The sequence below is a fragment of the Rattus norvegicus genome, chromosome 1 (assembly GCF_021556685.1).
Source record: "Rattus norvegicus strain SHRSP/BbbUtx chromosome 1, alternate assembly SHRSP_T2T, whole genome shotgun sequence".
In the NCBI taxonomy this organism is placed as follows: Eukaryota; Metazoa; Chordata; class Mammalia; order Rodentia; family Muridae; genus Rattus; species Rattus norvegicus.
In genome coordinates, this window is record NC_141534.1 from 219559118 (window position 1) to 219620065 (window position 60948).

General features: G+C 49.8%; 2 protein-coding genes and 1 long non-coding RNA gene across 4 annotated transcripts in view; 2 read left to right on the top strand and 1 right to left on the bottom strand.

Annotated features, from left to right (window-relative positions):
- Nucleotides 1–13568, top strand: part of Fads3 (fatty acid desaturase 3) — a 16939-nt gene extending 3371 nt beyond the window's left edge. The window contains exons 2-12 of one of the 2 annotated variants that reach the window (XR_015678087.1): nucleotides 7198–7308; nucleotides 7824–8021; nucleotides 9324–9425; nucleotides 9532–9654; nucleotides 9852–9971; nucleotides 10421–10497; nucleotides 10906–11003; nucleotides 11415–11511; nucleotides 11656–11735; nucleotides 11854–11979; nucleotides 13207–13568. Coding sequence is in view for 1 of the 2 variants with exons in the window: in NM_173137.1 (NP_775160.1) it covers nucleotides 7198–7308; nucleotides 7824–8021; nucleotides 9324–9425; nucleotides 9532–9654; nucleotides 9911–9971; nucleotides 10421–10497; nucleotides 10906–11003; nucleotides 11415–11511; nucleotides 11656–11735; nucleotides 11854–11979; nucleotides 13207–13258 (1125 nt within the window). In the remaining variant the exon portion in view is untranslated. The remainder of the gene's footprint in view (nucleotides 1–7197; nucleotides 7309–7823; nucleotides 8022–9323; nucleotides 9426–9531; nucleotides 9655–9851; nucleotides 9972–10420; nucleotides 10498–10905; nucleotides 11004–11414; nucleotides 11512–11655; nucleotides 11736–11853; nucleotides 11980–13206) is intronic. The other variant, NM_173137.1, reaches the window with a different exon arrangement.
- Nucleotides 13569–19505: 5937 nt separating this feature from the next.
- Nucleotides 19506–57866, bottom strand: Fads2 (fatty acid desaturase 2). The gene is made up of 12 exons (NM_031344.2): nucleotides 57494–57866; nucleotides 47633–47743; nucleotides 44467–44664; nucleotides 44261–44362; nucleotides 37987–38112; nucleotides 26048–26108; nucleotides 25725–25801; nucleotides 21791–21888; nucleotides 21521–21617; nucleotides 20920–20999; nucleotides 20033–20158; nucleotides 19506–19673 (listed from the first exon to the last, which is right to left on the bottom strand). Exons 1-12 carry the CDS (start codon nucleotides 57698–57700, stop codon nucleotides 19622–19624), a joined length of 1335 nt encoding a protein of 444 aa, NP_112634.1. The 5' UTR covers nucleotides 57701–57866; the 3' UTR covers nucleotides 19506–19621.
- LOC134483970 (uncharacterized) lies at nucleotides 53025–59449 on the top strand. Its single transcript, XR_015652930.1, has 4 exons — nucleotides 53025–53206; nucleotides 54522–54656; nucleotides 54737–54968; nucleotides 55932–59449. It is a non-coding gene; the product is annotated as an uncharacterized LOC134483970 (long non-coding RNA).
- Nucleotides 59450–60948: the final 1499 nt, after the last annotated feature.

Below are 60948 nucleotides of genomic sequence, written 5' to 3' on the forward strand. Positions count from 1 at the left end.
GGTTGAGAGTTCATGCTGTTCTCTTATAGAGGACCCAAGTTCCATTTCCAGCACCCACACTGGGTGGGTCACAACCCCTTGTAATCAAGCTTCAGGAGAGCCAACATCTCTGACCTCTGTGTGCACTGTCATTCATGTATACACATTCCCCCCCAATACACACACACACACACACACACACACACACACACACACACTAAGATCACCTTTTGGAAGAGCAAAGGCTTTAAGGGACGGTGAGCATCTTTGGCGAGAGAGTTCAGACCAAGTAACAGAGTAACTCAGCTCCAGTTACATGTGGATGTGGCCAGTGGTCAGGGATATGTGAATACTAGTAGGGACACTAGTAGGGGACATTAGAATTGGCTCTGTAAGCTGAGGATATGGCTAAGTAGTAGACTGCTGGCTGAGCATGCTCAAGGCCCCAGCAGTCAAAGTTTTAAAAAAGGAGTAAAACAACCCATTGAGTCCAGCCTTACGGGGCAGCACTTGGGAGGTGGAAGCAGGATCGTGAGGGTTTGCACATCATCTTCAGTTACACATTGATTTGGAACCATCCTGGACTATGTGAGATCCTGTATCAAAACCAAAGGATGCTCAGGTTACCTCCGTATTCCCTTTAGAGAAGGAGCTGACTTGTCCTTACACCGTGACTCTCCTTCCCCCTCAGTGTGACAGCAATAAGAGCTCTTTCATTTTGGATTCACTGGGGGAATGGTGATGGGCACCCTGGGTGACTGGTTACCATGACTAATGAAGCCCTATTCTCAGCTAGGGTGGTTATGGAGAAATTTCCCAGCAGTCTATGGTGCCTGTTAGGCTGGAGCACTGTCAGTCCTAAAAGAACCCAAACCCCAGCAGATTTGAGCTACCTGGCATCCACCTTCAGTGGCCCCTTGGGAATGACTTGAGCTAGAAGTAGGGGTGGCCAGCACCACCATCGGAGGCTGTGTCATAGTAAATTCAGCCAACAGTTTTTGATTAGGCTTTGCTCTGAGAATGTTAGATATACTAATTTACTTGATTCTTCTAACAACCTTGTGAGATTGGGTCCTTTCTGCTGTGTAGATAAAGAGTTTGGGAGCAGAAGATAGGCAATGTCATGGCACCGTAAAACAAGGCCTTCATCCCTGGGCTTGAGAGGGAGGGTCTGTGTCTGGATGGGAGCTGAGAGGGATGAGGATTATGGACTAGAATGCTCTGAGGCTTGGGAGACAGGGTGGCCTCAACCACCCAGCACCACTGCCCACACCCTGTGCCTACCAACCACACTGGCTGCTTTGAAAGTCCTACTTCAGCGAGTAGTCATTTTCTGCAGCCTGAGTGGGCATTTGTTTTGTTTTGTTTTGAGACAGAATCTCATTACGCATCTCTGGCTGTCCTAGAACTCAGTATATACACCATGCTGGTCTCAAACTCAGAGTTCCATTGCCATCTCCCTCCCGAGTATTGAGAGTACAGGTGCGAGCCACCATACCTGACTCCGTCTCGCTGTTTTACAGGTGTCCTCTGCGGGCCGAAGTGCCCGTTCTCTCCCTGTGAGTGGGAGTCAGGACTGTGACTGGCAGGAATGTAGAGTGCAGAGGTGGGAATGAGAGTGACCTCAGGGTATCAGCCTCCCCTCTCCTTTCCTTAGAGGGAAGTCTACTGGCTGCCTTTGGGTTTCTGATAAAAGAGCCAGGCTCCAGTGGTAAAGCCAGAGTTCAGCGAGAGGGGGAGGACTGTGTGCCGAAGGCCGGGTCATTTTCAGGTCTTTGCTGAGGCAGCAACATCTCGGAGGCCACAGGTTCTGGCTGACAGATCAAACATATTCCCACCATTCACCAGGACACCAGGGACGTCGAGGGGTCTGGGACAGTTTCTCTTAGGTTGGGTTTTACTGCACAAACTAAAGCCATGGGTCCTGGTTACAGAGCTGTGTCCCTGCTTCCTTGTCCTTGCCTCAGTTTTTCCATCTGTAATGAGGGTCACAGATAATGTTTCCTCACTGGGCCTCTCGAAGGCAGTGCTGGGGAGAGGGTGGCAATTGAGTGCAGGGCCTTGGTTCTTCCTGTCTCTCCTCTATCTGGACAGCAACCGAGGCAGAGATAACCTAGAGGTATCCTTGGAGACCCTATTCCCACCCTAGTATAAATGGGCAGCAAGTGTAGGCCTAGATTACCAGAGCTCCAACACCCCTCCGTGCTCACCCACCTTCCTGGCTGATCTGGAATATTCTCTACTCTTTGGCCAGAAACCAGGACTTCCTTCCTCTCCCTCGTGCCTGGGGTAAAAGGAGGTTGACTCCCCCACCCTCCATCCTTCCTGTCTCTTAGCCTGAGACTCAGCTGGGTCTTGACTAAACACATCACAGTTTCACTTCTCTACTCATACCTGCAGTCCATGGCTGCCAGCAGCAGGTGCATAGCAGGGCCCTGGGGGCACAGAAGAGAGTTGGTCAGTGGGGCTCGTGTTAGCCGTTAGGCCCCTTCTAAGTGCTTTACCCACCAAGTCAGTTCTCCCAGCAGCCTGTGAGACATATGTTAACGTTTCCCATCTTAAGAAGAAAGCGTAGATGGAAGAGTGGAGCGAACTTGTCTGGGGCTCCTAAATGGAGTCTCGGGTTCCATCTCTGCAGGAGAGCTGGCTCCAGACTGCACCCTACCTCCCAGACCCCAGTCAGCTGCTACATGGAGCTCACAGTGAGGCTGGGGTCAGGGCACAGGCACTGGTAGTCTGAACTTAGAGGTTTCCATATTCCGAGGGTGTGTGGGCATCATAGAGAGCAGATTCAAGTTCAAACCCCAGCTCTGCCACTGCAAACTCTTCCTCTGGAGCAGGTGTCTCAAGCAGGCTCACCAATGCTCACTTCAGAAATAGTTCACAGCCCTGCCCTGGGAGGTGGGGAGGGTTGGCTCTTGTCTACGTACTATCTGTACCTGGAAACTTGCCAAGCCAGGTGTATCTGGAAACGGAGCCTGCAGGGGTCACTGGGAACTTAGGGTTGCTTTGCCTTTTTGTTTGTTTTGTTTCAGTTCTTTTTAGATTAAAAAAATTGTGTGTATGGGTGTTTTGCCTGCATGTATCTATGTGCCTGGTATATATGTGTGCACATGTGTGCAGAGGTCAGAAGAAGGTGTTGAATTCTTTGGAACTGTAGTTACTGATGCTTGTGAGACCCCACATGTAGGTGCTAGAAACTCAACCTGGATCTTCTACAAATCAAGCCAGTGTTCTTAACCACTGAGCCACCTCTCTAGCCCATATGCCTTTTGATTCCAGCACTTTCTACCCACTCTTCTTATCTGAGACTTAATGAAAGATTTTCAATTTCATTCATTTTGACTCTTTTAAAATGTGTGTGTTGGGTGAGGTCACGAAGTTCGACACACATATCCCTTAGCCTTTCTGAGTCTTCCCCTCTCCCTCACCCTTGGTCCTCGATCCTAGAAAGGACTAGTTCAGAGGTTCTCAACTTGTGGGTTGTGACTCCTTTGGGGGAGATGAATGACCCTCTCACAGGGGTGGTCACCTAGAACCACCAGGAAAACACAGATATTTACATTATGATTCATAACAGTAGCAAAATTATAGTTACGAAGTAGCAATGAAAATAATTTTATGGTTGGGGCTCACTACAACATAAAGAACTGTATGAAAGTGTCACAGCATTAGGAAGGTTGAGAACCACTGGACTAATCCATATGACCCAGGCTAGCTTCCAGGAAGTCCCTTGCCGGTACTCTGAGTTCAGGGACCCACCTTATGGGTGCTTCCTGATAACACATAGTCTCCATGCCCACTCCACTCCCAAGGCCCCAGCCTTCTGTCCCAGGGTCTAGGGCCACCTTCTTGTCCCCTTCTCACCAGCTAAGCCCTGATCTACTCACTATGGAAATTTCAGACCTGGTCCCAAGGGACTCATACCTGCCCTATCACTTTATTGTGTTGAGCTGACTGGAACACCTTTGGGAGAGCCTGGTTCTGCTCACCTACCTACTGTGCACACTTGTGCACACCTGTGCAGGAGGCTGTATCTTTCATATGGTGTCCATATGAGTTGTGAACCTAGGCATATTTCTAAGAGTCTGAATCTTGTTGACATAGTGGGTGGCTCTATGTGTGTAAGAGGTTGGAGAGGGAGGAGGGAGGGAGAGAGGTGGGGGGGACGGAGGGAGGGAGAGGGAGAGGGAGAGGGAGAGAGAGAGAGAGAGAGAGAGAATATGTCTATCTGTCTATCTGTCTTTCCATGCCCCAGGCTCTGTATCCAGACGGGGAAGTTTCAAATCACCACCAGCTTTAGGAAATTCTGGCACTTGATATAGCAAGGAAGAACCTTGAGAGTATTACGCTATGAAATGGGCTAATCACTAAGGTACAGATGCTTTCTCACTCCACTTGAGTGAGGTTCCTGGAATAAGGTTAGAGCCATGTGGAAGGAGGAGTTTAATGGGTATAGCATTTCATCTGGGGAAGAGGAGACAATTCTGGAGATAGACTACATGTTGGCAGGAAGGTCCTGTAATATCGAGGACCTAAGAGTGGTAAACTGAGGTGTGCTTTACAGCTAATAATAATAATCGTCGTCGTCGTCATCATCATCATCATCATCATCATCATCGTCGTCGTCGTCGTCGTCGTCATCATCATCACCATCATGTGAAGGCTGAGGATGTAACTTAGTTGGTAGCATTCTGTCTAGCACCCACAGATTCCTTGGACTTGATCCCCAATGATCAAGTAGTGGTGGTGTACACCTGTAATCCCAGCACTCAGAGATGGACAAATCAGACGCTTAGCATCATCCTGGCTATGTGCGACCCTGTCTTAGAAACAAAGACAGCAATAAAGTTTGTGCTGAGCAGTCCCATTTCAGAAGGGTCCTGAAGTCAGGAAGTAGAGGCCGCTGCAGGAGGATGAACTGGCTCAAAGTCACATGAAAATGGGGTCAGCAGAACCCCAAGACCAATCCCCAGCGAGCCTGGGCCCAGGCAGCTTCCTGTGAAACCCCATTCTCCCGTCTCTCTGCCCTCTTCCTGTGTCCCCGCCTCTCCATCTCCAGAGGAAATGAGGGGCTATGCTTTTATAACTCTCATTGCTTAATGAGCCCCAGGGAACCAGGCAGCCTGAGTTATTTTGGAAAACATACCCTCCCTGCACCCCAGCCCCTGCCTTGGGTCAGTGACCCTAGAGTAGACTGGATATAGCCTCTAAATAGATTCCTTCCTCCAAGGACTCCTCAGAAATGTCCTGGTAGTAACTATGGGGGTTACAGCCATTTTCAGCTTCATTTTATTTTACAATTATTTTTATTACTTTCTCTCTCCGCTTTCTCTGTGTGATGTATGCATGTGGGAATGCATATGAGCACCCACATGTATGTGGAAGTCGGAGGAGGACTTTGGGCCTCCGGCTCTTTTACTCTCTATCCCATTGCCGAGACAAGGTCTCATTGAATCTGGAGTCACACTGGTAGTCAGCAAGCTCCAGACATCCTCCTGTCTGTGCCTTCCCCCAATCCCTGCCCCAGCGCTGGGTTCCACATTCACACGGCTATGCCCAGACTTCTATCTGGGTGATAGGGATTTGAACTCAGGTCACATGCTTTCCTAGCAAGTGCTCTGCCCATTGAGCAATCTTTTCAGCCTTTTATTTTTAATAAGACACTTAATAAGAGCCCTGTTCCAGGGTCCAGTGAGGCATCTCAGCACCTTTCTACAGTGTACAATGATCATGGTGATTAGCTCGGTGACTGCACTGGGGTGACTGTATTAACAAAGTCATTTCTGTTTCAACCTACACAAGCTGATGCAAGACAATAGGAGGCTCCTGTTCTTTGTCAGACTTTTGCAAAGGTATTTCCTTTAGCACGTTGGAAGGGCCCTTAATCTCCTTGCCCAGAGCCATGGGGACAATGCCATCCAGTCTCCCTCTCTGCTTTTGAAATTGCAACAGTAAAAGTCAGAAGAGCAGCTGTGACCAATAAATGGGCTAGATGTGCTAGCATATGCAAACAATGAATGGTTTGAGTAAGGCAGAAGAACAAGACTGAAACTGGAGGGATGAGGGAGTCTGGCCACCTTCTCCTTATCGGCTGTCCTCTTGCCCTCTTCTTCCTGTTTCTTGTATTTCTCCTTACCCCTGACCAATTATTATAGACAGACACAGGAGTGTCAGGCTTCTCTGTATTTAAAGGAAATGACACGAGCTGCTGAGAATGGTAGAATGCTTAAACATCGCATGGAGGTCCTGTGTTTGGTTGAACACTCATGTGAACTGGGTGGGCGTGGTGGTGCATGCCTGTAGTTTAGTGACTTTGAGGCCATCCAGGGCTATATGAGACCCTGTTTCCAAAGGTTTAAAACAACTAATCAACTAAGTGTGATTGCTTAAATACCTTTCTTGCCTAAACCCAAGAACTCAATGTGTATGGCCCACCATTGATCCACCCCAAGTGGCTCTGAGGTCTCCAATGACAAACACACACACACACACACACACACACACACACACACACACACACACACACACACACTCTTTACCCACTGCTGTGTTAGTGAGAATTGGATAAAGTTAACATCTGTGAGCCAAACCTTATTTTATATGCTGTTTAAAAAAAAAAGGCTATGGCACACAGAAAGCTTTTCAGAAGGGCTAAACTTGTTCATGGATGAACTTAGTCTTTCTGGAGTTCTTTCAGGCATATTGAGAAAAAAACCAGTACTCGATGATGCAGATGGGGCATGGCAAGTGAGGGCTGTTAAACAGGGTACTTGAGGCCTGGGAGGACTAGAGAGGGCTCATAGGTAAGGCTTACTCTCCTGGTATTATGTATATGACTGCCCAATATCTAGTTGACTTTCTGTCTGTCTGTTCTGTCTGTCTATCAACAGCCTTTTCCCTCCTATTTTTAAAATTTAGATTTATTCAACTTTTGTGTGTGATTGTTTGCCTGCTTGTATTTATGTGTAACACACGCATGCTTAGTGCCCACAGAGATGAGAAGAAGGCATTGGATCCTCTGAACAGGAGTTACTAGTGGTTAGGAACCAGCATATGGATGCTGGGAATCTAATCTAGGTCCTCTGCAAGAGCAACAAATGCTCTCTTATTCACTGTGCCATCTCTCCAGCCCCTCAATGGCTTCCTCTTCTTGTTTCTGTTGGTTCTTCCTGGGTGCTACTTAAGCTGTTCACTGACTTGTCTGTTCTCCTTCAGGATGCCTTCCACGCCTTCCACCAGGATCTCCATTTTGTGCGCAAGTTCCTGAAACCCCTGTTGATTGGAGAGCTAGCCCCAGAGGAACCCAGCCAGGATGGAGCTCAGAATGTGAGGGAACAGCTGGAGGTCTTGGGGACATTGCCTGTTGCCAGTATCAGCTTGTTCTGTATTATTATTGGGGGATGCAGGCTGGGGCTGGGGCTGGATCCCCCTTCGGGGCCACAGTCAAAGGAGAATTCATAGCAGTGTTCTGTAGAAGTAAGCATTCTAAGCCTGACTTAGCTAGGAACTTGCCGTGGGTCTCCAGTGAGCTCTCTTTCTGCTCCAGACACAGTGGAAATCCACTCCTGCCTCCCAGTCCTTCAATGAGGATATTTCTGAGCTTAAAGGGGTTTCCTCTATTGGCTCTGATTTTCTGCTTATCACCTACCCCACATCTTTGGGGCCAGGGAGAGACTTGGCCACAAGCTAGTTCCTCAGGCCATACCTGTCTGGTATTATTGTTCCTCCATTTATCACCACCCAGCAGTGGGAAGTGGGGAGGCATAAGGAAGCAATGGTAAGTTTCTGGAGACTGTGGCAGTCCCTGCTTCCTCATCTGCTGGACGGCTTCCCTGCCACAGGCCCAGCTGATCGAGGACTTCCGAGCCCTTCGTCAGGCAGCAGAGGACATGAAGCTGTTTGAAGCTGATACCACTTTCTTTGCACTCCTGCTGGGCCACATCCTGGCTATGGAGTTGCTGGCCTGGCTTCTCGTCTACCTCTTGGGCCCTGGCTGGGTATCCAGTGTCCTTGCTGCCCTCATCCTGGCCATCTCTCAGGTAACTCTAAGACAGCACAGCAGATGTGGGGTTCAGAACATGTGGAGACGCAGGACGGTTCTCTTATGAAGGAAAGAATGGATTGGTAAATGGATGAGTGGTGAATGGGTGAATGAGAAAGTGAGACGCCAGAGGCCCTTAATATCCACCAGATCCAGAGTGCCACAGCCCTATGTGTGACAAGACTTGTGTAGGTGAGGAAAAGATAATCCTTTGCTCCCTGTCACCAAGGTCACGGTTAACACTCCTGTGACAAAACAGATTAGCGAGAGAAAAACGTAGAAAATTTATCTGATCATAGTCTTATGTGACACAGAAGCCTTCAGATTAAAGAGCAAAGACCAGAGTGAGCCATCTATTAATATTTTTTAAAGTAGTATTTTTTAAAAGATGTATTTTTTTCTTTTCTTTTTTCTTTTTTTTTTTTTTTTTCGGAGCTGGGGACCGAACCCAGGTTCTAGAGCAAGCGCTCTACCACTGAGCCAAATCCCCAACCCTTAAAAGATGTATTTATTAATAAGTACACTGTAGCTGTCTTCAGACACACCAGAAGAGGGCATCAGATCTCATCACAGATGGTTGTGAGCCACCATGTGGTTGCTGGGATTTGAACTCAGGACCTCTGGAAGAGCAGTCAGTGCTCTTAACCACTGAGCCGTCTCTCAAGCCCTTACCTTTTTTTTAAACATATATGTTCTGTAAAGCAGGAACAGCCTGTAGGAATGGGATCAGACACGGAAGGTCTGTGTAATGGAAATAGAGTGAATCTGAGCCAGTGGAAACAGACTGGCTCAGAATCCTGGCAAGGCGTCTGCTCAGAGTCTTCTTGACCTCTTTCTGAGGCCTTCTTCCTTCCCAGGTGTGGGATAGAATGCTTTTTGAAATGGATCAGATAAGCTCTTATTAGATGAGATAGCCCTTCATGGTCAGCGCCCAGGCAAAAGGGGAAAAGAGAGCAATGATTTCAGGCCTTGAGGAAGAAGAGCCCTTGTGTCTATGGCCTGCTTCAGGTAGGGTAGAGAATTCTAGGCTCTGTTAGTTGCCTTGGGGGATCCAGGGAAGCAGGACACTGTGAGAAGAACAGAAAGTTTGCTTCTAAACCCATTATTCAGAGGCATGATGTTTCTGAACCCTGACGTTTCGATGCAGGCGCACCACCAAACTCAGTCGCACTGGTCTGGGTAAAGAGGCAGCTGGTTTCAGTAGAGCATCGGTAGCGAATGAAGCCCTAGCCGCGGGTTGACCTCTGGGGCCAGTAGAGACTGGCTTCCGCCTCTACTCTTGACCTATTCCTCTCCCCAGGCCCAGTGCTGGTGTCTGCAACATGATCTAGGCCATGCTTCCATCTTCCCAAAGTCCAGGTGGAACCATGTGGCCCAGCAGTTTGTGATGGGGCAGCTGAAAGTGAGTGTGGACCTGGGTGGGCATCTGTGCTGGGTCTGTTCAAGTGTCACGGGTACCAAGTCCGATCACAGTCTGACACTACCCCTGAGATCCCTTCTCCCCACAGGGCTTTTCTGCCCACTGGTGGAATTTCCGCCACTTCCAGCACCATGCCAAACCCAATATCTTCCACAAGGATCCAGATGTGACGGTCGCACCTGTCTTCCTCCTGGGGGAGTCATCTGTGGAGGTAGGTGGGATGGGCCATGATGACTCTCAAGAGAGGCCTGCAGCTGAGGGGACTTGGCAGGGCCTGAGACCTCATGCTTGCTCCCCAGTTCATCCTGCGGTCTAGCTCTAGCCCCAGCCCTTCCCCCATCTCCTAGCCACCTGAGGATGAGTGGCTCAGTGGCTAGAATCTAGAGTTGCCTTTGACCTTGGCCTCAGCCAGCCCCCTGATCTTGGCCTGGAGAGCTGTTCTCCCCAGCCGACGCCTGTCTCCACAGTATGGCAAGAAGAAACGCAGATACCTGCCCTACAACCACCAGCATCTATACTTCTTCCTGAGTGAGTACCTATTGGCCCTTAGGGGTGGGTGGGAATGTGGCAGAGCTGAGCCTCAGCCTATGCTGCCATCCTGAAGGCTCCCAGCCACCTTCTTCTCTGGCTGTCCTCTTTCCCACCCTCCCTAGAGTCCCTTTGCCCTCAAGTCAGGGTTGTCCAGAGTCCTAAAGTATTTTGTAATTGCCTCTGCAAACAAGGACAGGGTAGACTCAAGGGCAGGAATGTGTAAGGCTGGCTCCTTACCTACATAAGGGACAAGGGAGGTGGGAGACAGGGAGGGCCATGAGCCAGCCAGCAAGGGACTGAGTATGAATAGGGCCTTGTGGGAACTGTGAGCTCAGCTCAGTGTGAGGTCAGCACTTATGTCCTCTGGGTGTTCCTCCTCTTCTCCACCCACACCACTTGGGTAGCCCATCCCTGTTCCTGCATGCCCTTATGCTCCCTTCTTGCAGTTGGCCCACCGCTGCTCACCTTGGTGAACTTTGAAGTTGAAAATCTGGCATACATGCTGGTGTGCATGCAATGGACGGTGAGTGGGTACTGCTCGGGTAGCATGTAGCTTTCTAGGAGAGGGCTTCAGGGGACAGCACTCTCTATCCCTGAGTGTGAACGAATGAGTGTATATGTGTGTGCATTGGTGTGATTTGTACGTGCTGTGGAAGAGCCCCCTTCCTAGGTAGAATCACTGGATTGACTGCCAGGCAAATGTGTCTCAGGCACAGGTTTCCCTAATGCACCCTTCAAGGCCACTGCCATGGTCAGTCCTGCCTGTTGATAAGGAGGGGACCCTTATTTTTCTTCAGCCATAGTAGCAGGAGCCCATTGAGGGACAGAGCCCTGAAACAAATGGGAGTTGAATGAGCCCAGCCCTTCCTCCTGCCTCCCAGGTCCCCCAACCCATGGAGGCCACTCAACACTGCCTCTGTCCTCCTCGTAGGACTTGCTGTGGGCTGCCAGTTTCTACTCCCGGTTCTTCTTGTCCTACTCCCCCTTCTATGGTGCCACTGGGACACTGCTCCTCTTCGTTGCTGTCAGGTATGGCCAGATTCAGAGTGACAGGGGGTGGGGAGGTCTCACACAGGTGGCAGGGGACTTTGACCACGGCCCTCCATGTCCTGCCTGTTGTCCCTCTGCAGGATGGATGGCAGTACCACCTCTTCAGGTAGCTAATGTGCATAATCAAACACTAGCAGAGGGGCCAGACCCTAGGGCTGGCAGGTCTGAGGACAGAACCTTGGCTTGGTCATGGCTCTGTGGGTGAGCCTCTTGAGAAAGGTTGGCCTGGGCTTAGCCTCACCAAAGACACTGCTCTATGAAATTTCTTTAAATGCTAAGGTGGGGCAACTAGGTACTCCCGTGGTCTAGATGGGCCCAGGTCTGGGTTCAGCTGCGTGCCAGCCTCCACTCTGAGCTTCATGTGGAGTGGTACTGAAGCCTTCTTCACAGGGTGCTGGAGAGCCACTGGTTCGTGTGGATCACACAGATGAACCACATCCCCAAGGAGATTGGCCACGAAAAGCATCGGGACTGGGCTAGCTCTCAGGTAGGTACTGAGGAGCCTGGTGGGAGGATATCCCAGCTGGGGAGTCATAGACTGGGAGGGATCAGGCTCGGCTGAGGCTGCCAGGTGGTGGGGTCAAGGTTCTAAGCCAACCCCTCTCGTTTGTACCCCTCCTGACCCTGGCAGCTGGCAGCTACCTGCAATGTGGAACCTTCTCTCTTCATTGACTGGTTCAGTGGGCACCTCAACTTCCAGATTGAACACCAGTGAGTGTGGCCTGGAGGGCTTGCTGGGTATGGGGTGACTCTGTGGGGTCCCTGGAAGATGTGGCCTGGGTGGGCTCCCTCTGGTGGTTCCCTACTCAGATCTGGTCTGCCCTTCCAGCCTCTTTCCCACGATGCCAAGGCACAACTACCGGAGGGTGGCCCCCCTGGTCAAGGCATTCTGTGCCAAGCATGGTCTACACTACGAAGTGAAGCCCTTCCTCACCGCCCTGGTGGATATCATCGGGTAAGGCTACACTGGGTCCCTCAGGTTGCATGTCCTAGTTTCTTCCAAGGCTCGCTCCTGACTAGGTCAGCATCTTCTGCACCCTTGTCCTCTGAGGGGGCCCTTCCTAAGAACTGACTTTCTAGAGCTTTCCTGATTAGCCAGTGCTCTCCTTTCCCCACAGCATGGAGGGCTCACATGGCAGTGAGTCTGGCAGTCTGAGAGGCTGTGTCCCGGGAGCTAGAACTTACGTTCTAGTTGAAGAAACAGAAAGCAAGCAGTGTAGGCCTGGGGAGAAGGGTTAGTAGGTAAAGTGCTTTCCTTGGAATCGATGAGGACCTGAGTTCAGACCCTCAGCAACCCATGTAAACATCCAGGAATGACGGCATGTGCCTGTAAGCCCAGTGCTGGGAGGCAGAAACAGGGATCCCTGGCACTTCCGAGCTAGTGAGCTCCAGGTTTAGTGAGGGACAACACATATGCATACATTGAGTGGGACGAGAGGGAGTGTTAGTGGTTAAACAAACACGCGCTGTTTAAACGAGTGCATGACAGAACTTGAGAACCATTTTAAAAACATAATGAGAATGAGAACCTAGGGTGGGGGCAGGACAGGGGGTGCAGAGGGCAGGCGGAGAGTGTAGTGTTGTTCATGGCATAGCAGGTGTAAAGTATGGCGAAGATGGTGTGTGAGCAGAGGTGAGAAGCAGAGAGACAACTGGTCACTGGGTAGAGGGGACCTGGCTGAAGAGTACTCCAGATTGAGGCCCTGCAGAGGTCCCTGAGGTAGGAATGCGCTGATTTGTAGGAGGGCCACTAATGCTTGTACTTGTCCAGGCAGTGATGAGTGAGCTCAGCCCCCAGGAATAGCCTTGGAAGTGGGAACAGAGGTTGGATACTAGACCTGCAGACAGCTAAATGTTCTTTTCCTGGCTTCTGTGCTTATCTTTGGCATCCTGATGGAGTAGCTTCTGTGTCCCCACGTTTTTGGGTTACAGAGCCCAACGGGGAGAGGCAGAGGAACGATGGCCAGACCCGCTGAGGCTCAAACCCGACTTGGCCACCTGCCATGCACCTCCTTGTTGCAGTCCAGATTCCACTCTGGTTAATGAGTACCTGGCCCCACACAGCTGCCTGTCCCGGGGGATGGGAACTCGCAGAAATGTCTTCACTGGACACTTCTTATGGGACACAGGGGGATGCTAATGCCTTCCAGTTGAGTCCCTGATCCCCATCCCTACCTCTCAGGTCCCTGAAGAAGTCTGGTGACATCTGGCTGGATGCGTACCTCCATCAGTGAAGGCAGCACCCTCGTGGGTTGTGAAGGGGGTAAGGGTCCAGACTCCAGCAATCACCAAGTCACTGGGCAAGATTGACAGCCATCCTCACCCCCTGCTGGGGCAGCCTGTCCGCCTGCCTGGTCCTGCTGGCTTTCCTCAGTCCTCAGCATTTTCTGTTCAGGAACCCTATGGCCATGGCACATGTCCAACAGGACCAGGGGTGGAGGGAACATACTTAAAATGACATGGTGAGCATAGCATGTTTTCCCAGAGCAAGGATTGGAGGAAAACTTGTTATTTTTATATATAAAAAAACAAAACAAAACAAAACATCAGACTCATGGAGCCAAGTGTTGGGTTTTCATGGATTTTGGAGCCAAATCTGCTTCAGGTGGAGATGGGATGGACTGTAAGGAGTTCCTTTCCACCATGGGCGCTCTGGGTCATGGAGGCAATAGCTACTCCACCTTGGCTCTATTCCCTCCATGGCTTGTTCGTACATTGAGCAGCACTCCAGGGTGAGCTATGTATTCAAGGGCCCAAGGTTAAGGATCACACCTGCAGGAGCCTCTGGATTAAGGGATGGGAAAGCCTATTTTGTCTGTACTGGCTTCCTAAGCCCTCTCTATGCAAGAGGGCCCAGTAGTGGGAGCTCTGCTAGACTTGGCACTGCACCACAGTGGTCGTGCCGAGCAGGTGGCAACTCGAGTGTGGTCATTCTGTCCCCAAGTCCTTGGAATCTACCGACTGTTTCTTGAGCAGGAGCTAACTTCCCACTTGGCCTCAGGATCTTCATCTGGACAATGGGTACAGTTGACAGTTGACTGCACCTGTCACCCTTTGAACAGCTCCAGGTGGAAATTTCCCTTTATCTTGATTCTCTCCCCAGAGTGTTAAGGATGTTCCCTTCTCCTCAAGCTAAGCACACCAGTCTGGAAAGGCATGCATCCCTTCCCTAGTGCTAAAAAGAAAAGAAAAAAAATCAAACTCAGTGCTGTAGGCATACTAAGCAAGTACTCCACTACTGACCTAAACCCAAGCTCAGTGAGGAAGGGGAGGGACAGTGGGTCCTTTCAGCTCCAGCACCGACACCCCATGGCTCCAAGCTGGGCTGCAGAGCTTCTTTAAAGAGGTTTCAGCAGCTTTAGGCTGTAGCAAATGCAGAAATGCCAAACTGGGGTCTCCTGTAGGAGCTGAGGCCTCACCACCAGCTGTAGGGACGACCCCACTCTCGATGCACTCCCTGTGACCTCCTTGTCCAGGGGAGTACCAGTAGAAGCCTCCTAGGGGAGCTAAGGTCCATCGTGTGCTGGGTCCTTACCTTGATCCACTCCACTTAGCTTCCACCTCCCTTTCCCTGGGTTTAGGTGGATGGGGATAAGTCATGTATCTGCTAGGACTTAAGGCTGCCTGACCTCAAGGGAGGAATTCAAGTTCTTAAACCCAAAGTGACGAGAAATAAAAAAGAAGCCCTAGGAAGGCTCTCAGCAAACGGCTGGGCTCATACGTGTATTTTAAAAGCTTTATGTGTGTGATCCTGTTGCCCCTGGGCTGTTTTTTTCCTTGAGACAAGCTCTTTGCTTTCTCTGGACTTTATTTTCTTCCTCAGGAAAGGACCAAAGATCCCTTGAAAGGCACTTCTAAGCCCTGTACACATACTTGAAATCCAAGGTACTTAAGCTGAAACAGGAGGATGGCAAATTCAAAGGCAGCCAAGGCAACTTGATAAAATTCTGCCTTGAGATGATAATAATAAATAAATAAATAAATAAATATTTTAAGGGTCCAGGGAATGTAACTCAGTAGGAAGACTTCCAGCCTGTGTAGGCCCTGACTGAGTTCAAGCCCCCCTCCCCCAACACACACCTATTTCATGCCTCAAAGCAAATTTCTTCTATCTAGAGTATGTCACACTGTCTATACCTCTGTTTCCACTGCAGGAAGTCCCTTTTCCCATCCATAATTTAATGATCCTAGTATCACATAGGTATGGCCAATGGGGGTGGGGGTGGGCATCCCCTCGACACGTCATCTGGCAGCACTTGGTCTCCACTCTGGCAAGATCAGATTTCTGTTGGTGTCTCTGACATGCCTAGGGACATGTCCTGCTCAGAGGACTCACCCAGCCTGCAGCATCACCCACGGGTATCCACATGACAGCAGTGTGGACTGTGTTTCATGCTGCCCCTAGTGGTGGGCACAGGGAGTGTGCGCTCTCCCTCCAAATCCAGTTATCCAATAAAATACCCTGCAGAGACCCCTGCCTTTAGGTCTCTTCGTTCTGCTTGGAGCCCATTACTGATAGGTCATCTTTGTCCCATCTTCCCCTGTCATCTATGCTACCGATCCTGGCAGTGGGTCACTCCAACTCAGCTGAGTCCTTCCTGTAGAGATTATAGACCACACTTATTAAGGGGACAGGAAAAGGCCTTGGCAGTACCTTTGAAAGACCCTACTGTCTCCCTTTCTACTTTCTATATAACCTGAGCCCAAAAAAGAAAGCTTCCAGAGGGAAGTCGCAGCTCGTTTGTTCTTTCAGTCGACCAATAGCTAAGAGACTGCAGTGGCCAGCTCACATGAACCAGCCTCTGCCTTTGAGGGTGCGGCTGCTAATGGGGAGATAAAGGCCTTGTGAAAGGACGATGTGTAAACATACTGTGTCCTTAAAGATGTCAATATTTTCCAAGCTCTGCTTCCTGGTACTAGTTCTTTTAGGCATTATTAGCTCTTGGACCAAATGGTTTGAAGAAAAACCCAAGTGCCTTCTAAATCCAAAGAAAATAGCCTTGATGCTGGCAGAAGGCCGTGGGGCCTCTGTGATGTGTTAAGACGCTGGGTGGTTTTGTTTCATTTGTCTGTGGAACCAGTCAGGCTAGAAATGTGCAGTCCTGTCAATCAAAAGAACACCAGTGTCCAGAACCTGTAGCAAGTCTTTTCCTCCAGCCCATTCACAGGTCACCAGATGATCTGCGGCTGTCTCGTCTGTTTCACAGCAGATGTCCTCAGTACAGTCCTTTCCAAACCAGCATAGCCAAGCCAGCTGAGCCGAAATGGACCAAAGGCACGGTAGCCCAAGTGGCTGTAATCTCTGTTCCATACCTTCCTGCCTGAGGCCTTCCCTTCCCTTCCAGTGGCCCCGAGGGCTCCCATGGGGTCAGCTGAGCATGTTAGGAGCTAGTCAAGCTGCTGATCACCTCTGGCCTTTCAATTACACACACAGATAGACACGTACAGATGTCTAGGCTGCTCCAGCAGCCCCTGAGATGCCTGAGTCTGGTGTCTGGCGTATGCTCACACTACCTCAAAGATGGTAGGGTGTTTTATTTTTTTTCAGTAGCATCCCATTCCTTGTCATTTCCTCCACCTGGACTAACTGCCCCACTGCCTGCCTCTACCCATGGGGCCTCCTGGACAGTATGACATTTGGCATGATGGGGGAAAGGGGAAGAGATGGATAGAAGCACGAATTCCCCACGCATGCTCTGATTCATCTGCTATCACTGTGCTGCCTCAGGGTGAGTATCTTCCCCTCTCTGGTCTCAGCTTCTTGGCCTGTGAGATGTTAGGGTCTCATTAAGCTAGGCTTTGAATATTAGAGAGGTCCATGACTTTGTCAGGGGACAGAATGTACCCCACAACTTTGGGGATATTGGTCAAGAGCCCCTGAGGGTTGAGTTGAGCACTGTAACAAGAGGAGCAGAAATGGAGGTCCTCTGCTCTGGACTTTAGGGAGTGCTCAAGGCAGGAGCTAGGAGGATGTATGGGAGTAGGTAAGGTAGTTATCACAGAGAAATTACAAACTCATGGATATGAGCCTAGATTTACTCTCACAGCTGAGACCTCTTAGCCCTGCCGTGTTCCCTTCAATCACCCTTCTACTCCCCAGATCTCTGGGTGCCAGAGTCATAGACCCCACATTCACACTAGGCAGGGTTTGGCCTGAGACAGTCTGGGTATTGGGCCAGGTCCAGCGCAAACGGCAAGTAGAAGACAAATAGGTAAGTACTGAAGATGTGTTCAACAAAGTCTGCCACCACCAAAGTCTCCAGTGGACTTATCAGTCAGGTGAGGCCAAGGATCGTGGAGACTGACAGAAGTTAGCCTTGGAGGCATTTTGTCCCACAATTTTCTTTTCAAGGTGGAAATGTGGCAGTGAGTACCCTGGAGATGAGGTGGAGTAGGACTTATCCAGGGCCACTCAGTGCATCGGTGACAATGTCTGCCATTCCAAGCCCTGTACTAGTTACAGTGTAGTCACTGGTAGTCACCCCCATGGAATGCCTACTCTCCCTCTGCTATGGATAGGTTCTGGTCACCTGTAGAGATGAGATCTCTGCTGGAGGTCTCCCCAACCTTGCTGGGAACAGCTACAAGGCTAACAAAAACCTCGGGAGTACGGGCCACTTCATGCCTGATGGCTCTTCTCTGACACCTCTGGAGTGACATGGCCCTCTGAGCCTGTTCAGAAACGGATGCTTCGAGAGAAGCAGCATGGATCCAATTGCAAGGTTAACTGGGCAAATACCCCAGGTGCAGATTATTCTGGCTTCCCAGGCTGGAGGTCAGATGGACCTAGGACCAGAGCCCTCTGTATGAACTGTTACCATGGCAAAACGATACAGACCTTCCCTAGGCTGTAGAGAAGTCTCCATGTGGGCACAGCAACACAAAATAAAAGCCTTGGTCTCCAGAACCTTCACTGTCTCTCTTGGCGAGAGGATCAGGGTTCTGTTCACCATGTGCCTTAACAGTCAGGCCTTTCTCTTGTGGGCAGTACCTCCCTTCCTCCCAGACCCTGCATTACCACCCTTGTGACATTGGCATACGGGAGCACTAGTCATCCATTGATCTTGCTGAACTAAGGGCAAGTGAGAAAAAAATTACTTTCTTTTTTATTTCCCAAAAAAAGTAGAGGCTGGGAACAAGGTGATACAAATTACTGTTTTACTGCCAGCTCCTTATGGGTTTCTTTGCCTCTAGAGCAACACCAACTGGTCTTTCTTGGATGGAGTCCTAGAGGGCTTGCCCAGTGCAGGCCAACCACTTCCTCTAGTTTACATATTGGTTAATCCTGTTAGATCTCAGAAGGACACAGCATGGGTCCCCTCCTGATATAGCTGATGTCCCCCCTCCCACCCGCCCTCACATTTCCCTCAAGCCCTCAGTCTCCTCTTCCCTCTACACTCTTGCCCGAGCCTCACTGGGTACCCACAATGGCTCTCCTGAGACACTCCACCCCACCCTGTTTCTCCTGTCCTCCTGATAGCAGCAGCCTCAAGCCACAGCTTATACGGTGGCCTTGATGGCGAAGCCTAGCTCTACCTGAAGAGACTTTCGGGAGCTTGGCAAGGGGCATCTGGTAAAGATGGATTGTCCTAAGACCCAGGCAGCCCTCTGTTACTCTCCTATCAAGAAGCATTCTGTAGGAAATGTTAACACAACAGCTAAAACAAACAAACAAACAAACAAACATCTGTAAAGACAAGGGGTGAGCCAATGAGAAGCTAAGTGCTGGCCAGACTGGCAGCTCTATTCTGGGGAGAGATTCTCAGGGGCTCTCCTGCAAGGTCCACATTCTCTAGACCAAGCATCAGGAACTGGCCAGAGGATTTGGAAAAAGATCTGATCCTTCTAGAATCTTGGGCCTTTTATCTAAGAAGCACCTGATTGTAGTGGGAGAGGTTAAGGCTCTAAAGTGGTCAGACCCTCCTTCAACCTGGCTACTGCCTGTCCTGAGCCCATACAAGGAACACTCCCTTTGGTTTCTGGAGTTGGGTAGATGGCGAAATAGAATCTGTACAAACTCTAGGGTCTGGAGTTGTGAAGGTGGGCATGAGAGGACTTTGCCTTGGACCTCAGAGTTTAAGCTGGTCTTTGGCAGCCGGAAGGAAGCCTTAAGTACCAATCCCAGCCATGGGAAGGACACTCAGAACGAAGCATGTCTTCACCCAAATGGCTACACCGTAATGCTGGCAGGGAGTGTAGAGCCAAGTCCTGGACCCCTGCTCCACAGACCCCCAGAGTGTGTGTGGGACTAAAGGGGCTGGGGACTAGGCTGCAAGGAGCAGAATTTTTTACCAGGATCTTTAGGTGCAGAAGTTAGAGGCTGACACCTGGTACAGCCACCTCTCCAGCTCTTTGGGAGAAGGGGCTGGGAGGCAGAGGGGACAGGGCTGGAACTGACAAAGGGGGAACTCCATGAGGATAGGGTAGGTCGGGGTGAGGGAAGAGAAGAACAAGAAAGGATGAAAAACCAAGCACGGGGAATGTGAGCCAGCAGACCCTTCAGTCTCACGAGAACCCTTCAGAACAAAAGCCCTCCCCTCCCTCTGGCTGTCACCCAACTGTGCCCCCTTCCCAAGGGTGCCACGAGGTCTGCTGCTTCATTTGTGGAGGTAGGCATCCAGCCACAGCTCCCCAGACTTCTTCAGTGAACTGCAAATAGAGAAAGAGAGATGTCCAGGGCTCAGGAACCAGGAAGGGAACCTCGGCTCCCATGACATGTAGGAAGTCATGCTAGGGTGGCAGGTGCTTCCTCTCAGCCACTGACTAAGGCTTGCCACTTACCACAGGAGCTGTGGGCTACTGACTAATGCACCCCAGGGAAACCCCTGGGAAAGGACAGAGGGAGGTCCTCTTCTAGCCCTGGGTGGACCAGAGGTCAGGGGTCCCTACTGTGAGCTAGAGTCCCTACTGTAAGCCCAGCCATGTGCCTCTCTCCTCCTCAGCCCCACCTCATCTCTGGCCCCTTACAGTACATCAGCGCTCCAGCCCTTGCCAAGCTCACCCCTCACCTCACAATGTCGAGCAGGGCCCTCAGCAGCGGCTTCTCTTGGTATTCAATGCCATGCTTGGCGCAGAGAGACTTCACCAGTGGGGCAATCTTGTGCAAGTTGTGTCTTGGCATAGTGGGGAAGAGGCTGGGAGAGCAGGTGGGCAGAGTGAGTGCAACCCAAGACCCAAGCTCTCCACTTCTTCTACAACCCAGGGAGGCAGGCAGGTCTGAGGTCCTATCTGAAACCAGGACAAGACTGTGGCTCCTACCAACTGCCTGCAGATGTTACTAGTGGGGTGTAGAGTGGCAATTTATGAACAGGGGCACTCCAGAAAGCCACATTGGTATTGAACGGCCAAACACAAGGGTCTTGTGTTTAAAAAAAAAAAAAAAGAGAGAGAGGGTATCAGGGTTCATGCTCCTGGTCTCTGCCAAGGCAGAAGACCCATGTAAAGTCAGCACTAAGCCTCAAAAAGAGGAAATGAAAGAAACAGATGGGAGATGAGAAGATAAGAGATGATATGAAGGCAGTGGCAGCAGGGAAGGGACAGTCCTTTGGCCACCTGTGTAACAGATACGCTATCTAGCTGGTCCTCAGTTCCCCAGCCATAACCAGGACCATTATAGGTCTGCAGGGTAGTCTTGCAAGCTTTCTGTATCTGCAAAGAGGCCACACATGAAGCAGTGTAGTCCCCACAGAGCCTGGACGGCAATGCCTCCAGGGCACGCTGGCCCCAGAGCCCTTCTCCTGCCCAGCTGTGCTCTAGGATGGGCCGGTGGTCTTGCCAACAAGAGGAGATAAACTGCTTGGCACCCTTGGCCTGTGGGACGGCGGCCACTGCCCTCCCGCTCCTTATCTCCCCTCTTCCCCCTCCCGGACAGCCAGCCTTGCTGGGCTGCACTCACTGGTGCTCAATCTGGAAATTGAGGTGCCCGCTGAACCAGTCATTGAAGAAGGACTGCTCCACATTGCAGGTGGCTGCCAGCTGCAGAGGGGACAGGGGATCAGTGGCTGGGGTGTAAGAACAAAACCAAAAGACCTGGATGTATCCCATAAAGGTCTCCTTAACCAGGGTCTCAGGGCCCCTCTCTAGGTCATACCGTTCTACCTGAAAGCCTCACCCTCCCAGATTCCCGAGTTCCCTCTGGTAGATTCTTATCACTCCTTCCATATTTCCTCCTGAGTTGTTTTTAACTTATCCTGGCCTTGGACTCCTGATCTTCCTGTCTCCACCTCCCAAGTACTAAGATTATAGGTATGGGCCACCATGTTGTGTGTATATTGTGTGCCAGTGATAAAACCCAGGATTTTATGCATGCTAGGCAAACGTGCTACGTCCCCCCAACCTTCCTACCATCCTTTCTTGCTCTGAGGCTGCCAGTAGGCAATGAGTAGCCCTAGGGAAGGTTTGTATAGCCCCGGGCCCACAGAGGCAGCCAAATCTGGGTGCAGGCATGGGCATGGGGCAGCTTTACAGGGTTTCCATTTACCTTTGCCCCTCCTCACCTGGCTGCTGAACCAGTCCCGGTAGTGATCAAGATCAATCTCCATGACAATGTGGTTCATCTGTGTGACCCACACAAACCAGTGGCTCTCCAGGAACCTAGAAGACAGCGCAGCTCAGTGCTGAAGCCTCAGTGTCGGGGATGGGCAGCCACATAGAAACAGACCCATTGTACCTACCCTACCCCCCATGGCAGGTACAGGGTTCACATCACAGCCCCGTCAAAACCAGAGCTCTCAAAAGCATGGGGTGAACCAGCAAAGTTGGAGTACCTGATAAAGTTGAGGAAAACCAGGGCTCCCAAGATGCCATAGAAAGGGATATAGGTGTAGAAGAAACGTGCATAGTAGCTGATGGCCCAGGCCAAGTCCTGTAGGAGAAACACGATTAGACTTAACCTGCCCCGCCCTCCTTGGCATGGTGCACCTGACCACAGAGGCATGTATGCACACAGCTAACACTGCTTGTCACAGGTGTTCACAAGAAAGGAAGTTGGACACTGGGCCCACAGTCATATGCTTGCCTAAGCCACCTGCTTGTATGGAGTTTGCATGTGAGTTTCAGGAAAGAAAGGGGATACTGACTAGAAGGTAGCCGGTAGGTTCAGAGGATTCTGATGTGAGCCTCTAACATGTGGCCAGGTCCTGGTTATCCTCAGCCTCGCCCCTAGTCAGGCACCTGGATTTCCTTCCTTTCTGAGGCGAAACAAGGCCAAGGGACACATACCATCCCTGCCAGCAACCCAGATTAGGTCACTTCTCCGGCTGGACTCTCTTCTTGGCCCTTCTCCCGGTCCTCACTTTTTTTTTTTTTTTCGGAGCTGGGGACCGAACCCAGGGCCTTACGCTTGCTAAGCAAGTGTTCTACTACTGAGCTAAATCCCCAACCCCCGGTCCTCACTTTTGTCTGCCCCTCTTTGGTGGCAAGGTCCTAAGCTTGAATGGCTCCCCTGGGAAGTCTTCACCCTCTGTCACAGCCTCCCAAGCAGACCCTCATTCTGCTGAGAAATCTATGTCCCTCCATTTTCTCTGCTACTCATGCTGTGTGTGTTGGCTGGACCACAGCAAGAGCCTCCCTTTGCTCTCCAGCTGATGGTCTTCATGTATCCAGGGCAACCAATGACCTGTAGCAGATCCCAACTCCGCTACAACACCCTCCCATGTAAGTCGAGTGGCCACAGGCTACAGGACCCAGGTCCTTTTGCCTAAGCACCCTGATCCTCTTGGTGCCTTTGCACAAACTTTTCTAAGTCAGGAGTGCTCATGACCAGCCATGTTTATGCAGGTTATTTCATCAAGGACCCACCTCTTCGAGGCAATGGGAAACCCCACAAAGACGTGCTGGTGAGATGGTTCAGTGGTTAAGAGCACTAGCTACTCTTCCAGAAGACAGGATCGATTCCCAGAAACCACATGGAGGCTCACGGCCATCTGTAACTCTACTCCCAGGTGACTGATACCATATACTGGCCTCTGTGGGCACCAGACAGTGCACAGATATACATGTAGACAAAACACATACACATGAAAACAAGACAGAAGATCTTAATATGACAACAGAATTGGGCACACTGGTATCTTGGTTCGGGTATAAAATGAACAAACCCAAGAGTCCATTGATAGTGAAGACGTGGCAAATTCCAGAATGATTTAGGGGACAAGGGTGGCCCTTGTTCAGTGCTTGCTTGGTTGCAAGAAATTGAAACAGGTACTGGTGTCATTCCAGGTGGCCAGAGCGCTGCCAGCTAAGTGGGAAAGGGGATGGGCACCTTGGGAGGGCCAGAGTAGGAACAGTTACAACAGCCGGGAGTGGCTGAATACAACATGTTCAGATCCAGGTGGCTGTCTTGGTCAGATGAAGCGGGTACAGAGAGTTCTAGTTGTACTTTGATCACCCACCCCCTTTTTTTTTTTTTTTTTTTTTTTTTTTTTTTGGTGCTGAGTTTGAACTCAAGGTTTCCTGCATGCTAGGCAAGCACTCTGCCACTGACAGCCCCACTTTAATCTACTGTGTAAATGTAATGCATTAGTATGCATGTGTGTATATTGTGTGCATATGCATAGAATTCGGCACACACATACACACACACGCACTCACATTCACACACACACACACAAAGAGGGGTGGGGGAGGGAGGTATGGTCAGGCATGGCTTGGGAAGTAGAGGCAGGAAGATTGAGTTCAAGGCTAGCTTGGGCAACATAATGAGAGCCTATCTCAAAATGAAGTAAATAAATGTATGGAGAGCCCAAGAGGTGAAGGATTAAAGGCGTGTAGTATTACACCCAGCCCTTGATGGGATTTTAAAAGGCTAAGAAAGAACATCCAGTAAGGGGCTATGTACTTGTCCTCTCCTGAGGGCAGGGACCATGTTTTCATCATAGACAACTCTGCTTATGGTGAGTTTTCCTTAGGGCTTACTCTACCATGGGTAGGTACTTCTCTTGTATAGAAATCACAACTGTACTTCAATGTAAACCCAAGTTTACCTTCTCAAACCTACACACAGCCTGCCTCCCTCTATGGAGGCACCTCTAAGCCTGTTGTTTGGGGTAGAAACATGCCCTCGGTGATGGCTAATCTTGGCTGTCAGCTTGACTACATCTGGAATCAACTAAAAGAATCATGGAGGAATGAAGCTTTTGCCTTTTTCTACTTGTCTTCACTCTTGCTGGCAAGTTCGTCTACCTTGTTGCTGTGGCATTCCTTCATTGGTGTTGGAACCTACTCTCTAGGAATCCCTACTAGGACTCTAGCACCAGATTGGGACTTCTGAGACAAGCAGTCTCACACGCTGACCAACTGCCAGATCCTTGGCTTTTCTGTCAGAGACAGTCATTGTGCAACTCTATGGTCACTGCCTGTAAGCTACTCTAGTAATTGTGTGTGTGTGTGTGTGTGTGTGTGTGTGTGTGTGTGATCATTCTGTCATTTCTGCTCTTCTAAAACTCTAACATACCTTCCAAACTTGTACACTGACATTCTAACCTCCAGCACCTCAAATGACAATGTCTGGAAGTATAGGTCCTTCCTAATGCAGTAGGACTAGTGTCATCCTATAAGAAAGTAACAAATTCAGCTTAATTGATAAAGTGCTTGCAACTTTAGTGCCCAAAGCCTACATACAAAAGCTGGGCTTGATGGTTCACATTTGTAATCCCGGTGCTGGGAAGTACAGCCAGGCAGATCCTGGGCCTTGATGAATGGCCTAGCCTAATCCGTAAGCTCTGGCCAGTGAGAGGCCCTATCCCGAGAGCTGACACATGTGGTTCTTGTGGTTTGAATGAGAATGCTTCCGCAGAGGCCCATCTGTTGGAATACTTGGTCCCTAGCCGGTGGAACTGTTTGGGAAGGATTAGGAGGTGTTTTGGAGGAGCTGTCACCGAGGGTGGGCTTTGAGCTTTCAAAGGTTTATATCATTCCCATTAGCTTCATAGTTATGTCTCAAGATGTGAGCTCTGAGCTACTGTTCCAGCTTGCCTTTCTGCTGCCATCTTCCCCGCCATGGTGGTCGTGGACTCTCACCCTCCGAAACTGCAATCCCCCAATAAACTCCTTCTTTTAGAAGTCACCTTGGTCACAGTGTCTTATCACAGCAATAGAAAAGTAACTTCGACAGTTATTATCTGGCCTCCACATGCACACACGTGCAAGCGCACCTACAAACTGACATGCAACCATACACACACACACACACACACACACACACACACACACACACACACATTAGAACAATGGAGGAACGCCTGAACACAGATACGAAAAGGCCTAGAAGGAAGATGATATAAAGAGAGACAAGAGAACCTGGTCACCTACCAGTCAAGGAGAGGGACCTTGACCCCTCCATCCCCTACCTTACTCCCCAGCCTGAAGACAACTGATTTTAGATGTCTGTGAGGGTGAGAAAGAGAATTTGTTTCTGTTGCTGAGGTGATCCACTCCTGGTGGGCTATGTTAGCCTCTTGGCACACTGCCTTCAGGAACTTCCTAAGGGACTCTCTAAGGACAATGTTTGCTAGGTGTCTTTAGACCTGGCATGCTATGGCCTTCTTGGCTCTGGTGGCCTCAGAGACAGTTTCTTTCTAAGAGTGACAAAGCAGCTACACTTTGGGGCAGATGTCTGGGGACCCGCATGCCCACAGAGGCACCAGGGGCAAAGTGCTCTAGTCAAGCTACCCCACCACCAGCCATCACGTCCTGACTTACCACCCAGTCTCTGCGTCTGATCATGGTCATGATGATCTGGTACTGGAAGTACATAGGGATGAGCAGCGGTGGTCCGACTGTAGAGAGATCATGTGCCTGTCAGAGGTGAACGAGCCTGCTTGACCCTCCCGCAGTCAGGTGCCTGGGAGCCTAGGTGATGCTTAACAGGGCCCATAGGTGTTTCCCCAAGCTGACAGCTGGCACCCCTCTCTTGAATAGGTCTGCAGTCATTTTCTCAGTTTGCAACCGGTATGAGAGGAAGTGAGCCAGAGGGGCGTGCTGGGGTGAGAGCAGGGTTGGGGAGCTCAGGCAACCATACTCACTCAGGAAGAAGTATTCATGCTGGTGGTTGTAGGGCAGATATTTCAGCTTCTTCTTGCCATACTGAGGAGAAAAAGACAGATAATGAACACCAGCCTCTGGTCTCCTGCCTCCAACACACTTTTTGCACCATCTCCTCAGCAGAGACCTCGTCTCTTTCCCATCTGTCCCAATCTGGGTCCAACAAGGCTAGCAGCTGCCGATTTCCTTGGGCTTGGCTGCTCATGCCAGTGTTTTTACTGGAGCTTGGGTCAGACCCCTGGCCTTGGCAGCCCAATGAGCTATGCTCAGGTATCTGTCCTGAGTGGACCAACTAAAGAAATGTGTTAACAGAGAGAGAGAGAAAAAAAAAAAAAAAACAAAACCAACCAAACAAACAAACACCAGAGACAAGGTTACCTTGTGAAGGAAAAAAATTAAGAGGTTAAGTGAACCCCGTCACCACCACACCCTCACCCATCTTTTGGATTCCAAAATGAGGCTTTAAATCAAAAGCAAGAGGTATAAGTAAGCAGGCCTGGTTATGGTGTGGCTCTGCTCATCACTGACCCATCTCTGACTCTGTTCCAGTCTTCCATGCAAGGTACTCTGACAATTTTCAGAATTGTGTGAGATCTCTTTCTGGGAGACCAGCTGCTCCCCTGGCTGGCACGAGGCTTCGGCCTTTTCCTTCTCCCAGCATGCAATTTCCTGGGGAATTTCCAATTTCTTGGGGTCTATTGTTCAATAGTTTGCGAGTCAAAGGGATCAGGCAGAAGCTTCTCTTTAGCTCAGTGGTAGAGCGCTTGCCTAGGAGGCGCAAGGCCCTGGGTTCGGTCCCCAGCTCCGAAAAAAAAGAATCAAAAAAAAAAAAAAAAAAAAAAAGAATACTTTCATTCCTGCCAGCCCTGTGAGGCCAAAACCTTGGCCAGCCCTCGGGGTCGGACTCACAATTAATCACTACCCAAGGCCATGAGAAACCCGTCTGCTTTGTGTTGTTTTCTTCTGCTGTTGTTTTATTGGGAGGACTGAGGATGGACTGCAGAGCCTAACCCATGTTAAACAAGTCCTCTGCCACTGAGCCACTGACCTAGCCCTTTGGACGTGAACAATAAAAAAGCTCACACAAACCTAAGTACCCCACAGGGAGTTTTTGGGGCTGTCTCTATCCTTTTGGGAATGACAGAGGCTCCTAGGTCTCGATGGGGGTGCTCCCTGGAGACTATTAGCAGTTAAGAGACCCCAAACAAGGACCAGTAGTCTTTGTATCTAGTCTCTGGTATCTTGTGTCATTTCTATAGGCTAATCACTTTCCCCCAGAAGCCAACTGGACAGAAGAAGCCATACAGAGCTGGAGAGATGGCTCATCTATTAAGAGCACTTGTTCTTCCAGAGGACCCAGGCTTGGTTGCCAGCACCAACATGGTGACTCATAAGCAACTCTAACTCCAGTTCCAGGGGATCCGATGACCTCTTCTGACCTCTACGGGTACTCTGCACTCATACAGTGTGCAGACACATGAGCAGGCAACCAGTGTTTGTTTGTATGTATGTATGTGTGTGTGTGTGTGTGTGTGTGTGTGTGTGTGTGTGTGTGTATATATATATATATGTAAAATTTGCATGCAATAAATAAAAGGTGGTGTGCCTGGAGACAGCTACTGTGTACTCATATACACAAAGTAAATATAAACCTAAAACAAAAACAAAAAACAAAAATATTATAAGATTAAGTTTTCATTTCCAGACGTGGGATATGGGGCTGCTTCAGACTGACGTCCACAGCAGCTGACTATGATTTGCCTCATGCTCTAGCAGGAGTGTGACTTTTGCCATCTACAGATAGCTCCTGCGATTGTGTGACATCTGGAATTCTGGAGACTTTTCAGAGGGTAATAAATGCTAGGGCCCTGAGAGGCAGAGTGGACCACTGGCTGGCTGGAGGTGGTCACTGGTGGTCACCATTAGTTAAGTAATTGTGTGCAAACAACAGGAAGTTAGATATCCTGATGGCAAAGATCAAACTTGCCCCAGAAAACTCAGTGCTCCTGATCAGCAGGAAGTAGTCTAACGATAACACTACCCCCTTTCTGACCCCTGACTTTATTCAGGGACCTCTTTCCTTTCCTCTCTATCCTTGTTAATTCTCCTATCTGGGGCTAGGGGGGTTGAAGAAAAAGGTGGCGGAAAAAGAGTGGCAGAAAGAAGAACCCACAAAACAGCTAAGACAGGCTACGTTAAGCTCATGCTTGGAGTCAACAGACCCAGACCTCTTAGCTGCTGCTTCTTGGCAACACAGAGCCCATGCAGGTTCCCAGGCCTCTCTGAACATGTCTGGCTTCCAGATCATTTAGTTGCTAAGTGTTGCCCATGGGAACTTGGACATAATGATAAGCTGGCTCCCAGACAATGCCACCCTTTCCTCTCCAGACCCAAGATTTGAGTCACCCCCCTTCAAAGGAGGGGGTCTCAACTGAGAAGATGCCTCAGTAATATCGGCCTAGAAGCAGGCCAGCAGGGTATTTTCTTCATTAGTGATTGATGTGGGAGGGCCCAGCCTGTTGTGGGTGGTGCCATGTCTAGGAAAGTGGTCCTGGGTTCTATAAGGAAGCAGACTGAACAAGCCACGAAGGACAAGCAAAATGAGTTACAGAAGGAAGAAAACTTGGATGTCTCCTAGGCTGATACTTCTGTCCTCCAAGTGAGAACACAGAGTGGGAGGTGTGTGTCAGAATCACAGAGATCCATGGGCTCCCACAAAGCAGGGGGGTGTGGGCAGGAACAGAGTCCAGCCTGTCCCCAGAATGTGCGTCTTGGTGCCAGTGGCTATGCTCACACGCCTGCTGAAGAACAACCAGAAATGATCCTTTGTTCTTCGAGGCCTCCTGTGCCTTGGCAAGGATCTCATGCTTTCCCAGAAAGTATGTTACATACACGCAGTCTGTCATTAGGGTCAGACCTGAGGTTGGCCTTGGAGAGGTCAGAGCCAGGGAACCTCAGAGGGGCCTTTGATGGTTTCACAATAAAAGGAGGGGATGTGAAATGCTGGCACAGAGGAAAGAGAGGCACACAGGTTCCTAAGGTGCCCAATGAGTAGGGAAAGCAGCAGCCTAGGCGAATGTGTGGACAGGCCCTTCGTCCTGCTCTGACCTCCTCTGAGGAACTGGCATCCAGGCCTAGCCGTGGAATACAGGATTCCCAGCCCCGGTGGCCTCCCTTACCAATCATATCCAAGCCCACAGTTTATCTGTTCCCTCTTAAGACCGTGCTGACTAGTTGTATCTCAACCTGACACAAGCTAGAGTCACTGCAAAGGAGGGGGTCTCAACTGAGTAGATGCCTCAGTAATATCGGCCTAGAAGCAGGCCAGCAGGGTATTTTCTTAATTAGTGGTTGATGTGGGAGGACCCAGCCTGTTGTGGGTGGTGCCATGTCTAGGAAAGTGGTCCTGGGTTCTATAAGGAAGCAGACTGAGCAAGCCACGAAGGGCAAGCCAGTGGGCTACACTGCTTCATGGCCTCTGCACCTCAGCTCCTGCCCGAGATTCTTGCCCTGCTTGAGTTCATGTCCTGACTTCCTTCAGAGGTGGATTAGGATGTGGAAGTTAAGGCAAACAAACCGTTTCCTCCCCAACTTGTCACAGTCACGGTGCTTGATCATAGCAATAGTAACCCTAACTAGGACAGAGGCTGAGCATCAGGAAGAACCTTCAGATCAGCAGAAGTCAAAGGGCGCCCTTAGGGGACCATAGGAGGTTGTCAGGTTGTATTTCTGTAGTAAGTACTATTTCCACTGGTTTATGACCACGGTGGAGGATGACTGGGACCGTAGGGCTGCCTCCAGCTAGCAAGCACTGTTGGTTCCCATGCATGCTTTCCAGCATCCCAGGCTGACCCACCAACATGGCCAGGCCACCCCAGGCAGAGGCAGGTCTCAGCACCAGCCTCTATGGATGCTCGACCTTAGGGTTGCAGGGACTCAGCACTGGAAACAGTTCTCCATTACACCGAACTGCTTAACCTCCCTGACCTCTGAGTTCCTGGCTGCAAAGTGGAGGTATGACGTGTACTTCATAGGGACTGCAAGAGCCCAGTGGATGGATCTTGAGCCGAATGTCAGTGACAGTGACAGCTGCATGCACAAAATGACATGTTGACATAGCACTGCATGTGTGTTTCCTACTCAGTGTCCTCTGAAGGGCAGCCACAAAGGGGTGTGTTAGGGTATGGCTGAACCAACTCTCTTATCTAAAACTCGTTTGCATGGTTAGTACTGATTGTCAACTCCCTGGGTGATTCTACATCCGAGTTCACTGAGGTTGGAAGATCTGCCTTAAATGCAGGTGGCACCACGACATGGCTTAGGGTCTTAAAATGAAAAGAAGAAAGAAAAGGAAGAAGAGGAAGAGGAGGAAGAGGAGGAGGAAGAGGAAGAGGAGGATGAGGATGAGGAGTAAGAGGAAGAGGACAAGGAAGAGGAGTAAGAGGAAGAGGAGGACAAGGAGGAAGAGTAAGAGGAAGAGGAGGAGGACAAGGAGGAGGAAGAAGAGGAGAAGGAAGAAGCAATTTGAGCACCAACTTTTATCCCTCCCTCTGATTCCTCACTGGTTCCTCTTGAACTGTAAGCCAAAGAAACTCTCCCTCCCCTAAGTTGCTGCTTTTCAGTCAAAGCAATGAGAAAAGAAACAGGTACACCCACAAAGCACAAACTGTGGTCTTAGGGACACATGACTCTAGCTTGTTTTATTTGGCCAATAGCTTATTAAGTCATGAGATTGAAGAAAGAATGGACAGAAGTGTTTTCGAATGCACAGAGCTAGGAGGGTGCACACACAGCTTCTTCTCAGAAAGCTGGACTTAGCCAACAGAGCCATTTCCAAGGGCTGCAAGCTGGTGTCCCAGAAGGTAACTCTCTGACATGGCCATGAGTATGTCATTTCTTTCCTGCCTTAGTGGTTCTAGTTACAAAACGTTGATGACAGCTCCTGCCTCTCGGGTTACACAAGGAGTAAGTGGGGCGTACGCTGATAGTCCTTGGGGTGCAGGTCCACAGACTCACTCAGCCTGCTACTCTTCCTTTTAGCTGGGAGCTACCAGCCCAAAGTGTGGGGAACAGAGGACACTGCTCATTCCCTTTCCTGTCTAACACAGGAAGTTTGGGAGACAACACGATTAGAGGGGAGGGGGCAGAAAGACAAACTGTACTTTCACCAACGAGGTAAGTGTGGCTTGTGGCCAGAGCCCAAGATGGAGCTGGTGGCACACACAGAGTTCTCACTGAACTGGGACAGCTGAAGCCCACAGCTGGGGACCAGGCAAGAGCAGTGGGCAGGAAGTGTTGCCAGTCTTGGCAGCCAGTGTGACCAGCTTCTTCACCAGCCACAGGCCATATGTGACAGTCAATATGATTGTCAACTCAAGATCTAGAACCACTGAGGAGAAGCTTCCTCTGTGAGAGATTACTTAGATTAGGTTCACTGAGGTGTAACCCTCACACGTGGGTGGCGCCATCCCTTAGGCTGAATATGAAACAGAAAGCAAGCTGAACACAGCATTCATTTCCGCTTTATGTCTATGGAAGTAATGCGCCCTGCCAGCCTCCTGTTCCTGCCACCATGCCTTCTCTACGATAATGGAATGTCTCCCCTGGGGCTCCAAGCCAGAATAAATCCTTTCTCCCTTAAACGGCTTCTTGTTAGGTTTTCACTTTTGCAGCAGTGAGGACAGTAATTAATATATAAAATTAGTACCAAGAAGTATAGCCATTGGGTGATAATCCTGACCATGGCTGGTGATGTTTGGGACTGGCCTTTGGGAAGAATGTGGAGTTTGGAGCTGTAAGCTTAAGAAGTCCTAACCTGCTGTAAGCTGGGATTACCAGGCTATTCTGCTGGGAAGATCAGAAGGCTGCAGGAGTGAGGGGCGGGAGGGATGGCTCATGAGGTTTCAGAAGGGGACAAGCAAGAAGTCTTTCAGTAACTGGGTTAGAGGCTGCTTGTGTGATCTCCTGGCAAAGAATCTGGACACATTCTGCCCATGTTCTGAGAACTCGTGTGAGGCTGAGTTAAAAACAATGGACTAATTAATGTGTTTGGTGGAAGAAGTCTCAAGCAGAGGGGGAGCCGTCTGTGGCACAGTTCTTACTGTTCTGATCCAGATCTACAGCAAAAAAGAGCAACGGGGGAGGGGGAATATTAGAAGTGTGCGGCTCAAACAAAAAGAGTTAGCTGACTCTCAACCTAAAACAGAGGCCGAGACTAACCAGAGGCTGTGACTGTGAGAGGGGCTGTGACTGTGACAGGGGCTGGGACTGTGACACAGGGGCTGTAACTATGACAGGGGCTGGGACTGTGACAGGGGCTGGGACTGTGACAGGGGCTGGGACTGTGAGAGGGCTGTAACTGTGAGAGGGGCTGTAGTGAGAGGGGCTGTAGTGAGAGGGGCTGTGACTGTGACTGGGGCTGTAGTGAGAGGGGCTGTGACTGTGACAGGGGCTGTAACTGTGACAGGGGCTGTGACTGTGACAGGGGCTGTGACTGTGACAGGGGCTGTGACTGTGAGAGGGGCTGTGGCTATGACAGGAGCTGTGACTGTGAGAGGGGCTGTGACTGTGAGAGGGGCTGTGACTGTGACTGGGGCTGTAGTGAGAGGGGCTGTGACTGTGACAGGGGCTGTAACTGTGACAGGGGCTGTGACTGTGACAGGGGCTGTGACTGTGACAGGGGCTGTGACTGTGACAGGGGCTGTGACTGTGACGGAGCTATGACAGGGGCTGTGACTAAGACAGGGTCTGTGGCTATGACAGGAGCTGTGACTGTGAGAGAGAGGGGCTGTGACTGTGAGAGGGGCTGTGACTGTGAGAAGGGCTGTGGCTATGACAGGAGCTGTGGCTGTGACTGGGGCTGTGACAGGAGCTGTGACTGTGACTGGGGATGTGACTGTGACGTGGGCTGTGATTCTGTCACAATCCCTGGATGGTACCAACGGAGCTATAGATTTTGGTGTTAGCCATTCTGGGTATCAGTCCTGCCCTGTCCCTGTGCCCTCTGGGGATGTGAATGTTTGCCGTGTGCCAGTCTACGTCAGGAGTAAGGACTTGGGCTTTGATGTTACACAGGTTCACAGAAGAGGCTGCCGAGTCTCACGTGTGACTGTGCACTTGCACTTCTTTAAAAGGATGCATTTTTACTTTATTTATGTGTGTTGTGTGCATGCATGAGTGAAGATACCCATGGAGGCCAGAAGAGGGTGTCAGATCCCCCGGGCTGGAATTACAAACAGCTGTGCGCTGCCCAGCACGGGCTGCTAGGATCTGAACTCTGCTAGGAACGAGGTCTTCTGGAAGAGCAACAGTTGATTTTAACCAGCTCCTGCGCTTATACTTATGAACAAACAGTATTGGAACTGTTAGTGGACACTGTTGAAGCTCGACTGAACATATTTTGCCCTGTGAGATGCCAGGAGACTACAAGAACAAGCGGGGGAAGCTTACAGCATAAAAGGGATGTGTTCGGGCATTAAGAGATGGCACTGTGACAGTTACTACTAATTATTAACTTGACAGGCTCCCCGGACTCACCAAGAATACTGCCTTTAACTCTAAGTCCTCATAAACCCTTCCTTCTTTAAATCGCTTCTTGTCAGGCATTTTGTGGCAGTAAGAAGAAAAATAAATGATAAATCTGACACAGGCAATGCCATGTTTCAGGTTTGAAACGAAGTGTCTGAGGCCCGACAAGGGCCTTCTTTGTCTAGGGCTGAGGGGCGGTTTGGCAGGAGTTGCCACAAGGTCAGTTGCTGCCACTGAGAACTCACAAATGCATAATCAGAGCAACGAGTAACATGGCCTCAGCAGGCACTGGCAGGATGCTGGATGACCATGCAAGTCTCCAAGAAGAGAGCCACGTATGTCCTAGGAACTGCCGTAGGGACTGAAGGTCTGCTAGAAGCAGGGAGATAAGGAGAAAGCTTGGTGTTTCCTAGGTGAATGGAGGAGGAAGCCCTCAGGCAGGTAAGCTGTTCTAGGAGCACACAGGCTAGACTCTGAGGACTCTAATGTAGTGAAGGGCTGGGAGAGCAAACAAGAGTGTTGCATACACCACGGTTTAATAAGGGCTGAGAGTCCCCACCCAGTGCTGAGACCCCAAGCAGGAGCGACAGAGTGATGCCAGTAGAGAGCAGACATTGGCCTCCTTATTTATGAGTACAGTTGATTCATTGCCTTCCCAGGGCAGTTAAACCTTGGGGAAAGCTAGCATCATGAAGGAGTCCCATGGCTTACCACCTAGACACAATGACCCAGCCATCAACTGCATCCTGGATGCTGGAGAAGCCCCGTTAGTAAAAGGCCACCTCAAAAAGGAGCACGCATGAGGCAAGGCAGAACGCTTGGGCCAGGCCACATGGCCTGCATCCTGAGAGAGGATCAACAGTCTAGAGCAGACACTGGGGTATAGGAGAACTCGCTCTGTTGTTTGGGAAGGGCAATGAAGCCCCTCAGTGGCCGAGGGCACTGATAGACTCCAGAGAATGTAAAGGCAGATCATTTCACACCCAACTCCTACTGGGGAAAAGTTACAAACTGAGGTCCACTGAGATGGCTCGGAGGCTAAAGGAAGTTTCTGCCAAGACTGATAACTTCAGTTAACATCCCCAGAACCTACACGGTAGAAGAACAGAACTGACTCCTACAAGTAGTCCTCTGACCTCATACCGTGGTCCATACCCTCGCCCATGGACCACATACCAGTTAAATGCATCAGTGTAAAACCTATCCCCCACCCCCAGGCTAAGAGCTGAGGTGTGAAGCCATAAAACACTGAAAATACTTTATGTGGAGAGCTTTGTTAAATTGAAAGGAATATCCAGAGAGAAGCTGAATGCCTATTGCCACATAAAACAAACTCAGAACACCCTCCCGGAAGTCATAAATATGACCAGATAGTGGAAGTCTGCTCTTAACATTTCTCTGAATGGAATGCCCTTGTGGCTGGTCTTCTCTGGTCATCTACACTGAGATAAAGGCTTTGTCAGGTCTGGAGCCTGGAATGGAGGCTCAAACCCCTAAGGCATAGCTGTTGGGATGATTGGGGCTCTGTTGAGATGACTGACTGTCACCTCAAGTAGAGATCAGGATTCCTTTCAGCCAGCATGGCCTTTTGGGCACTTGCACAAAGTTAAACCAGAAACCCAGGAAACATGGGGCTTCTCTTGTGAACACCTGAATGCCTGAGAGGGTTTCTATGGTGATGCTAGCCTCCATCTTCAAATGCTACTGCCACCATCTCCCTCCCAAAGCCAGCCAGCATTGGAGAAGTGAGATGGGACAGAACTCATCAGCTCCTGTGCTAAGCCTGAACTGAGCTAAGCCGGGTTTCTTTTATTTATTAGGGACTCAGGACTGTGTGGTGAGAACCAACAGTTTTACTACAGGCATTAAGGAAGTCGTTGTCTTCACTATCAAAAGGTTTCCAAGTAATCAACTACTATCCAAACACTTGTAACCAAAGCTAGCAAGCCATTTCCCAGAAGAGGAACAAAGACAGGTGTTGGGCAGAAAATGAAATCCCTGCCTAGCCAAAGTTCAGAACTGTGGCTGAGTCCTGTGCACCCTGGATCAGACAGGGCTACAAACCACAACTGAGAGGGGGCAGACTCTGTCTTGTCTGTTATAAGCCTTGGATGCCAACATAGCTAGGACATTCCTTCTACAACTCTGTTTACGGTGGCTAAGTTTGTATTCTCTCATAACTGCTTGCTGCTCTGCCTAGTGCTGTGATTTCCCCTCCCCGTACTGGCACTGAACCCCAAGGACTTGAGCAAGGACTCTGCCACTGAGCTACATCCACAGCTTGCCTTGTGTTCCTCCTTAGTGTATGATCTCCAACACACACACACACACACACACACACACACACACACACACACGCGGATAGCTTTTTTTCCTCTCTTCCCTCCTTTTATGAATTAAACCCTAATAAAGGCTCTTATTAAAAAAGAAGTATAGGGATTGTGGATTTAGCTCAGTGGCAGAGCGCTTGCCTAGCAAGCGCAAGGCCCTGGGTTCGGTCCCCAGCTCCGAAAAAAAGAAAAAGGAAAAAAAAAAAAGAAGAATAGAATGATTCCCCCCTCCCACCCTCCTTAAAAGACAATATCTTGCTATGTAGATCAGTCTGGCCTCAAACTCTTAGTAATTCCTCTCAGTTTCCTGATGTCTGAGATTAGAGGCATACACAACCATGCCTAGAGTGAGAATATTGTTTAAATGTAACGAGGGTGCTTTATTTCACTTACTTATAGAGTTGTTTGTTTATTGATTGATCGATCGATCAACTGACTGAATGTGTTTGGACAGTTTGCCTGCGTGCATGCCTGTGCACTTTGCATCCCTGGAGAGGCCAGAGAACATGTGTAGGATCCTCTGGGACTATAGCTAGCAATGGTTGTGAGCTGCCATGTGCAGGCGCCAAGAATCAAACCTGGTCCCTCTAAAAGAGAGGCCAGTATTCTTAAGTTCTGAGCTGCCTCTCCAGCCCTACTATATAATTTTAAAATTAGTATTTTTTTTTTCGGAGCTGGGGACCGAACCCAAAATTAGTATTTTTTAAAATTAATATTTTTTAAAATTCCCCCATTATGTGTGAGTGTGTGTGTGTGTGTGTGTGTGTGTGTGTGTGCGCGCGCGCGCGCATGTGAATCACTGTGCATAGCACATATGCAGAGGTTGCAGAATAATTTAGGGAGGCTGCTTCTTTCCTTTCATCATCTTGGGTCCCAGGGATCAAACTCAGATCATCAGCCTTAGCAGCAAGCACCTTTACCCACGGAGCCTCCCCAGTAGTCCTTTATTGTGTTTGTGACATTTGACTTGGACAAAAGTCTCATTGTCTAGACCAAGCTAAGCTACAATTTGAAATCCCCCTGCCTCTATTTCCTATCATCACGCCTGGCTGGGTGCACGTTTACTAAAGAAAATTAGGTGACAGGGTGGAGAATCACTGGAGGAAAGTCAAGAGCTCAGCGGGAGAACATGTGCTCACCACGGATCAGGCACTGAGTTTGAACCCAGCACTTCCCCCAAAGAGGGAAATTGAGATCGGTAGCCCTGTCAAATGAAATAGTGTCGTGCTGTGAGATACAAACAGGCGGAACACAGTCCCCAGGAGGATGACACCATCTCCCTGGACTTGTGGAACAAGGTCCTCATTAAGAGAAGTACTGAGCTGCAGAATAGAAGGCGTGCTTCCTTTCTAGTTTTGTTTTTAAAGAAAAAAGATCTATGCATGTTCACCTGCAAACAGAAAATATTAAGGACTGGAGTCAGGGCTTAGCGGCAGGCATTTACAAAGCTATCCGGCATCTCATTAATGGTTTAATTAATTGAGAGTAATCTCAGTGGTTACTCGAGTTCATAAAAGAGGGGATGGAGTTATGACATTAAATATATATTTCTATACTGTTTCAATGTTTGTACCAAGTAGGTCCTGTATTTATAATTAAAAATAAAATGATACTAAAGTAAGTGTGGTTAAGTAGAAGTGTCCTAGCAGTCAAAGATCTGAAAGGTTTGTCCTGGCCTAACTGGTCATTGACCAGACCTTCCTATTACCACTTCCTGTCTGCGCAAGCCTTGCTTTCTCATCTGCTTTGACAGGCGGCTGTTTTCCAGATAATGCTTCCTGCCCATGAGCTGGCCCACTGGACCTATCCTGGAGGCCTAGAACGTTGCCTTCCTGAAACATTTGACCCACTTTCCTGTGGGTGGGAGGGACGCACTGAATCTGTTCAGGAGTCCAGGACTCTGGAGGAAAGCCACTCTGTAGATTGAAGCTGGGATAGCGGGATGACGAGGAAAGGGTTCTGCGTGGCAGAAGGTGCGGATATTCCAGTTGAATGCTGAGCCTACAGGACTCCTTCCCTCCTCCCGTGACATCTCCTCATCAACAGGATCCTCTCATTCCTACCTCGAGGGGCTGCCACTCTCCAAGGACAAACACGTGCAGGCTCTTTATGTCGGGGTCCTTGTGGAAGATGTTGGGCTTCGCATGGTGCTGGAAATGTCGATGGTTCCACCAGTTGGCGGAGGCACCCTGTAAGGGGAGAGGAGCTAGGTAAGCCACAAAGACCAATGAACTTACCAGTGGTGGGCACTGCTGGGAACCAAGTCCTGGTACCTCTGTTGCCAATAGCCAGCTTTCCCCATCACACATGGGGTTCGTGCCTGGAGTCCATGGAAGTCAGACTATAGTTCTGCCCCTTCTGAGTACTGCCCAGAGTACTGCTCAGTTCTGAAAGAAGTCAAGTCTCTTCTCCAACCTCGGTTTACCCGGTACTGAGCAAGGAGAAAGCACTTCAGAAACAGTGGAATTATCTCTACCAGGGAACCAGCAGTTTATTTCCTGACTTGTGGGCCAGGGAAAATAGGGTATTCTCAATCTCTCTCTCTCTCTCTCTCTCTCTCTCTCTCTCTCTCTCTCTCTCTCTCTGAAGGAGTCTCAAAAATAATCAGGACAGAAACAACTCAAATGTCCAGGAACCGAAAATACAATGTGATATCCTTACCACAGAATGGATTAGGTAAACTACAAAAAGAAATGGGCTGGGCCAGTAAGAGGGCTGAGTGAGCGAAGGGGCGTGCCACAAAGCCCAACAACCTGAGTTCAATCCCACTAGAAGGAGAGAGCCGACTCCTGAAACTTGTCCTCTGACCTCTACTTATATGCTATGGTGCCCCTTTCCCCAAATAATAAATACATGGGCAAATGTAAAAAAGCCTTTTTGTTAGAAAATAATGGACCCCTAACACACAAGATACACAGAGATGAGCCTAGGAAAAAACACAAAGCAGAAGCCAGGAAAAGAAAAGACAAAAACCCAAACCCTACTGCTCACGATCTCCATGACCCTCCAGGTGTCCCTGCGCAGTGAGCTAAGGGGCTGTTGATTTGTGGGGCTTAAGCTCTGTGTGATGGGGATTCTCTAAACTTGTATGCCCTCGGTGTCAATGGAACAGCTCTGCAAGCCACTCCACGTCTTATACCTCAAAACCAAACTGCTTGCCAAGGGTCGAAGGCCTTTGCGAAACACCTGAAACCACCAGAGGAAAATACAGGGCAGCACTTCAAAGTCTAGGCACACGCGGGCATTTTCTGAAAGCACAGAGCAAGAACGAGACAGAACGGGATAGAACGGGAGACAAACTTTGTTGGGAACTCATCCAACTCGAGACATCAGGAGAATAAATGATCCGCTCAACAAAGCAGATGAATTTATGAGGCTGCCATCAGACAAGTAAGTACAAATGGCCAGTCTTTGAAAAAAGTTCACCATCTTTAGCAACAGAGGAAATGCGGGTCACCACTATACCGAAACTTCATCTCATCCCTGTCAAAATAGTCACCACCAAGAAAACAAACAACAGCCCCCTGCATATTCGTAGCAGATGTGCAGCTTGGCCTTCATACAGGTCCCTGACAACTGGAGTGGGGGCTGGCCCTGAATCTGTTGCCTGTCTGTGGATCCCCTTTCCCTGACTGGGCTGCTTTGTGGGAGAGGATGTGCCTAGTCCTGCAGTGACTTGATATGCCAGGGAGGAGTGGTATCAGGGGGGCCTCCCACTTCTCAGAGGAAAGGAGGAGGAGGGGGCCGGGGAGGAGCTATGGCAGGAGGGACTGGGAGAAGGAGGAGGATGAGGAGCGGATATTTGGATATAAAGTGAATGAATAAATAAATTAATGAGAAAAAAAGAAAGCAAACAAATGCTTATGAAGGTGTGTGCTGGGGTGGGAGTGTAGATTAATCCAGCCAATATAGAAAGAGCATAACAATTCCTCAAAAACAAAACAAAACAAAACAAAAGTACTACACAATCCAACTCTACCACTCCTGAGATAAATATCAGACACACTTGAAGTCATGCTCACTGAAGCGCTACTAAGAACAGCCAAGAATACCTGTAATCCCAGTGCTTGAAAGGTAGAGGCAGGAGGATCAGGATTTCAAGGTCAGCTCAGCTATGCTGGAGACCAGCCTGGGCTACTGGTCACACAGACAGACAGAGAGAGAGAGAGAGAGAGAGAGAGAGAGAGAGAGAGAGAGAGAGAGAGAGAGAGAGCGCTGTTATGGAGTCTGCCCAGGCACCTTTCAGTAGGTGATGGATAAAGAAAACACGGTATATACTAAACAGTATGAATCAGTCACAAAGAGGGAAATTATGCAAGTTTTCAGGGAAAGGAACAGAAAGAGATCGTGTTAAGTGAAATAAGCCACACATTTTCTCTCAGACGTGGACTCCAGATTTTAAAATAAAGACATTACAAGTAGAAGTGAGACCATCTGGGAAGGAGTGAGACGGGAAGAGGAGAAGGCACCAACACTAGGAGGTGGCAGAGGTCGAATATGATTGGTGTCTCCTACGCATGGGAGAAAATGTTCTGATAAAACCTAGTATTTCATACAAGTCGCAATGCTGAAAAATTAACATAGACCTACCAAGAAAGGCGGGAAGGAAGGAAAAAAGAAAGGAGAGAACAAACTGTGTGTGTGTGTGTGTGTGTGTGTGTGTGTGTGTGTGTGTGTGTGTGTTCCAAGTGTTCCCAGAACTAGGGGACTGTATCTCAGTTGATATAGTTCTTGCCTGCCATGAGCCCCTTCCGATGAACGCCGCTGACAACCAGGGGGAATCTAACATTTAGATGATACTGTGGTCCCACAATGCAGGAAACATAGACAGGGTATCTTTGTATTTATTTGACTGCCATTGACTACTCTGTCACCAGTTCTCAAAGGTGTGTCACTCAACAAAGTTGCCAGGTGGCCCAAGCAAGACTCAGGTCTTTTCTGTCCCTCCATCAGGTGAAACAGTGGCCCATGGCTGGGTCTGACCGTCTACAAAGAGGTCTATTTGCTCAAAACAAGCTTCTCACTTGTGGAGTGTTTTGGACATAAACGCAGTGTCTGGACACTGAGAGCATGGATGGAGACAGTTAAAAACAGCTGTGGTCTCTGCCCCTGTAGACAGCAGGCTTCAAAATCCATCACAGCAAAAAAGCAGCGTGTCAGAGTGTGGGAAAAGTCCCAGGCTTAAAGAGTCAAATGATGTGTTTACATCTGAAGCCCAAAGGAACAAAATTGCCAAGAAAAGCATCAGATGGAAAAGTCCTTCATAGAGACACCGGGGAGCGAGGACGTCAACAAGTAAGCCAGCTGACAGCCAATCAACCCAGAGATATTTGTGGAATGAGGATTGAGACCCGTGGAGGAGGTGGGACACAAACTTTGGACTTCGTACCAGACACCAGGATATTTTGATTGTTTATGTTGCCTTCCCTGCTTTGAGTCTCTCCCATTCTTCATCATCAGGCAAAGCCCTACCTATCAGTAATTCCTCCTACAAGGCACAATGGAGCCTCAACTGCCTGAGGAGCAATGATCAGCCTTCCGTGTTCTCAGAACGAGGAGTGAATGCTGCCTTCTCCAAGCCAGCTGCTGGGCTGGGCCAGGGAGGCACTGGTGAGCCAAGAGACGATGTGCTTATCTGGGCCAGGCTGCCTTGGCCTCTCATGTACTAGGACTGGGTCACAGGGTGCACTAGCACACCTGGCAGGAAGACTCCTTAGCAGCTGTGTAGCCAGCAGAGCTGGGCAGTCACAACGTGGCCTGGGGCAAGAGAAAAAGTGTGCACTCTAGCAAATGCGTCTATGATCCTTTCAAAATCGACTTTGGGGGCCATCTTATTTTCAAGTGAGACACTTTCTGAACTTGGCATACTTAAATATTTATAATTACTTTATCTTATATCTAAATGCGGGTATAACAGAAGGGCTGGGGTTGTAACTTGGTGGTAGACCCTTTTCCAGCATGAGCACGGCCCTGGTTTCAATCCTCAGCACCACAGAGTTTTTTTCTTAGTAAAGGAAAGACATACATATTTTTGTTTTGATACAAACAAAATACTTTTAACAGGCTTTTAAATTTTTGAACATTTTATATTTTGGTGTCCTGGAGTTAAAGGATTGATCATTTAAGAGATGACATATCCAAACTGGGCCTAGCAATGTGTGCAATTAATCCCAGAACTCAGGAAGCAGAGGCATGAATTTGAGGCCAGTCTAATCTATGTGGGGATAATGGGAGGCGAGGGGAGGAAAAGAAAAGAACAACACCGCACATATAGACATAAGAGTGTATGCTTGGTTTTGAGAGAGGGTCTCATTTAGCCCAGGCTAGCCTTGAACTTGCTATGTTGCACAGTATGGCTTCCAGCTTCTGATCTTCCTCCTCCACACCCTGAGTGTTGGGATCATCAGTGTGCATCACCACACCCAGTTTACACAGTGCTGGGGATGAACCCAGGGCTTCAAGATGCTCAGCAAACATTCAACCACCTGAGCTACATCCCCAGCTCCCAGAATTCCAATTTCACCAGCAAAGACTTCTGTAGGAAGCAGCTCTCTGTCCTGCCCTTGTTTGTCTGATAGATACAAGAGCTGTGTTTCAAGTTGTCCATCAAGGACACAAGGTCTGAGCAGGAAAGGCCCTCAGGACCCTGCCAGAACCTGGGGATAGAACACAGTCTATCTTTGTTTGTGGCATGGGGAGAACAGGGGTAGTGGGTAAAATGTTTCCTTCCTATACAGAGGAGGACTTTATGCCACAGAGGACCGTGCAGAATGAGACAATGCACTTGTGTGTATACCCTCTTGAGGTTCTGGGAAGAGGCCAGGTTCCCAGCCTTTGAGGCTCAGGTCCAGGTAAACTGCTAGCTGGGGACTGCTGGGCAGCTCATGCTGGCTCACCCATAATCCAGTCCACAGCTGGCAAGCCAAGGGTGCAGTGGAGGCCACAGAGTGGAGATTTTTAACCTGGACACAGGGCTCTTCCCCTGCCGAGGGAGGAAGACAGTCTTAGGGACCCAGCTTTTCTGAGGAAGCAAGCTATTGGGATGCACTGACTACAGGAGGCAGCAGGATTTGTTGGAGAGAGCGTGTTATGGTTTGAGTATGGCACATCACCATGAACTTGTGGGTTGAATCCTCAGTCCCACACCAACGGCACTATTTTAGCAGATGGTAGGCACTCGAGGCGATGGAAGGGGGAACACCTTTCAAAGTTTCCTCTGCTCCCTGGCCCCATTCTTCCTCCCAGTCTTCTTCCTGCTTGCCTTGAGCTAAGTGGCTTTTGCGACATGCTCCTACCAACAGAGTCACCTTGGGCCCAGAATTAGCACTGCCGAGGACTGTGCAGCAACACTTTTGAAACCACGAGCTTCTGAAAGAAGTGCTCCTCTCCTGTGCTGCTTACATCTGTTATTCTGTTACAGTGATGAGTACAGTTGGCAAGAAATGATTGCCCAAGCAGAGGTGACGCCAATCAGCTCAGATCAAGGTCACCGGCAGGCTCAGCTTCATGAACTCGCTTGACTTGGACCCTTCTCTCCATGGGCCACGGCCTCATGTGAGCATTTAACACAACTTGCCCTGTAGTTTTAGTTAAGTATTACACAGTTTGATGTCACTTGCTAAGGACTTAATCTAAAATGACAGTAGAGGTGGTTTGCCATTCCCGATTTACAATGGCTTTGGATTCTGTAGCAGCCAAGCCACAGACCATTAACCAACTAACACCCTACAGTGCCTTCTGTTGCTAAGCTGTGAGGTTCGGTGGATGAAGTGAGTTACACACATTTTTAACATGGGACATTTTCTATTTACAGAGGGCTAATCTAATGGGATGGTCACTCAGGCTGCTGCCAATATACCCCCCATCCCTCAGACTACCTACCTTCCTTTCTTCCTTCCTTCCTTCCTTCCTTCCTTCCTTCCTTCCTTCCTTTCTCCCTCCCTCCCTCCCTCCCTTCCTTCTTTCTTTTACTGATGCTTGTGACCACTGAGCTATCTCTCTAGCCCCAAGTCCTTTCCCTTGGCCCCAGTTTTCAATGTGTGTGTACATGTGGCTACATGTTTGAGGGGAGGCTTACATGTGTGCACGTGCACCCGCAGGCTGAACAATCTTAGGTGGCATCCTGAGGTACACTGGCCACCTACTTTGAGACAGAGTCTCACTGGCTTGGAGCTTAGCAAGCAGTCCAAACTACCCGGCCACTGAACCCTATGCTCCTCCTGTGTGTGCCTCCCCAGTGCTGAGATTACAAGCACATTTTTACACATGTGAGTACCAAACTCAGATTCTCCCACGAGATTTACTGACTGAGCCATCTCCCTTAGCCCCAACACTTACCTTTAAGTGGCCAATGACAAACTTGTGGACAATGTGGTTCCATATGGATTTCTTATAGACAGAAAGGTGGCCATAATCATGTTGTAGCCATCCAGCTTGGGCCTGGGGAAAGAGGGCTGTGAATGTCACTGCAGCATCAGCAAGTAGCCAGGAGAGATCTGAGAGTCGGGGACGCTCAAATGATGGTCAAGGATGTCAGGCCTCACCTGGGAGGTAGCAAGGACAAAGGCCGTGATGACGGTGGGAATCCAGCCATTGCCGAAGTACGAGAGGATGAACCAGGCGATGCTTTCCATGACGATGATGTGGGACAGGAGGAGAAAGAAGAACAGGTGGTTGGTTTTGAAAAGGTTCATGTCCTCAGCAGTCTTCTTCAGGGCCCTGAAGTCCTCGGTGATCTGAGACTGGTGAGCAAGGACACAGAGGAGAGTCAGCCGCTAGACCTTCCAGGGGGGCATGCGATGGAGCACAGTATGCACTACAACTGTGGCAAGCACCTTGGTCTCCGTGTGAGCCCAGTCACTAGGTGCTGCAATGGTCGCCATTACTACAGATAGGAGTAAGTGGTGGAAGGTAAGTCTGACTCAAAAGCGGGTACTTTTAATCATACCAAGTGAATCAAGTCAGTCTCAGAAGGGCAGCTAGCTGGTGTTTTCTCTCATTTCCCTCTCGGATTCTACACTTCATACATGTATGACATCTTTTATGTACAGGTGACACTAAACTAGAGGTGAAGCTGTATGGGGACAAGCAGAACTAACAGGGCTGGAGAGATGACTCAGCAGTTAGGAGCACCGGCTGCTCTTCCATAGGATCAGGGTTTGATTCCCAGCATCCCAGTGGTGGCTCTCAACTGTCTGTAACTCTAGCCCCAGGGGCATACAACACCCTTTTCTGGCCTCCAAGGGCACTGCGCACATGTGACACAAAGACATACATGCAGGCAGAATGTTCAAACACATAAAATAAAATTAGAGGTTAAAAATAAGGGACTGAAGGATCGCTTAGGAAGAGAGTGGAGGGATATGGGACAGCATATCTAAGTACACTGTGCACACACAAGTATGTGTGTGTGGAAACGGCCCCCTATGACTGTAGTAGTAGTAACAATATTTCATTATAAGCAGCATGTCCCTTCTACACCACTGTTCTCAGGAGCATCATTTACAACAGGCAGAAAAGAGGAGCAGGAGCCAGGGAGGAGTGACTGCAGTTCTCACAGGGGGCTGGTTCTGTTCCTAGCCCCCACGTAGGGCCACACTCACAGCTGCCTGTAATTTCAGCCCCAGGGGGCCTGATGCCCTCTTTGGGCCTCTATGGACACCCACATGTACATTTTCATTTTCTCTCTCTCTCTCTCTCTCTCTCTCTCTCTCTCTCTCTTTCTCTGTCTCTCTTCCTCTCTTCTCTATCTCTGTCTCTTTTCTCTCTCTGTCTGCCTCTCTTCTCTCTGTTTCTCTGTCTTCTCTCTCTTTGTCTGTCTTCTCTTTCTTCTGTCTCTGTCTCTCTGTCTCTCTCTGTCTGTCTGTCTGTCTGTCTGTCTGTCTCTCTCTCTCTCACACACACACACACACACTTTTTTTTAAAAGTAGAAACAACGCAAACATCCAATAATAAGGGGCTAAGTTCCAGGTGTATGTAACCTTTGACATTGCAATACAACGCTGTCATCTGCAAAGTCCATACTTGAGAACTTTTTCTAATTCAACTCACAGTGCGCGCGCATGCACACACACACACACACACACACACACACACACACACACACACACACTAAAGTTTTAGTAAGTTTACAATTTTGTGTTAGGCTGCAGGTTGAGCATGTGTGCCTGGTTGTGTTCTACTCATATAACAGACTGTTCAGCCTTGAAAACATGGCATGTTGGTACACTCTGTGTTCTATAGTGGATAGGGCTTATGCTAAATGAAATAGGCCAGTTATAAAAGGATAAATCCTTGCATGAAGCTGTCAGCCCATCATTCTGTACAGGTGATAGACCTGCACTCCCACCCTTGAGAGGGGGAACGTAGACTGGGAGTCCAAGGTAGCCTGGGCTACATGAGACCTTACATCAAAACAACAAAGAAAACAAAAATAATGAGAATACACTCTAATAAAATGACAAACGCAGTAGGATTCCATTTATGAGGTGCCTGGCGGAGTTAGGTGCTTAGAGGCAATAGCATGGTAGTGGGGCTGAAGGGAGTGAGCAGATGTGGAGGGCACAGAATGTCAGCTGGAAATGACGTAAACGTTCTAGAACCGCGCATGGTTTGGCCATCGTGCAAAATGCCGTGTATTCCACTGAACACCACACATCAGAAGCGAGCCCTTTCGTCTTTTACTACCTGACGGTGCAGGTGCAGATGGGGTCCTGCTCATGATGCCAGAGAGGCCTCGTGAGTGCTGAGCCCAGCAGCCGGGGAGGCAGACTGTTCTCTACGGAGGACTAATCAGGAATCCAGGCCAGGAAAAAGCCTCTGCCCTGCCGGGCTTTGCTGAGGCCCTAAGGTAGAAGCTAGTAAATAATTACTCAGGCAGAGAGCAAGAAGGGTTGGCATGGTCTGGTTTCCTCCAGGAAGCTTCTCTGCCCTGGACGGCAGTCAGAGGTGCCATCTCTCTAGGATAGGCAAGGTCTCCTGCTGGCACCAAAGCCACACACAGTATGCCTGTGAGAAGGGGTAATTGCCTCAGCTCTGATACCATCGTGTGCCTCTTAGGGCTTCAACCATCCAGGACACCAGGGTGGGTACTCTCAGCCCTGTTTAGGGCCAGGAGAAGCCTAGGCTCCACTAGAAGGGTGACTGGTAGGGAAAGGTAAGCATTGTGTGGAGGGGAAGGGAGGGGTTCTCCAAGGTAAGAGAAACTCCAAAGCATGCTATTCTACACAACCCCATCATGCATGCCAGGTCTGGTGTAGAAGCTGTTTTCCCACTCAGCCTGCAAGGCCTGGGGAGTTGTTTTACATACCTTTGAAGCCCAGCATTTACAGGGTGTCTGACTCAGTGACAAATGGTCACTTTCTCAAGGTGATTCATTCCAAAGCAGGCACACTTATCAACAGTTCATGCTGTCTTGCTGTTTCTGCCCTTTGTTAGATAGTAGCATGCCAACATCTGGCAGCTTTGTGTAAAGAAGGGGAGGAGCAAAAGGACCAGTTGGGAGAGAGGATGCTGCTAACTATCACCCAGTTGGTGGCTCTCAGGGGATGCTCTGAGGTCCTCCCTGACCTAGTTCCTCAGGGCCTCCTCCTGGACTGGCTCCGAGACTCTCCTGACACAGCCCTGACAGTGGGGTTCTGGGGAGAAAGTACTCTCACCCCTACCATCCAGCCTCATCCCACCCCCATCAATGTTACACGTCCCACTCACGCTTTTGCCCCGGTCCAGGCTGGGCTCCTCTGGGGCCAGCTCACCAATCAGCAGGGGCTTCAAGAACTTGCCCACGAAATCCAGGTCCAGGTGGAAGGCACGGAAGGCATCCTGGGAAACAGAGAAGCAGGCTGCTAAGGCCGAGCCCCAAACCTGTGCTGGCTCCTCCCACTCTCGGAAAAAGAGCGTTTTGCCGCAGGTCCAGTGTCTGCTCAGAGACCAAGTGGGGCTTCCCACTCCTCAGTGGCAAATGCTTACTCCAGACTCCACCACAGAACATATCCCCAGTGCAGGACTCTAGTAGCAAACCATAACCATCCTGAGCCTCTGAACTGGCACCAGGCCTACTGAGCTGGTCAAGAATTTGTGGACAGATAGGTCTCCAGGGAGAGCAGGTAGGCACAGGACTCAGAGAAGACACCCCTGGCCTGCTCCTGAGCTGAATGTCCTTCAGTGTGCAAACTATACCACCCACCACTCCAGAGATGTCCTTTTCCACAAGGTCGAAATTATCAGTGAAGAGATAAGACTCAAGGAAGGGGTTTAACTCAGTGATAAAAATGTTTGCCCAGCATGTGTGAGGCGCCCAGCTCAGTCCCTAACACCTAGGAAATGACTACAGCCTGGAAAATATGTTTAGATGTCATGAAACAACAACAGAAAAAATAACATGGAATCATGTAAAAGAATTCCTGCGAAACCTGGCACAGGGTTTCGGGGATTAAACTAATACCGAAGACATGGGTTGCACTTCATTTTATTCTCATAAGTTTGCAAACTTTCCCTGACGTTACTATGATGTTCTGCATTTTAATATCTCTCGTGCCAGAGACGAAGCAGAAACACACTCAAATCTGACCACATCAGAAAATGCACAGGAGAATAAAAAAGATAAGTAATCACCACATGGGAAGTCCATCAATGCTAATACTGTAGTGTCTCTGCCAGCTTTTTCTTCACAGTACATACACGACAAAAACTATCTCCACAAAATCAAGCATCTCTCCTAGAGGTGAGCCTCACCAGGTCCCCAGGTGGTATGACTGGATGCACCAGCTTCACCTTATTCTGCCTCCCGCCACTCATCCACAATGAGGCACTGCAGGATCGAGCTGAACAAGCCATGTGGTACCAGGAAAAACAACCAGAGAAATCGACAGAGTGAGGCAGAGAGAGGTGAGTGTGGGGACACTGGTCTAAACGGAGACATACAGACCACACACATTCACTAGACAGGTTCCTGCTTGGAGGAAACACAGAAGCTACATAAGAGTTTGGGGAGGTAGATGTGAAAATAAATATCGGCATTGGATTTTTGATCCAATGGGGATTATTAATTTTTTAAAAAGCAGGGTCTCCTATCACCCAGACTGGCTCATAAGCTCATATGTAGTCAAGGAGTGGAACTCTTGATCCTCCTGCTACAACCTGTGCATGGTTCACTGGCCTGCATCACTATGTCTGGTTTATGCAGTTCTGGGGACTGAACCAAGGCGCATGCTAGGCAAACTTCTGCAGGGTCGGCTACAGCTCCGGACTTGACTGTTTTGTGACTGTGACAGAGGTATTATGATTATCACAGAACACTCTGATTCCTGGGAGAAGATGCTGCAACTTTTGGCTGTTTTGCTTTTAAAAAAATAGATTCATTTATTTAATGTATATGAGTATTTTGTCTGCATGTATGTATGTATGTATACCACGTGTGTGCCTGGGGCCCAAGAGGGTCAGAAGAGGGCATCAGATCCCTTGAAACCACAATTACAGATGGTTGTTGGCCACCAAATAGGTGCTGGGAATTGAACCCAGATCCTCTGGAAGGGCAGACAGTGCTCTTAACTACTGAGCCCTCTCTCCAGCCTGTTTTACTTAAAGAACTTCTTTACACTATTTATTTGCTCGTTTATTTGTGTGTGTGCGCTGTGTTGGTGTGCATGTATATGTGTGTGTGCACGCAGGTTGACCTAGCAGATGTGGAATTCAGAGGACAATGTTTGAGCTGTCCACTCTCTCCTACTACCACATGGTCCCAGGGACTGAAGTCAGGCCACCAGGCTTGGCTCAACTGGTGATTCGCCTTGCTCACCCTGGTTTGCTCTTTTGAGAAAGTGCATCATGTCATTCACACAGGCCTCAGATTGATGTAGCCGAGGTTGCCTGGAAACCCTGATCCTCTTGCCTCTATCGTCTGAGTGCTGAGATTGACGGCGTGCGCCACTAAACAACTTAATTTCAAAAGCAAATTGTCTTCACACACAGAGAAAGCAAATGAGATTAAACATTACTATTAGTAATTTCTACACTGGGAAAGAGGATTGCATCTATAATAATCCCAGCAAGACCACTACATACAAATCTGCAAAGTAACATTTCGTACAAGAGAACAATAGGCGGAGTTTAAAAACAAACCCACAGACAGAATCTCCCCTAGCTGAATGGAAAAGGTGAGATTAAATCAGGGGTCAGAACAAAACCAAGGGTCTTTCCATGGAGAGAAGCCTGCTGTCCAAGGAGGTTCAGGCAGACAGTGAAGAGGAAGGTCCAGTTCTGCTAGCCCCGGGTTCAGGCTTCTTTACAAAACAACAACGGCAACAACACACACAGCAAAACTCTGAGAAGAAAGTCCAGCAAGATACCAATGGCAGAGTCCCCTCACTATAGTCAGGAAGTTCCCCATACATTTCCTCCTTACTTGCTGAAAGGTAAAGTTTGGTGGCTAGCAAGCACCTTATTCACCTCAACTCTTCCTGACCACTCACGCCATCCACTCCTCCATCCAGGATGCCTCCAGCTACCAGCAAACCTGAACCCTGTCACTCCTCAGCCATTTGCACAGGGCCCTGAGGCAGCCTCAGCTCCCTGAAATCAGGTGAGGTACACAGTCACAGGCTACCAGTGAGGTCCTGAATGCTGGGGAGCACAGCCAGACTGCGATCCAGTCCAACTGCCTCAGGGAGTGGCTCTCCCTCATGCCTCTTACCTAGGCTGCTCCGTGGAACCCGCTCACTGTCCTGGCTGACTTAGTAGCCTTCAGAACAGACTCCTGAATACAAGTTTCTTCCTGCACCTGTGCTAGAGCTGTGGTCCCTGCTTCAATGTTACCTTCAAGAAATGTTTTCTCAGCCACACATCTGGAAACAGCCCTTTCTAGCGTTAAGCTTCTCCAGGATACCGCTGACCCCTCTTCTTCATACCCATGTCAGGATCACAAGCCAGGAGGCTAGGGAGACAGCTCAGTGGATTAAGTGCTTGTCATGCAAATATGAGGCCTGGTCTGGGAGCCCCCAACACTCAAATAAAATCCCACCTGTCTGTGATACCAGCACGGAGGAGGTGGAGACAGGAGATCCCTATCTGACTAGACCTGCTGATTCATCAAAACCCAGGTTCAGAGCGACAGACAATCTGTCTCAGTAAATAAAGCGGATGGAAATAGAGGAAGGTATTTAATACCAACTTCTGGCCTCCACAAGTACATGAGCACACACACAGAGACACACACACACACACGTGAACACAACACACCTGAACACACACACCCACACACCCACATGTGCGCACGCACACACACAAATGTCACAAACTACAGATATAGCTCCTTTGGGGGCAGTAATTGCCTAGTGTGCCTGGTGCTGTGGGTTCAATCCCTAGCGTGGCATAAACCAGGTGTGGGGGTAGAAACAGAAGGATCGGAATTTAAGCTGTTCTCCGCTAGAAGGTGAGTTTGAGGCCAGCCTGCAATACATGAAATCCTGTCTTAAAAAAACAAACACGGGCTGGGGATTTAGCTCAGTGGTAGAGCGCTTGCCTAGCAAGCGCAAGGCCCTGGGTTCGGTCCCCAGCTCCGAAAAAAAGAAAAGAAAAAAAAAAAAAAACAAACTCACAAAACTACACAAACTGGGTGGCATATTCATTGGAAATCCTGTCACCTGCCACCGAGAGATGGAAGGACCACATCTAACCTGTGGTGACCATCCCCATACCTGCTTCACAAGAGTTCACAAGGCTCAGAGAACCCCGGGGCCCGGTGGCTGAGAACCCTCTAATCCAGGATGTTTCCGTCCTGTAGTCCAGTATAGACTCGGCGCCTATGACCTTATACAACCCAATCAATACTTCTGGAACACGGGAGCTCTTCATCACTATAGGCATTCACACTTCAGGCTGGTCTCCGGGCAGTTGTCACCCCACAGGTGAGGCACCAAGCCTATGTCATCAGCCTCTGTTTTCCCAGATCTGACAGGTGGAGCATTTTGTTGTTGCCTTTTGTTTGTGCGGTATTAAAGCACCATGCCACCCTAGCCTTTCAGGTCCTGCTATATTGATGAGAAGAGACCTAGGTGGTGACCTCACTTGTCCATGGTCACACCCCAGGAACTGGCTGGGCAGAGCCTGGCCTAGATGGCTGACTTTCGATTTTTCAGCCGTTAAGACGAGGACCTCCCTTGAAATGAGCTTTCTCTTCTTTGGGAACTGTTCACTTCAGATGTCACTGACTCAAGGCGGGTCATAGCTGTCCCTCGAACACTGTGACTCCGAACAGCTGTCTGGTTACAGGAATGTCAGGTTGCAGAGTAGGCCACAGTGAAGGCAAGACTGGACCAACCCAAATGATGATTTTGGAACAAGAGTTAGAAACAGGCTCTCTTTCTCTGACAGGGAGAGAAGCCAAAGTTTTTCTAAGAAGCAAGGCAAGACACGGGGAAAGTAGAAGGGGTAGCCAACAGGTGCAGGGGACCTGAGCAGGTACCCAGTGAGGTCAGGCTCAGATCCGTAAGCACCGAGCTCGCTGTTGTCCTCAGCAGTCATGGCAGTGACTTCTCGAGGCACAGCTTCCCATCCCTGCTGCCTCTGGGCAGAACTCACCGTTCCTGCCCTTGCACTGAGCCTTGGGCACCAAAATCTGTGTCCGACTGTGCCCAGGTTCTTCTGTACAGCAAAGGCACAGTAAGCTAGCTTCCCACATCTGGGAATTTAGCCCAGGATTTAAGAAGCACAAGCTCGATTAATAAGGGTACACGATTCCTGCAGCAGTCCCGGATTCTTTGATGACTTCTCAAAGCAGGAAGAGAATCAGGTAGAGATGAAGAAGATGACAGTCACCGGGGACACTGACTTCTGACTTTCTGCAGCACATAGGTACAGGCCGAGCAGGAAAGCCACTGGTCCTGTCCCCTCCAAGGAGAAGAGGTTGAGGAGATAGATAGCATTCTGTGGCCCAGGAACTCCTCAGCAAGAGAACACCTCGACCACAGGATGTGTGGACTTCCCTGGCTGCACAGGAAGTCCCCACAGAGGCGGCCTGGGCCTGAAAGCATGAAGCCATCTCTCCCCTTCCATTTTCATGTCTGTGTGCATATGTTTTTGCATGTGTGCATTTGCATGCTTGTGCATGCATGTCCAAGGAGGCCCATGAAAATGATGTTGAGAATCACCGGCGATCGCTCCTCCACTTCATTCATCAGGGCTTCACAATCAAGCTGAGTTCACTGGCACGGCTAGTCAACTTGTTCTGGGGACCCTCACCCTCTGCATTCATGGGCTGGAATTACATATCAGCTACCACCCCATCCGGTATGTCATGGAACCTGAACTTTGCTCTCACCAACAAGCATGTTAACTACTAAGCTGACTCTACAACCCGACTTCATCTGTATTTTATTAGAACTATTATGGTGTATGTGTGTGTGTGTGTGTGTGTGTGTGTGTGTGTGTGTGTGTGTGTGTGTTGGATATGGAGTTTTTCTCCCACCAGACAGCGGTGGGTAAGAGTCAGATGCTTCTTACTCAGATGACAGAGAGCTGTCCTCCAGGCCTAGAAACTCCCAACTCATTTTCTCTTTCCATACCCATGCTCCTGCCCTGTCTATAGGGGCACAATTCCATTTTTTCCAACTACTGCTTTTTCACAGGAACAATATAGGAGTGGCTCAAAGATGGAACCCTTCCCTGGTCCCCCTTTCCTTTTTTTTGGGGGGGGGATGCTAAGAGGTAAGGAAGCAAGGCAGACGGGCCAACAAGCACAGACAAAACAGGACAGGCTGGAGAACAGGCTGAAGTCGGGAAGTGGAAGATCCGGTTGAAGCAAGAGAAAAGGAGGAAAGGACAAAAGTCTAGTAGATGCAGGCCACTGTCTGTGAATTATTCATCTTTGTGTTGAGGCCCTGATCAGATCCCAGCGCAGAGCCATGGAGACGCTCAATGAATGTTTCATGAACTCTTGCTGAAGATGAAAATTCACAAGTGGGCTGGTTTTGTACTGACTAGATTCCCGAGAAAAGTGCAAACACTGGCTTGGGACACGGGTGCCAGTTCTTTGTACCTACAGCAAATCTCAGACAGAAGAAGCTCTGGGGGACCAGCAGGAAATAAGAAGAGGGGGACGGAGAGAGAGAGAGGTGAGGCTACAGATCCCGAGTATGACTGAACACACCTGAGCAGGACTTCTGAGCTTTAGGACAGGAGGACCACAAGGCTGATCTGAGTATTAAATGAGATAGCATACACTAATGGGTTTGTGGACTGCAACAATTACACTGCTTATTTTCAGTGACAGAATCTCACTATGGTACCAGGCTGGCCTCAAAACTTGGGGTTCGGGGTTGGGGATTTGGCTCAGTGGTAGAGCGCTTGCCTAGGAAGTGCAAGGCCCTGGGTTCAGTCCCCAGCTCCGAAAAAAAAAAACAACTTGGGGTTCAAATAATCCTCTTGGCCTAGTCTTCTGTAAATCTGGGACTCTGAGCACACATTGCTTAGGTGGCTTTTAGTAGTACAAGTGAGGCCAGGGTCTGACTACAGAAGCACCAAGTCCTTCTAAGGAAGAAGTGAGCACTTCTGAGGTTTTTGTTTTTGTTTTGTTTTGTTTTTGTTTTTTTCTTTTTTTCTCCAGGAACAGAAAATTCTCGACTGATAACCTAGATTGACCTCAAATGGCCTCCCTGGCTTCTGGCCTCACCTTCCAGCCTCTTGTCAGAACATCACAGATATCCTTTGCACACAAAGGGAAGAACTCTGTGTAACAAATGTAAGAACTCTAGGGAACCAGCCTCTATCTGCTGACAGTCTGTCTCCAAATTCACAGTCCATCCTCCATCCCTCTCTCAGGTTCTCAAAAAGAAGGCAAGGCCCCTAAGGGACAAAGCTACTTCAGAAACAGCCTGTGGAGGGATCCCCACATCCCTTTGAAGATATCCTTGTTGTCCAAGGCCTTTTGCCAATCTGATCTCAGACAGCATAAGAAGAAACAGGGGCATGCCAAAGAAAACCTCACTGCTTACTAAACTGTTCTCCAACTCTGTCTCCATCAAGTGTGTTTTGTGTCTTATTTGGGAAGATGGTAAGTTCAATGTCCTGACATCAAATGAGCTTGCTTCGGTGTAGTTTGTCTCTGCTTCTCTGCGAGTACTTCACATTCTAGCTGCTTCATTCCTCTCATGTCTCAGAACTTTCCACTGTGTCTGCCTGGAGTCCATTGTGTCTGTCTAGGGTCCATTGTGTCTGTCTGGGATCCACTGTGTCTGTCTGGGGTCCATTGTGTCTGTCTAGGGTCCATTGTGTCTGTCTGGGATCCACTGTGTCTGTCTGGGGTCCATTGTGTCTGTCTGGGGTCCATTGTGTCTGTCTAGGGTCCATTGTGTCTGTCTGGGATCCACTGTGTCTGTCTGGGGTCCATTGTGTCTGTCTAGGGTCCACTGTGTTTGTCTGGGATCCACTGTGTCTGTCTGGGGTCCATTGTGTCTGTCTAGGGTCCATTGTGTCTGTCTAGGATCCACTGTGTCTGTCTGGGATCCACTGTGTCTGTCTGGGTCTCACTATTTATGACAAGCTTTGCTACACACATCTTATTGGAACAGGTGAGGGTGTATCTTCATGGGCATGGGGATGGGGTAGGGGTGTCTCCACCTAGTGACTCTCTCCGTCCCACAAGCCCAGGGATCACACCTGGCCTACAGTGACTCCCACCTTACCTCTCCTGTCATGGGGCATTAACATCACAGACCCCAGACTCAGAACCAATGAAAATGACACAGGAAACAGGCAGAGAGGTCGTCAGGTTTTCAGAACTTAAGAGCAAGCTGTCCAGGTGTCTGCTGGGTTAGATCTGAACACAGACATTGGAGAAAACTGGGTCAGGAAAGCCCTAAGAACTTCCAAAACAAGGATGAAATACGTCTGGCTTCTTCAATAAACTATAAAGTTCAAGGCTGTTGTGGGCTGAGCCTCCTCACAAGAAAACCTACTTATCGCACAACATGGAACATTTGGCTCAAACCGATCACAGCTTTGCTTTACTTTTTAGGAAACTGTTTGATAAGAGCCTGGAAGAAGGAGGAGCCATCTGCAACTCACCTACAGAGTCATGCACACGCCAGCAGACAAAAAAGTAGAAAGACCCCCGAGGCAGGAGCTGGAAAGTCATCTCCCTGGGAAACTGAGGACTTCTCCGGTTGTGAAAAGGTCCAAGAGAGCTAGGGCACTCAAGGAACTTGAAAAGCTTGCGCTCTCCAGGTCTGGTTAGCATCACCAGCCCCACGGGCTTAAGCGGAGTCCATGAGCAAGGAAAATAGGCTTTAGGCAGTGTCAGCTCTCTCCTCAGTCTAGCATAAGATTGGGTCCTGTTCATCAAAGCCCCCAATCCACTGATCAGAAGCTGGCCACCTAGGCTGGTCTCAAAGAGAAAAGATGTGGAAGCTAAGAATTGAAACTAACGAACTTGGGAAAGAAAAGCCCACACACAGGTCGGCATCTGGACTTCGATGTGGAGTGCCTTCTGAGACGTTTACCCCTCTTCTCAGCCTCTTTCCACTCATCTTTCCCAAGCTCTCTCCAGAAACATCTTTTCCTCTGCTTTCAGCTCCCCAAGAAAGGTGCCAAGAAAGGTCTGGTTTTCCTCCTTGACTTTGCTTCTCTTCTTAACCACCTGACTACACAATCCCTTTATGGGTGGAGGTGGGGCCAGGCACGATATGGGATACTATGCAAATAGAGGGTAGACCCACATTTGGTGTACATAAGGGTAGCCTCAGTTCCACAGAGGTTCCTGAGATTTCAACAACCTCCAGAAGGGCAAGAGCGGAAGGGCGATTCTGACAGGTTCTAAAAACAGAGGGCTATTGAGTTGAATGCCCGATAGTAACCCCAGAGGCACATGGACCTGTTGCCAAGCCAGTCTTGGTGCTACTAGATTCACCTTCTAGATCCCCTGCGGACCTGAATTTTGCAAAATTCAGCCCGTTCGCCTTCCACCAACTCCCCACCAGAATTTCCCAGAAGGCTGGCACTTGGAGTGAGTCGGGATAATCCTCGGGAGCGGGAGCGTGGGAATCTGAACTACTAGGCAGTCTCGGTCGGGCAGCCATTGTGGACCTTTTCAGACAGGAGTCCAAGCAGGAGCGAGTCCTGGCCAGGAACCAGCTTTTCTTCTCCGCCCCCCACCCCGGTCTGGCAGGAGAGTCCCACATATGGTCCGCTCTCAGGCTCCTCTCCGCGGCGCCCAAGGGTGGCCATCTTCCACTTGGGGAGCGCCAAAGCACGAAGGCCCGAGCGCCCCCTTTGGAGAGTCCCTGGCTCCGACTGGACCAGCGCGCAGCATGCGCTGTGACATGCACCAGACAGTTTGCTACTAATGGGACTTTCACAGAGGTGCTAAGGCCTGGTGTTCAAAAGGCTCGGCCCAAGTCTGCCCAGCGGACCCAGAGGAGGACGATTCCGGGAGCGAGATGAGAGCAGTAGGTACTTTCTTTCCCTGTTGGACGTCCTGCGCTCCATTAAGAACTGGAGATCTGTTTGGCGCCCAGGGACCCCGGGCTCCTGACACCAGCCTGCAGCAGACAAGAATGGCCGGCACCCCCAGACTCTTACCGTAGCATCTTCTCCCGAATAGTGTCCGATGACACGGTGCCCCCCTGGGTGCCGCTGGGACCATTTGGTAACGTTGTAGACCTTGCGGTCGATGACGAGCCACCGGTCGGTGCGCAGGTTGTGCTTCTGAATCTCCTCCCAGCGGAAGGTGGGCATCGGAGCCTGGAGCTCGGTGCTCCCCTCTCCCTGGTTACCTCCCTTCCCCATGCTGCCTGTCTACCCGGATGACCCGTGCGCTACGGCCCTCCGGGCGCCCGCGGCTCGCAGCACCGACGGTCCCTCTCCTGGCCGCAGTGTGCGGTAGGCGCCCTCCTCGCTTTCAGCTTTTGTCTTCTACTCCTCCTCCCACCGCGCCTCCTCCCCTCGCCTTCGCTCCTCCTCGCCTACACTAGCTAGCCAGTACCCCTGCCTTCCCTCAGGAGTACCCCTGGCTTCCCAGTGCCCCCCAGCGGTCCCCTTCCTCCACCCGCCCTCGGCCCGCCTGCTGTGGACTTTTGCCTCTAGTGAAAACTCCCGGGTAGCTCAGGGCCTCGACACCTCCTCCCCCCACCCCTCCGGCTCCCCCCGCTCCGGGCTCCGCATCCTCCCGAGTTCCCCGCCACCCGGGTTTCCACAGTGATCAGCAGAGCGCCTGCACCAATCAGGGCTCGTCGCCCCGCCTGCCATTGGCCCAGGAGAATCTTTCGAAGGCCAGCGGGCTGGAGCGGCGGGTCCCCGGCTCCCCCTCCCTCGCGTCCGCCCGCACGGAGTTAAGCCCTGCTGGGCGGCCGGCGACGTGTCTGACCTCCTCCTCCTCCTCCCTTCGCTGGCTGGAGCGGAGAAAGACGGAGTAGATCTCTGAGGAGCTGAGAGGGAGAGCGGGGGCGGCGGCTGGGCTTTTCTTTGCGCGCTTCAAAGCGCGAGCGCGCTCGGCCCGCGCTCCGGGGATTTGCACCTGATGCTCGCACAAAGGAGGCGCAACGGCTATGGTGACCAACACTCGGCCTCCGGCTGGACAAGGGCCCCTGTGCTGTCTTGGCTAGGCGACGGTCTCTCCCTGGCTAGCTGGGACGCAGACTCCCGTATCTCGCATTGTCTAAGCGATCCATATTGTTTGTTGCCTTCCAGCAACCTTCCTAGAGAAAGGAGTCAGAAGTGGGTTTCTCTTTAACCAGGGCTCTGACTCCTTTTATCAGACCATCTTGGAAAAGAATTGCAGAACCTCTGCTTCTTCCTCGTGCTAAGTGCCGCGGGGGTGGCTCCTGGGGAGGATGCCAGGATGAACTGGACACCGTTCCTGTCTTTGACTGAAAAAGAGTTCACAAGCCTGGTTGGGAAACATGGAAGCATTAAAAGCCCGCAATTGATTCGACAATAGTGCACCAATTACAGGAAAGAAAGACGCTGATACTAAGGGAGTAGCAAGAGGGGCCTGTCCACTAAAGTCTCACCACAACCCTGTAATATTGTTATAACTCACTTCAAAATTAAGAGTCTGAGGTTAAGAGAGATAAAATGGTCAAAATGCACATGCTTAGCTAGTGGCCCTGCTTGGTCTCTTCCACGGCCCTTTCCAGACTTTGGGCTCCCTAGATCCTCATGATGCTGGTCCAAATGAAGTACCTGGTGCGGGGGTAATGGCCTCCCCACAGTCCCTCCCACGGCATCCTCATCCCATTCTGTCCTGGCATCCGTCACCTTTTCTTCATTCCACACACTCCAGGCCCAAGGAATGTGAGTGAAGCCACAAACATCCAAACAGTGCCGCCTGCCCGCCGGAAAGATAAGAAGTAGGTGTGGTGGCCATGTCCATACTGTCAACAATCAGAAGCCTGAGGCAGAATATTGCCAGAGTTTGAGGCTGGTCTGGGCTGCAAAGCAAGATCCTGTAGGGGGATGGGACACAGCTATGCATACGGAGCAAGACTGGCTTTTATACATGTTAACGATGTGACATAATAAAGTCAAGAAAGCGGTTTTGTATTGGTTTGTTTGTTTTCTAAAGATGGATCACCGGAATACACAAACGACGTTAGTGAGAAAGTTCTGAGAGTTCTCAGAAGGATGAACAGCAGCTGGAAGGGAGCCCCATACGTGCCTCACAGCAGAAACTTGGAAGGCTGAGAAAAGACCAAGTGTAGCTCCAGGAACGGGCTACAGCAGGCTCCAAATAGACACAGGAATAAATGGGTAGCCCAGCCGAGGCTGGCAGCGAGTACAGTTCAAGTCAGTAACATCCCCAAGGGCCTAAAGGTGGACAAGGACTGAAGGCTTTGCAGTGGCGAAGAGTATTAGAAAGTCACCAGTCGAGGGTGTAATGGATGGGACCTGCGGTACATAAAGAGAACTGCAGGGCTTGGGGCTACGCCCAACCTGAAGAGTATTCGCCAAACATGTACTAGGCCCTGAGCTAGGTTCCCAGCACATAAAATTCTAGACTCAAGAGGTAAAGACGGGATGACCTGAATGAAGTTTACACAGTAGGTTCAAGGTGAGCTCTTGAGACCCCGTCTGGGAAAAGGAAGGGGTTGAAGAGATGATAGGGTGGTTAAATGCATGTCTCGCTGTTTCAGAAGACCCAAGTTTGATTTCCAGCACCCTTTTTGGCTGGTTCACAGGGCCTGTAATTCCAGCTCCAAGGGATTCAACACCCTCTTCTAGCATCCTTGGGTACCTGTACTCACATGCACACACCCACACACAGACACACATAATTAAAATAGTATCTATGGTTTTTTTTTTTTCCCCAAAGAAGAAAACTACAGCGTCAGCTTGGGGTCGGAAAGGGATGCAAGCAAAGTCAAGGGAAACCGCTGGATAAGCTCAGTGTTCTTGGGGAGGGGACAGTAGCCTGGATTATGCAATGGCTATAGGAGGCTGACAGCACAGCAGATGTGGCCTGACACTGCCCCCTGCCCTCTTCCTGTTCCTCCCTGACTGTCCTTCCTGCTTGCATGGGCTGGTGATGTTATTTACTCAGGGAAAACCTTACAGTATCCCACCTACCCTAGAGCTGCTTTGGAAAGGCGGTTGTCTCAGACGCAGGGGCGCAGTTCCTTTGGCTTCTACCTGTCCCTCAGATTCTGGCTCCCTGAGCCCCCAGCAGCACCAAGAACTGCAGTTTCCTGGGACACCACCAGGATATCATCATAATTATTAATCTTTATCAGGAACAAGAGATCGGCTTGGGTGGCATGACTTACCCAGCATGCCAAACGGGCAAAAGACCAGGCCCAGTCCTCACATGCGTGGGGAGACAGAGTCTGTAGGGAGGGCACTCGTAAGCATGGCTCTTACTGAATGGGTGAGAACAGATGTCCTTCTTGCCCTTCAAGGACACTCTGGTGCCTGCTGGTCTGTAGAAGGAAGAGTGTAGCTGCTCAGGGTTAGTGAAAGAGGCTCACACCCTTCAACCACTCAGGACCTTACAGAGTGTTGGAGGGAACAGAAGATATGGGCACCCTGTGAGCAAACCC

Excerpts from the sequence above, each read along its gene's own strand:
- Fads2 (NM_031344.2), bottom strand. The coding sequence starts at position 57,700 with ATGGGGAAGGGAGGTAACCAGGGAGAGGGGAGCACCGAGCTCCAGGCT. Across the intron at positions 47,744-57,493 it reads ATTCGGGAGAAGATGCTACG|GATGCCTTCCGTGCCTTCCA; the intron begins GTAAGAGTCTGG and ends TCTGTTTCCCAG. Across the intron at positions 19,674-20,032 it reads GCCCTGCTCGACATTGTGAG|TTCACTGAAGAAGTCTGGGG; the intron begins GTGAGGGGTGAG and ends CTCTATTTGCAG.